The following is a 72,089-nucleotide window of genomic DNA, read 5'->3' on the forward strand; positions in this document are numbered from 1 at the left end:
TGAAGAGTTGCAAGATACTGAAATTAATACGAGAAGCTTCTAATGATCTGTAAACCAATATTTCTTTTTAGATTTATTGTGCTTAGGAATTAGTGATTATTATCAGTCCTCCTAGTTGCTTTGTGAATGACTTGCGGTCCTCCTCATACTTAAATCAGCTTACTGAAGTTGTGAAGTTTACTTGTATATTGTTTGCAAAAAGAGTTCTTTCTACCTATTATTAGTGCTATGTATTCATGTCAACATGCTCCCCTGATAAGTACTGCCAAATTCTTCTGCAGCCACCGAACCTCCACTTACTTGAGGTATGGTGGCACCTGGACCTCCATGCCTTGCGGAGAATGGAGAGGCAAAGCCCAATTAGTGGCCGCTTATGTAGGGCAGAACTTGTTGAAAGTTTCAGACAAGGTTTCACATGTGTCCTGTGGATTCATGTATCCCCAAACATCACAGAATATTCTCCAGTGATTCATTTATTTTTTATTTTTTTCAAGCTCTAGTGGTTCATTTATCACTTAGTTCTTTCTTTCTTTTCGCAACTAGCTCATTTGCATATGTCCTGCTAAATCATAATAAATGCATCTCAATGAGGCTCTAACCTAGTCGGACATAAAGTGATCGTTTGGCTTGATTTCTAAAATTTACAAAACCTTTACTTGTTGCAGGTATTACAATGATCTGCATGTATTTGATCTTGATCAGTATAAGGTGCAGTACATGATAAACATTTCTGCATTTTTTCTGGTTTATTTGTTCAACAAGTTCTAAATTCTAATTGCTAATCGCTTCGATATTCGCGCTGCAGTGGCAAGAGATAAAACCTACACCTGGATGCATGTGGCCCAGTGCTCGAAGTGGCTTCCAGTTTTTTGTTTATCAAGATGAGGTGAATGATCAGTAACAGCTTGAGTAATCCTTGCTCCACCACAAGTTGCTCTACCTATCTTCTTTATTTGAGGTGTTTGGGATGAATGTATAATATGCTGCCACTCTGACTACTAACTAGTGGGGATTATTATCTGTCCTATTCTGCTGTCTGTTGAACTCCTGCCTGCTGCCACTTCCCCAGTCCCCTGGTGCAAAACTTAGATATTGGCTCTGAACAAGTATTACTGACTGTTATTCAAGATTGTAGGTTCCACTGTAAAACTTCCCACTTGGTATGGGTAAACGTGATTCTTTATAAGTCCTCAAATTTCTTGCTGTTTATAGTAGTTTCTTTTCTTGGTAACTAGTTTATATTATGTTCTTCTTTGTTAGTGGTTAATGTACTTCTATGCAGCCCAAAGATATTTTTGGTCTACTTGCCATAACTCATCCGAATTCAATCAGATAAGATCTTCAGGAGTGAGTAAATATGTTGAAAATGTTATGCCTTGGCCCTTCTTAATGTTGTTTGAAGAAGGAAGGATAAGAGGAAGGTTGGCAAAATTATTTGCTTTTGCTTGTGGCACAAAAGCTACAAAATGAATGAGAAGTTTGTTTATGTGATCAAGATATATGTATACGTCTCAAGTTTGTTAAGAGATATTTTTTCTCTTCTATTCCTTTTTGGTTCCTTCTATTAGACAAGGTAAGTGCTTCAGGTGGAAAATTAAGTCGCATTTTCCATTCTTTCAGCTTGCCGTCCTCTCTGTTCAGCAAGTTAGTTCCTTTCTTTCTTTTTCTATACCCTTGAGGTGGAGCTATTTACACTCTTGGCCCGATGTAGGCCATTAAATAAATCTGGTAAATCTCATGTATCTTTGAAGTTCTACTTAAGAATAACCGTTGGCTTCTCTATTTTCTTGAATTCATTAATTGGTTACAAGTCCATCCGGTTTTGCAATGATACTCTTTTAGTTGCATGACTTATATTTTGCATTGTATGATCTATTTCCTTTTGGCATTCTATGGAAACTTTTCAGTGCTTCAGTTTGTGTCTCATATTATATGCTTCTGTGGGGAAAATCACATTAATTGGTTCCTAAGTCCATCTTTTACAAATTCCAGATTTATCTATATGGCGGTTATTCAAAAGAAGTTTCATCTGATAAAAGTGGCTCAGAGAAGGGAATCGTTCACTCAGACATGTGGTCCCTTGATCCTAAGACTTGGGAATGGAACAAGGTTTATATCTTACTGTTCTCTCCTCCTCCTCCTCTCCCTGGTATTCACATACTTTATTGGTGGAAAGATAGAAGTAATGTACTTTCACCTCTCTCCCACTTTCTCTTCCCCTTCAAATTAGTTAGTGCAGCTCTCTATGTAGCAGATGGGTTTGAACCATTTGACTGGATAATTATGTTTGACAACAATAATCATAATTATGCTAAAGATGTCCTCAACCCTCTAGTATATTAAACTAAATATTAGAAACACACCTCAGTTCTAAATACTGTCAGACCATGGAATTAAATCACATATAAGATTTTAATGTTATCGCCTTTTCAACAATCAAAAAACTTTTGTGGCCTTTCTCGAAAAAGATTATAACACTATCGAGCTTGGATAGGCATGTGCTGTTCTGAATGTACTTCCTAGCCAAATGACTGCAATGATTGCAGATGTCCAGACTTCAAAGTTTGTTGCCGTTGCGACGAGAAATGAAATCTGTTTATTTTCTGAGAAAGATACCAAATATTCCTTTAATTATCTTCGGAGCTCTCCTGCAGAATAACATTCTCCCCCCCCCCCCCCCCCTCCTTCCTTTCAAAAGAAAAACAAAATAGAAAAAAGGAAAAAAGAAAAAGATGAGCATTGTTGCTGCACGGGAACACTGAAATGGCTGTTGCATTTATATCTCCATCTAAATATGGATGGGAGTGGGATAATACCTTGCTTCTTTTACAAACTAGAGCACAAGTGTAGAAGCATAATCTGAAAGATAATCTCTGAAATTCTGAGTTTAGTTTATGTTTGTTACTGTTTTCTTAGTTATATACTGACAAGTTGAAAGAGTTTTCGTATTGTATTTTGCGAATATTTTCCCATCTTAAGAACTTGTCTTTTTCTTAAATTTGTCTTGTTGCATGTAAGGTCAAAAAAGGCGGCATGCCTCCTGGTCCTCGTGCTGGTTTCTCTATGTGCATCCATAAAAAGCGGGCTATACTATTTGGAGGTGTCGTGGATATGGAAATGGAAGGTTGTTTTCCTTTGTATAAGCATATCTTGTAGCCTTTTGTTTTCACATTCATTTACTCTTTTAACTTTTAAAAGGACAACTTTTGGAAATAAAGGAAAAAATGCAATATAGATGTCAAAGAAATGCAAACAAACATCTGACTCGATGTTCTATCCAGGTGATGTTATGATGAGCTTGTTTCTGAATGAACTCTATGGCTTCCAATTAGACACTCATCGATGGTAAATGCCTATTCCACTCTCCTCTGTTTTTTTCTTGAGATGAATGCTCTGTTTACTTTGGTTTTAGCCACCTCAAGTGACAGTTAGAAATATCTTCTTAACAGAAGTTCCTTCAAGTCAGCGTGTTGCACATAGCTTTGTCTTTCACATTCTTTCTGTATCATCTTTCCTCCTTGGCCAGTAAAGTGCGATGTTATTTTCTTTTGGAGGTTAATATTTATTCTGCTTACAGGTATCCATTGGAGCTGCGGAAGGAGAAATCTACAAAACATAAGGTACTAGCAGTATTAGCTTTTTGAATCGTCTTTCTCTACCTGCTTAAACTACTGTTCAGGGTCACCATACTCCTCATGCACACCCTCTTGAAGCTTTGTTATACATGTGGTTTGCAACTTTTTAGTTCATTTACAATTTGTTATAAAGTTACTGTTCGCCTGCCAGAAATTTCATTTCCTTTTGTTCTTTTGGGTCTAATAATTTCGTCATCACCAACGAAATTAGGGAGGACAGCCGGAGGTGCTGATAAAAACTACAATGCAAGTAACTCTTACACAGAACCTATCTTAAAAACTTGTGCCCTTACATCACAAAGAGGGTTGTAAAGCTCCTCTATCTTGAAGAGCAATGTAAAAAACAAAGTAGTGCCTTGTACTGTGAAGATGTTCTAAATGAAGAATACTGAGCCAAAATGAAGCCCGGAGTCCAAAGGTATATGCATGACAGATGACACTTAATCAGCCCTGTTCCTGTATGGGGCGTAGGTTTGGTCTTGGCTGTTGTATGCGAATATTTTAGTAACTAGATACTTAATCACAATTTCGTTGACGCCCTTGTCAAGATAAAATCTGTGGATAATGAAGGGGCATGCCTTAGCATCTTAGTGCCTGTACCGAAGCTGTGGAAGCATCCAGCTTCTGCTGCACGCACCAAGCACTGACCAATTTTTGGATTTTGTTTGTTCCCTTGTCTTAGGTTGACACTGTCTAGCTTTCTTTTATTTATGCATCTCAACTTTTGTATCTATGCATCTTTTTGATGCTTTTGGTAATATAACGCCTTACTTCATCGAAAAAAGGGTTTAACCGACTGATCCGATAAACCAAAGCATCCTGGCCAACCAACTAACCATTGAGAATGGAACAAATAGGGGAGATTAAATTCTTCTCTCTTGTCTTTCAACCCTTGCTCTTGCCTCGGCTTCGCCTTCCACCTTATTAAGCTTTGGACTTCTACCTTCACTAACCCATGGGACGGGACTGACCTTGAATGAGTCTTTAACAACACTAAATCACATCATATTGCATGAGTAATTTCAGAATAAATCATATTGCATAAATCCTCATCTTATTTTGGGTCCAACCTAGATTCGAACTAAGGAAAAAAGCGGCCATATTATAATTCGGTAAGTTTGGGTTTTGGGGCGGACCAAGTTACTCTAGTTCTATGAGGTTCTCTGCTGCTATTGTTCAGCCGGCAAATCTGTTGAGTAACATCTCCCCATGTCGAACATGCTCCACCTGCTAAGAGCTGACCTTTGGTTTGCACTAGAGGTGTAACTGAGCTGGGCTATCACGCAAGCCACTCATGCCTGGCTCTACACTTTCAAGTCTAAGTGAAGCAACTAGCAAATTGGCCTGAGCCTGAGCCTGTTGATGTCTGACTTGTTAGGCTTGCTAGCCTAACTGAGCCTGTCCAAATTTCTTTCCCTATTCAAACTTAAGTACAGCCTCTCTGTACTTTTTGTCCTTTTGTCCTTATGTTTTTTTTTGAGCCGAGGGTCTTTCGGAAACAGCCTCTCTACTCCTTCGGGGTAGGGGTAAGGCCTGCGTACACACTACCCTCCCCAAACCCCATTAGTGAGATTTTACTGGGTTGTTGTTGTTGTTGTTGTTGTTGTTGTTGTTATTCAAACTTAAGTACAATGTAACCCTTGGCACAAAATACGAAGAGCCACCTCCACTTTCACCCTTTTCTTCTCCCCCATTAGCCAAAGTTACATACTCATGCCTCTTTCCTTGAGGTGAGTCTCTGACTGCCTCTGCCCTCCAGGTATTCATTCTTTTTCATCTTGGACTGTCATTAAAATATCTTCCTTTTACAAATCGATGCAGCAGCATCTGTTTCAATTTGTCAAAGCCACTTCTCAGCACATGCTAAGTTTTGCATTTGCAAGTGCTGGGTCAAAGTATCTTTTATTTGAAGACAAAGAAGAAAATTTTACAAGGTCAATTTATTTTTATTTTTTAGAGTGAATTTAAATGGGGAAACATGGCCAGTGAGGATTCATGTAGCCGAACCCAACTTGTTTGGCATTGAGGCATAGCTGTTGTGGTAGAGTGACTAAGCATCTAATGGTGATTTTTCAAGTTCTAACTAAAAGAACAGTTATTTTATGTTAGGGAACACAAGAAGCAATTTGTGATTTTTATAATAATTTTGTATTATAGCTGTTCTGTCTCATTGGGGTTTCGGTGTGCTTATGTTTTTGGTTTTCATTTTGTCTTCCGTTACTCTGCTTCTCAAAATCTACACCCTAGAAAATAGACTCCATTTTAGTTCATTGACATTGTTTGGCTTCTGTTTCTTTCATTCTTATAAATACCGATGCTCTGATTCGAGTTTGCTTGACATTATGGAGCATACTGTTGTGCTTGTCGTTTCGAGCATACCGAGCAAACCTGAGTCCTATAGGATGAGGTTCCAGCTGAGCCCAGGCTCCTGAATTTGAAGCCAGTTGAGCTCAAGCTGGTCTTCAGTTGCCCGCTAAATGTATTGAACGGAGCCGAGTTAACCTAGTAGCGCCGCTCAGCTTATTTACATTCCTAGTGAGAATAAATGAGTTTCACTAAGCCGCCAGGTGGCTAATATTTTCTGGAGAGGGGCTTTAGTTGGTTGCATGTGAGTAAGACATGTTTAGTTTTAATCTTACTGTAGCTAATTCACATACAATTTTTTTTTTACCTTTAGAGGCGTTCTCATCTCTTGTCCCTCTGAAATAAATGTGCTTCTCTCTTTTTGTGTATTCTGAAGCATGTACGTTATTGTATCTCCTAAAAATTGAATTTGATTGATAAAGACAGTGTTTTGTTGGATCTGCTTGCAGAAAAAGGAAATTTTAGATGAGCAAGCTGACAGCATGGATCTTGATAGTAAGACAAGTGCAATGGAAGTTGATGCGAATGATGAAGATGAGAACCTGGATTATGACGAAGATGCCAGCACAGAAGGCAATATCAATAAAATGTCTTCGAACATGAAAAGGAATGTGATTATTGATGATGGCAATGTAGCTGCTAGATCTGAGGATAAGCTGGTCATTTCTAGCTCTAAATCTTCAGCCGTGCAACATTCAGCTTCATCAGATGTCAGTTGTGCTGAATAACATAATATCTCAATCATGTATATGCATTTGCAAGTTGCCGTATGATGAACGTTCATCTTTCAGGTGGTAAAGCCCTGTGGACGTATCAATTCATGCATGGCTGTGGCAAAAGATACCTTATATATCTACGGGGGCATGATGGAAATTAGAGATCAAGAACTTACTCTTGATGACTTGTATATTCTTAATCTCAGTAAACTTGATGAATGGAAATGCCTTATTCCGGTTAGTTAATATTTTTCAGTTGTTGTTTACTGTCTCTTTCTGTTTAGCTTATCTATGAGTCTATCTTGCTTCCCTCTCCCCTCTCCCCTCTCCCTAGTTGATCCATAATTATTTGGTTTCTTAGGATGTAAAATCTTCACAGTTGATTAATTTTTCTATTATCATCCTCAAAAGGACAGATTATCTCTTATATGTTGTTTTGAAAAGTTCAAGCGGCTGATCATCTTCACATATCATGATGCATCATCCTTATATATTTAGACTTGCTTTGCCTTTTGAAAATGATTCCTCTTTGGCTATCCAATATGACGCACTTCAGTAAGACATTAGCTTACTCAAGATAAGAGCATGGTTCATCAACCAGGTTCTGCTGGAGCTCGTAAACATTATGTTGCACCTTACCCCATTAAATAATAGACAACTACTTGTGTGTAAACAAAGTGGAACAACTACTTTTGTGAAGATAATATTCCACTGAACTATTTCATTGATTCCTATAGCCCTCGTGCAGCAAATTATATTGCCGATCCTTTGATGGTATTTTTTTCTAAATTATTTTAATTGGAAGTAAAATAGTCACTTTAACATGTAAAAGACAGTGAAAGTGCTACCGTATTGCGGACTTGTGTTTGCTTTTCTGTGTAACTTGGACTTATCTTTAGATTTTCTGCCTAGGCATCTGAGTCTGAGTGGGTTGAAGCGTCAGATAATGAAGACGATGAGGATGAAGATGACAGTGAAAACGAAGAATGTGAGAGTGGTCATGATAGCGATGAGGACAGTGATGAAGAAGATGATGCTGAGGTCTCTTTCTTTTACTGAATGCATTAAGCAGACTAGATTTTCATCAAATGTCCTATGCCATTCTGCAAATTGTTTGGAAGACGAACTGTGTTGTAATGCTCATCTATTTAAAGGCTAGGAATGGTGCATCAACATCACTTGAAACTGGAGATGCCGTTGCCATAATCAGAGGTGAAGGAAAAACACTGAGAAGGAAGGAGAAACGAGCCAGAATTGAGCAAATCAGAGCCAGTCTTGGCCTCTCTGATGCTCAAAGAACACCAATGGTACCCTATTCTTCTAAATCTATTTCTGGTTGAGCATTAAATTGATAATTTGAATGACTAGTTATTGATTTATACACTACATTTAGCTCGGACATTTTTCTCTACTCTTCAAATTTACTCGCCCTTTTTATTTGTGAAGCCAGGGGAGTCTCTGAGGGAGTTCTACAAAAGAACAAATATGTATTGGCAAATGGCAGCATATGAACACACACAACATACAGGAAAGGTCAGTTTTGCGTGTCGATTATTTGGGAAAAATACACAATGGATAAAGTATAGAACTTGTTGTAGACCATTATTCTCCTTGTTCTTTTGTTATGGGTTTATCCATTTTTCTACGCATACCATTTTATAGCTCCACCATAATGAGGGTTAAACTTGACACTCCATAAGGGTTAAGATATGGGAATTGCAAGGCATCATTCTTTTGGTTGCAATAGTTGTGAAAAATTGGGCACGAATTGGCGCATATAGTAGGAGAATGGTCGGAAAAATGCAGACAGGAAAAATGAATTTTGTTCCTTCACCTCCTATTGTTCTTCCTTAGGGCATGGAAATCTTGACTTGAAATGGAATAGCAGGAAAAGGACCATTTCAAGTTATGCTTTGGTTTTCTAACTAGTTATGGTGTTTCCATTCTGGTTGATGCCAAGTAACAGTGCGGATGATGTGCCCATGTCTGAATTTGAATAGTCTTTGGTGGAGATGCAGCATACTTTTCACATTTTGTCCTGTTTCTACGATGCATTTCTTTCGTCACAAGCAGCAGTCTCACATCCAAAACAATGTGTTGTCTCCTTGATTGCGATTCTCATCCCTAGTTGCCTTCTCAGAATATCTCTTCTCCTGCTTTTAAGGAGTTTGCACAATTAGTCTTGAGGAAATACAGCTATGCGATTATCGTCCGCCTAATGGAGGAGAAATTTGCTGACCTGCGACCTGGTTTCCCAGATTATTTTTCTTCTAAAGTCAGTCTTGTTCAACTTGAGTTGTCAGCCCCTTCGTTTTGAATATATTTCTTTCTCCCGTCTCTGCCTTTTGCATTGCGTTCTTGTCATAAATCCTGATCAACACTCATTTTGAACAAGTTGTCAATTTGGCAAAGTTGGACGATGGTTGCACAAGCTTTAAGAACTAGGAACAGTAACTGATGTTGATCCCTTTTCCTTGTAATAGAACTACGCTAAAGGAGTTGAGTGGAAAAAGGAGTTGTCCAAATTCATACACAGGAAATATTACTTTATATGAGGTGTGTACCTTCGTGTTAAATTGCATGGAGCTTCATTTGAAATATATTGAATTGGGAGGAAATTCAAAAGAGTCGAGTTAATTATGTACCATTTCTGAAATTGAGAAGCAAGGATCAGATTGGCATTGCTTTATTGCTGTATATGATTGAGCGGAATGGCCTAGTAGAACAACCCTTTGCTGGAGACCATGATGATAATAATGTGGAGCGAGATAGAGAGAGGTTGATCACTGAACAAGAATATAGTGTGCCGGGGAGGTCCACTGTGAGGGGATTATACATGAGTTGGACTGCTGGAATGAAAAGGCAATGTAGTATCAGTTGGCTTTGAGAATATCGAACACTTTCCTGATAACTTATAGTATTATCATTATATTTATATCTACTGTATTTCCAATTCATATTTTGACCCTGTATATAGCAAGATATCTGTGTCTGAGCTCTAGCGTTGTTCTCTTGTCACTGTAGGAGCTGCGTAAAGATGGTTTTGATCTTGCTGAATCTCGGTACAAGGAGCTCAAACCAATCCTCGATGAGGTAAGCTTGAAAATAATACATTAATTCTGTTGTATGCTGACATATCATAAGCAATCAATGTTTAACATGACTTCCGATGGGGACAAACTGCAGTTGGCCATTCTGGAGGTGGAGCAGAAGGCGGAAGAGGAAGAAGGACCAGAAAAGAGTAGTGCAAAGACGAGAGGAAACAAGAAAAATAAAAATGTTGCATCTAGGTAGTCGGTAGTCGGGATCTTAAATTTTTTCGTCTCCCAATCTGGTAAAGGGCCTAAAAGAAAATCATTGAAATGCCAGTGTAGATTATTTCATTGAAATGCGGTTGCAGGAAAATGGTGTATTCTTTTTTTCCCTAAAGATGAGCCAATATGTATAATTTAAGCAACGGATTTCCATCCTCAACAATTTAACTTATTTAGACCAAACGTCGTTGTTTTTATGTTTCCTCCTTTGCAGTTTTGCCAGTTGCATGAACTGGAGTTGCGGGATATACATTGAACAAAGATTAAAAATGGAGTTGTATCTTTTAACAAGCCTGAATACTATGTAAAGATGCATTTGTCCCATTCATGATAGTAGTTTATCTTCTACAATGGAAAAAAAAAGAATGATAAAGAACTTATGTTCACGTAATGCCTGAAATTTGCTATAAAAGTATTTTGATTGATTTTATTTTTTTTTAGTGGTAAAGGTAATAAATGATTATTGAACCTGACTTCATAAAAGACTTAAAAAATAGTATTGGAAATTAGTGATGTCGTCTTTGTGTGTCGCTCATTCGCTTTTGTCCACAATTTACATTGTGACGTCAACATGACAAATTGACAATTGGTTCCTAAAATCAGAGGTGCAGGTGAGATTATAGTTTGAAAGTCATTCCTTCTCAGTCCTGAATTTTATCTCCACAGTATTAATTAAAAGAATTTTATAACTAAAAGGAATATGAGAAAATGGATATGAATGTTAAGATGAATATGTACTCATAAAAAAAGTTAAACAGGATTAGAAATAATCACATCTGATTAAGAAAAGGACGAGGTAAACCTACATCTTATGGATGGAAGTTAGAAAATTTACAATCAATTGAACTTGAATGTGAACTAAACTACCAATAAAACAAAATGTAATCAAAATATTCATATAGGCGTTTTTGGGGTTTTTTCCGAATCCATATAGGTGATATTAATTAGTTGGAATTAAGAATTAATTGTTGAAACTTTTTCAGCTAATTCAATGTTTGTCAGAAGTGAATTCAACTCATTTTTGTGGTGTCAATTTTGAAGATAAAAAAATAGTTGAAGAGTAATAAAATATATATCTTCTATTATAATACAAAAAATAAAAATAAAATAATATGCTAATAAAGATTTCTATGAACAATGCAATAATAATAAATATTGGATAATATAATAAAGAAAAATACAAAACAAAAAAGTTATTCGATGCCTATATAATTCCCTTTAATTTAATAGAGATTTTATTCATTAAAATCCAGATAATATTATTGAGAACAATAAAATAAAAAAATATTTCAAGAGTAATAAAATATATATCTTCTATTATATTATAAACATAAAGTAGCAAATAAATGTTTTAAACAGAATAATATTTTAATCAAAATTTCTATTAACAATGCGATGATACTAAATATTGGATAATATAATAAATAAAAATATAGAGCAAAAAAGTTATTCGATGCATATATAAGTCCCTTTAATTTAATAGAGATTTTATTCATTAAAATTCTAACAATATTATTAAGAACAATAGAATAAAATATTATTTTAAGAGTAATAAAATATATATTTTCTATTATTTTACAAAAGTTAAGTAACACTGTAGCAAACAAAAATATCAAACAAAGTAATTTGCTAATAAAAATTTCTATTAACGATGTAATAATACTAATTATTGGATAATATAATAAAGACAAATACATCAAAAAAGTTATTCGATATAATTTCCTTTAATTTAATAGAGATTTTATTTATTGAAATTCAGATACTATTGTTGAGAACAACAGAATAAAATTTAAAATAAAAAAAATATTTCAACAGTAATAAAATATATATCTTCTCTTATATTACAAAAATAAAGCGAGCAAACAAAAATATTAAACACAATAATATGCTAATAAAAATTTCTATTTACAATGTAATAATACTAAATATTGGATAATATAATAAAGAAAAATATAGACAGAAAAATTATTCAATGACTATATAAGTCTTTTTAATTTAATAGAGATTTTATCATTGAGTATATCGTATTGACAAATAAGATGACAATTAAAATTTATTCAAGCACGATAATTTAATATGTTCAAACAAGTCCGATCATAATTTAATTTAATTAATATTGACCGCACATTACGCGAGTAGGACTACTAGTTTGAAGATAAAAAGAGGGAGTGAATTTGGATACGTTATTGAAATGATTAGCTACCTCATATGATCTTGTTTGAAATTGATACATTTTTCACATTAACAATCTAAAATGCCGCATATAACCACGGTATGAGTCTATGCTCACCTAATATCCACTCTGAAACCATAGCAGTCTCTCAAAAGATGGACCCATCTTCACCTTTGTATTTATTTATTTAGCTATTGAATTGTTTCATAATTTAATTACTTAAACCATTTAAGCATCGACCACGCCATAATTACATGTTTGTATATTACTAATGTTTTTTCTACTTTATGCAAGAAATTATTTCTTTTTGTCTCACCTATATTTCAATCGTCATGCGAATTAACCAAAAATTTGGACCCAGCAACGTGTTTTAATATTATTATATTATAATATTTTTGTAAAATGATTTTAAACTCAATATTCCTGTCCAAGAAGTAGTGTCTATATTACTAATAATGTTCAAACTTTAGCAAGCTAAGATTTTGTTTTTAAGCTTCATGTCCCCATAAAGATATGTCCAATCCAGGACAAAGCACGCTTTGCCATCTATGATCTATCCTTGTATTTTAAGCTATTGTTTTTTTTATTAAAAGTGCAAAAAGCCTGCTAATTATGACTACTGAATTAGAATCTCCCTAGTTACGAGAGAATTTAGAAAAAAGTTTTTGAACACAGTGAGGAATCGCAAATTCTTCAATTATTAAGAACTGTGGGGGATTATACTCTTTAAATGTAATTGGGGCAATATACTGTAAGATACTGAGAATAAAAAAAATCACAGTAAGTAGTTTTATACTGTAAGATAGAAACTCTCCACACGACTCTACCCTTAATCCGAGTTTTTGGATTTGAACAATGAGAATAAAAAAAATTATAGGAAGTAATCTTCTCTTTTTAATAGACCTTACGCGGCGTGAATTCGAATTGATCGAAGCCTCAATGCGAATGCGAGTACTAAACACCGGGCGAGAAATTTTTTTTAAAAAAAAGATAAAGTACTTTTATGTTTTTCTCAAAAACTAATGCAATGTTTCCCAAAACATTTTCTCAAAAACTAAATCAAATCACACAACAGCTTTAGTTTTCCAAAACCTAAGCCGGAAGTAAATCTGAAGAGCAGTTTCGTAAACATCATCATATCACTCGTTTATATATAGATATTTACGTAATAATTCATGTTTGACCTTTAAATATTAAAAAATACATGATATGATGGGATAAAATCTGATTAAAATACAATGTTAATTAATAATAATAATAGCTTTTATTTTGTTTTGCCTGAGAAAAATAGTAAAATGACACTAGCTTACTCTCCAGTACAATCTTTAACGTACATTAATCATTATAGTCTTGCCGACTTGGTGAATTTGGACTTTTGAGGACATCAAAATGTGGAATTGTACCTAACCTTGGGAAAAAACAATTAGAATGTACACAAACTGCAGGACATGAACTTTAAATTCTATACTTTTTACTAAAATAATGTGTGTTTTATTCTCACAGTATGTGCGATATCTGTACTAAAGTCTTGATTAATCTAAATATGCGCCCCATAAGTCCTGTTATAGGGAAAACATTCTCTAACATATTTTTTTTCGCTTCGAAAGCTTGAATCCGAAATCTTTTATTAAGGGTAGATGAATCCTATTTATTCCACCACAATCGGGGGCGAATCCGGCCTTTTCACACATGGTTCATTTAAACTCATAACTTTCGACATGAAGTATAAATTTTATATGTAAAAATCACTAAAACTACAACAGATAGTAGATATAAATGCATCACTTTTAAAACTATTATGAGTTCAATACTAAAAATATAAAAATTTAACCTATAAAATTTAACTCTAAATCTAGACTTGTTTATATGGGGTACACATTTTCTTGTGAAATCAAATCCAATATAAAAAATAGATGGCCGTTGATAAGTTTCATATGGTGAAAGTCCAAACCTATTTCCTTTTGGGATAAGCTCTTTTTTGACCTTTATTATAGGTCTAAGAACGTCAAACAAAGTCCAAATTAGTTCTCATAACGTGTCTGCCACTGTCTAAATTGCCTTTACATGTTACTAGTGGGTTTTAAAAAGTGCCAATAGTCATTATATCCTTGTCTAAGCTCCTCCAAGTATGAAAACAACCGTTTGAATTTCTGTCTAGAGGCTTGGGATGGAATTTTAGATTTAATTTCACTCATTGTTTTTCATCGAATTACATACACATTTACAAATATAATAAATTAACATAATTATACTTATAGTAAAATCACATTCATTCAATTATTTTGAATTTACTGACTTTAAATTTGATTTACCCATACAATGACCACATGAAAAGAAACACAAAATACGAAATTTTTTAAGATGCGGAGGAAGAAAGTTTTATAGCGCAATATCGATCTAGTTTGAGTTAACCCCCCCCCCCCCCCCCCCCAAAAAAAAAGCAACCAAAAATAAAAGAAAAAGATGCATTGAACTCGTAAAAATTTTGTGCATGTCTTGTCATAGCAACTTTTAGATGTCAAGACAAATTTGGACGAAGAATGAAAGTAAAGGTCGCACTTGATATTAACCTGCTTTTTGGCTGTAATTAATGGGTTCGTTCAAATCTAATAATTTTATTCTAAATTCTGTATTAACATTATGAATTTCACAAGATACGTATAAATCTTATTGAAAATATAGTTATTAGCATTTAAAGTTGTTATAAAATTCAAAAATCATAAAATTCAGATCCCGTATTTGCTTTTGAATTAATTTTTTTTATTTTTTCTTTTAATATCTGGTTTTCCAAACATTGACATTAAGAAAATAATTATTCACCCTTATTTATTCTACCTTTATAATCAAGAAGTGAAAGTTCAAGCTAATGTGTTGGATACCATGAGCACTGAGTATTGCCTTTACAAATTAATTAGTGTAGTAAAGTTCTAGCTAAATATATAGTCAACAGTGCGCAAACTTTAGCTCTACTCTATTTTGGTCTTTTCTTTTGAGTACTTAATTTCTAGCTAGTGCTGTTTAAAGGCAACTTTTTTTTCTTTATATTTTTTACTACTAACTCCCTTCAAATGATTAAATGACTGCCTAACTTCACTTATAAGAAAGTCTTTAATCAATAACAACAACAACAACGACGACCCAGTAAAATCTCACTAATGGGGTCTGGGGAGGGTAGTGTGTACGCAGACCTTACCCCTACCCCGAAGGAGTAGAGAGACTGTTTCCGAAAGACCCTCGCCTAAAAAAAAAATAAAAAGACAAAATGACAAAAAGACAAAAAGAAGACAATATTAGTATCACAACAACAATCATAGGATTAATAGGAATACCGTGAAATCCAGAAGAAAGATGCAAAGCAAAGGGAGACAATATTAGTAAATATTAGTATCACTACAACAATCATAAGAAAAATAGGAATACCATGAAATCTAAAAGAAAGATGTAAAGCAAAAGCGATAGCTAGTAAATAGGACATGCACTGAAAAGCGAAATAGTAAGCCACAACATTGCCACTAGCTATCTTAGACAAAAATCCTACATGGCTAGTCCCACAATGGTACGAAGTAAGGCACAACTCAACTACCTCCTAACCTACAACCCTAATGCTCGACCTCCACATCTTCCTATCAAGTAACATGTCCTCGAAAATCTAGAGCCTCGCCATATCCTGCCTGATCACCTCTCCCCAATACTTTTTAGGTTGCCCTCTACCTCTTTTCGTGCCTTCCACAATCAGCTGCTCACACCTCAGTACCGGAGTATCTGGGCTTCTCCTCTGAACATATCCGAACCATCTAAGCCTCGCTTCTCGCATATTTTCTATCCCATTTTTTTTTGAGTGACAGAAGGCCACTTTTCAGAATATCCGTGTAACCATTCTAAAAATTTTAAAAGTGGAAAAGAAATTAAAAGAAGTTTCTTTTCTTAATTGGTGTTAATCTCGGGGGGGTGTGTGTGTGTGTGTGTGTGGGGGGGGGGGGGGGGTTATACCTACTCTAAAGAGTCTTTGTTACTCCCTAAAATCTGGAATAATTTTAATTTGCAGGTAGAGAAAGGATATTATTATGAATTTTAGATTTGTTCAAAGATTGAATAGAGATTTTTCTTAATATTTTGAAGGGAATAAAATCTTTGAAACAAGATTACAGAGTGGAGTTTGATGTAATGTAGTGAATTGAAAATCTCGTTGGGACATACTATGAAGTAGCACATAATTTGTGGGTTTGGCCTATAAAACAAAAAGGCATTTTGTTTGGTGGAGAAAATGAACCTGTGAATTCATGAGTTGGTCATTATATATATTTGACTATTTTATCTGTCCTTTTTGCCGTCAATCAGTCCATTAGTTCATGATGTGATACCAAACTAACTTGCCTAACCTTTTCAATATTCTTCGTTTCATTATACTACTAGCCTATCATATTCATTTTTCAAAACATTTTTTGTTCAATTAATAATATTAATCGTTTTGATAAACTGTATTTATTTCATATATATATATATATATATATATATAAAGAATCTTATTATAAATTTTTTATTATCAAATATGAGGAGTGTTAATTAGGTGAGACATCTAAAGGAGAGATAAAGGATAGTTTAATAAATGTTTATATAATTAAGGCTACTAAATATCTTTGTTAACGAGTGTACAAATAAATAATTAATATGACTGAGGTAGTATGCTTTTGGAAAATGAGGACAGATATTAGAATAAAACTTGCATTTTTTTTATGGTGGGGTGGGGGAAAAAGGGGGGGGGGGGGGGGGCGGAGGAGATGTGCTTGGATTAAGTAAAGGAATGCTTAAAAACATATGTAGGAAAATCATTATACCTTTCTCGTTAATCGTTATGCAAATTGTGATAATTCACCTACTAGTCAAAGATCTTTCTTGGCTTTGAATTCAGTGCGTATACTCAGATTAGATTTATAATTACTAGTAGCATTTTATCCATAAAATCATGTAAACTATAAAGACAACAGTCAACAAGACTACAAGTTGATCCCGTGCAAATTAAGCTCTAATAAAGACTACAATTTGACATTTCTTTGTTCTTAATTTAACAAACACCAGAACTCAACAAAATTAGCGCATGCCTTCATTTCCAAGGGAGATAATTGATAGCGTAAAAAAACTTTTATATAGGTAAATAATTGCACATGTAACTGTCTATAACAAATTACATTAGCGAGTTGGAAAAATGAGGTAATTGACATGTTAAAACAGTCAAACTTGTTTTTAAAATATTTTTCTTCGGCCCATGATCTATCAGAAACAACCCCTCTATCTCACATAAGGTAGGAGTAACGTTTGCTTACATCCCAACCTCTCCGGACCACACTTGTAGAATCACACTAGGTATGTTATTCACATGTTAAAATACATTGGCCATATAAATTTTTCATACATGTTAAAATACATTGGCGATTTAAATTTTTCTTACACTTGTCGCTGCATATAAGAACTATGGAGGGGCGGTGTACCATAATAATCAGAGGCGAACCCAGGATTTGAATATTGTGGGTGCACTTTTTGATTCAACCAAAATTTAGTTTGTATATAGGGTGTCATATACTAATATATTATTATTTTCTAAAGACATATACATGTATACATAAAATTTTGCTGAACTTTACGGGTGTCGGTGACCCCGGTCCGCCCACGATAATAATCATACTAACCCACTAAAAACAACCTTAAAAGACATGAATTTTATTACTTTTTGTTCTATAATATAATGACCACATAACAATTAACAAAATCTGTACCCGTCAGCCCGCATGACTCAAATTATCTCATATATTAAAATACCCATACTGTTTCATTCCTTAAATTACTACAATCTCACACTAAATTACAATTCTCTTCCTCTCATCTCCTCCCTTATAAACATTCAACTGGTGAACAATTTCAAAGAGTAGAATTGGCAAAGAAACAAAAAACAAAACCAAAGTGAGAAAAAGATATGGGGAGAGAGCTCTGTTCAACTGGTTCTTTCACTAGACTTAGAAAATCTTTGAACAAAATGGTGATGAAAGTAAACGAAGCAATTTCAAAGAGTAGAATTGGCAAATACTTCAAGTTGGAAGCTAGAAAAAGTTCTTTTACTAAAGAGTTTCGTGCTGGTACGGCCACGTTTCTTACAATGGCTTACATCATCACCGTCAACGCCAGCGTTTTAACGGATTCCGGCGGCACTTGCTCCGTTTCCGACTGCACTTTTCCGGCGAACCAAACACGTGCAACCCCAGACTGCATGTTGAAACCAAATGAAGGTTATGAAAAGTGTATTTCCAAAATGAGAAGTGATCTTATTGTTGCTACTGCTTTAGCTTCTATGATTGGGTCATTTGCTATGGGTTTATTAGCTAATCTTCCTTTGGGCTTGGCCCCAGGTATGGGCCCAAATGCTTATTTAGCTTATAATTTAGTGGGATTTCATGGGTCAGGAAAAATGTCATATCAAACTGTTATGGCAATTTTCTTAGTTGAAGGTTGTGCTTTTCTTGCTATAGCTGTATTTGGGCTTCGTGGGAGAATAGCCCGGTTTATTCCTCAGCCCGTTAGGCTAGCTTGTGCGGCTGGTATTGGGCTTTTTATTGCATTTGTGGGCCTACAAGCCCATCAAGGAGTGGGCCTCGTCGGCCCAGATCCATCTACTCTATTGACCCTCACTGCTTGCTCTAGTACAAATCCGGTGACCGGAGAATGCACCGGCGGGAAAATGCAAAGCCCAACTTTCTGGTTAAGTTCAGTTGGGTTTATAATAATGTGTTATGGACTAATGAAGGAAATTAAAGGTAGTATGATATATGGTATTTTATTTGTGACATTAGTTTCTTGGTTTAGGAATACTGCTGTTACAATTTTTCCTAACACACCAACAGGTAACTCAAGTTATGAGTACTTTAAAAAAGTTGTAGATTTTCATAAAATTGAGTCCACAGCTGGAGCCATTAATTTTAGCCATTTTAATAATGGTGAAGTATGGGTGGCGTTATTAACATTGTTATACATAGATGTACTAGCTACAACAGGTACATTATATACAATGGCTGAAATTGGTGGATTTGTTAATGAAGAAGGAGAATTTGAAGGTGAATATATAGCATATATGGTAGATGCAGGATCAACAATAGTTGCATCAACTCTAGGAGTTTCACCTATAGCCACATTTGTAGAATCATCAGCTGGGATTAAAGAAGGTGGAAGGACGGGACTAACGGCTATTATCGTTGGATTTTATTTCCTTTTGTCTTTGTTTTTTACACCTTTGATTGCTAGTGTACCACCTTGGGCTATAGGTCCATCTTTGGTAATGGTTGGTGTGTTGATGATGAAAGTTGTTAAGGATATTGATTGGAATAATATTAAGGATGCAGTGCCTGCATTTGTGACTATGGTTTTAATGCCTTTGACATACTCAATTTCCAATGGTATTATTGGTGGAATTGGAGTGTACATTGCGTTAAGTTTGTATGATAGTATGGTTTGTTGGGTCAAGTGGTTGATGAGAATGAGGAAGATGGTGGTGAAGGAGCAAAATCAAGTGTCAGCTGCCACTGCAGATCAGAATATTGAAATTGTTTGATATTTTGATAGTTCGTCAATGTAATTTAGTAGTTCATTTGGATTGGAAGTAGATTTTGTTTTATTTCATGTAGTGATAGCAGATGCACAGGCCACCGTGAAAGATCACCTTTTCAATTTAAAAAAATTTTCCAGTTGGAAAATAGGCAAGATGTGATAGATTGATCTTTCAAGGGCGCCTGTGCATCTTAGGCTTTGTGGTATTCAGCTATTCTGTGTCAAGTATCAAGATTTTGATAATTTTCTGTGTTCATCTCTCTCCCTCCTGCAGTGTAACTTTCTGATCATTGGACACAGTTTGTTGCTTTTTTCTTATTGTTGGCGAAGAGTCTAAATACTGTTTTTCTGTTGTTTAGTTATAGGATAGGTCACTCTGCCTATGTGTTTCATAGAAAAGAAACTACATAAAATCGGGAAAAAAAAAATAAGAAATAGACAAATTTACAAATGTTAATTGAAAAATAGCCACGGTTTCAAGAGTAATCGAAATTTAGCAATTTTTTTTAGATAAAGATAAAATATGAACAAAATTACCCTTAAAAATTTAGAAAATTCCAACATAATATGCTGGAGTTCAAATTTTCTACGCATGAAATTTCAACATAATGCGCTGGAATTTCATAATATGCTAATGCTGGAAGTTTATACGCAGGAGTTACATAATCCAACATTTTATACTGGAATTTCCTGTACGCTGACGCTCCATAATCTAGTGTATTATGCTGTAACTTTCCATGTTTCGGCAAAACAGTGACTATTTTCAATGACTTGGCAGAAACTAGATATTTTAAAAAAAATGGCTAGCCTATGCTATTTTAACCATAAAACCTAAAGAGGGAGCACGCTTCCTTGAAATAACATAGATTATGAATTTTCTCTTCGAAGAATTACAATGCTCAGTGAACGGTTAGGAGTTCCTGAGTCCGAGTTGGCCAATCTCATTATAGAGATGCTGCTCAACATATGTCTTGTAATTAGACAGAGATCTCGCAAATGAAAACTTTCTTAGCTTTGGCGAGGAAACAATCAGTGAGGATCCCTTGACATATTTCCTCCTACGCGTCTCAATGGCCGCGATATGGATGGCCTCAGATATGAAAATTTTCAAACATACATGCTAATAGACTCGAAAGAGTAGAGTTTCAAAATAATCAAAACGTCCAAATGATAATTTGTGATGAGTACTAACATCATAGTTGCAAATACAGTGCAACTTCAAAATGATGAGTAGTAATCAAGTTATGACCCAGCCAGGCAACAACTGAATGCTGTTCAAAAACCATAAATAAGAATCTGGGCATAGCTCCTGTTTCATTCCTCTTGTAACTGCTCTAGATAATTGGCTCCAAGTAGTTCTTTTGGCATCTTACTTTTACAATTTACGTACAGCAAATATACATTCAAGCTGATTTTCAAGTTCAAAAAGACAATCATCTCCACGATTCAGGCCATAAGCTGCAGCAAAAAATTTCCATCCATTTGTCAAAACATCAACACCTGATCTGCGATGATAGAGGATTGGCCAGATTTTTTTATCCGGTCCTCGTAGAAAAATAATCCACCTTTCCAGCTTTGCCTTTTTCATTAAATATTTTCGCCAGGATTCTGGTAATTCCTGCACAGGCATAAACGGGGCCTAAATTCAAGGAGATAAAACGGATATACATATTGGGAAACAAAGAGAACTTCAGCCAAGTACAAGAACTAATTTGCAGCGTAGAGCGCACTAGATTCTCCAAAGACTAGGCAATATGCCTGAAATTACACTAGAAAAGAACGAACACAGTGGTCAGGTTACTACAAAACTGGAACTCACAAACAGCAATGCAATGTAACTGCTGCTTCACATGGTTTTCAGGTGATGAAAGGGCTGGAACTATCAAAGATCAATGTAATGTAGGTGTTGTTTCATATAAACTTTGATGCTCCTATATGACATCTTCCTCTTTTTTAACACTATAAATCAAAGAAGCACAATCTATTTTTTCCAAAGAGAAATCTAACAAAATGTTTGCACTGACTGCACATTTGTAAGAGTTGAAATCAGCCATTTGCTGACAAAAAAGGATTATAAAGAGAACTGTCCATTATTTACCAATTGATTCAGTTATTTCAAGAAAATCATACCTCAACATGATTCAAGGACATTTATAATCACAAAATATACTCATTAACTTTAGATTTAAAGAAATTCTGCCATCATTGGCATCTCCTGCTTCATAGACGCTAAGCTTGAAACATAGCTATACTTGATCAAAGTAATAATAATAAGTTACTATATGTCCAGTGTGATTTTAAGATGCTTACTTTAAACATTGAAAAAGAGAAAAGTTTAATCTAAATCCAGCATATGGGCTTGCAGTCATCATTTTATTATTTATGTATTTTTCTTTTTCAATATTTGAGTTACAAAGTAATCATCACTTCTCTTCGATCTTCATGAATTTGTAAAAACATTTTATGGTGTTTAAGCCAAAGTTGTCCTGACAAAGACATATATTCCCTCTATAACATCTTATCAAATGCAAAACTTTGATGAAAAGAATGTCAAAATGCATGCATCTTCAGCGGTAAATTCAAGAGACTGTACAAATTTAAGCAGTATATATGCCAATATTGAGAAATATTCACAGAGAATGCATCAGACAATAGGATTACTGCAATTCAGCAAGATGGAGAAACAAATGATACTTAAACAAGCTGTTACCAGAAAATCTCGACCATCGACCTCCAGCAAACATGAATAGCTGACTGCCGTAAGAGATGGCATGTCTCCTGAATCAGCAGGCTCACTTTTGATGACTTTTTCATTACCATTTGCTGGCTCCTTTCCTGAATCTTGTACATCACAACAGAAAGCAGGAAGAAGATGCTCAAAGGCAGTCAAAGCACAGCACAAACATGCAAATGGCAATTTGCAGTTATGAAAAAGGAAATCAAAGTTCAAATAAGTTGTAAAAATATATAAGAATGAAATAAAAATCATACCACTTATTGCTCTAGCAGGATAATATGCTTTTGCTGCTGTCTCCTCAAATTCTTTCTTGACTAGTCTTGTTTCCCTAGCTTCATGTGGCAAAAACATTTACCATGTAAAAATCCAATAAAGTCGATATAAGGATGTATACTAGCCGATCAAGCACCAGCCAGGGTTGACTAGAGGTAATCAGGCACGGTGAAGCTAGGGAAAAGGAAATCAAAGTTCAAATAAGTTGTAAAACTATATAAGAATGAAATAAAAAGCATACCACTTATTGCTCTAGCAGGATAATATGCTTTTGCTGCTGTCTCCTCAAATTCTTTCTTGACTAGTCTTGTTTCCCTTGCTTCATGTGGCAAAAACATTTACCATGTAAAAATCCAATAAAGTCACAATATAAGGATATATACTAGCCGATCAAACACCAGCCAGGGTTGACTAGAGGTAATCAGGCACGGTGCTGAGCTTCATACAGCTCAAAATTTCTGGCTCAACTTCAGCTCCATCAGGAAACGAAAAAAGCTCAAGGTTGAGAAGTTTGACCACGCCTAAATTAAAACCAGCAATTTTGTGCCAAAACTTCTAATTCCTATTCCCAATTTAACCAATCCAGCTAGGAAAGGCGAGAATGATTGTTTAGGGGGAGCGAGTCATATCTATCTCCCTAATGAATGACCGAAATTTTGATTGAATCCCTTTTTATACACAGGGCCAATTGCTTCATCATTGTACTGGTCTTAAAGTTAACCCTATCGCATTGGAGCCACTATTGAGTTGATTCGAAGCTCATGCAAAGCCTCGGTGATTACATTCAGGGGTGCTACTGAGAATAAAGCTTCTCAAGAAGTGGATAACAACAAGAGAAAACGAAAATTTTAGGAACCTTAGTACCAACTCAATTGTTCCTTAGCCTAAAGACTCCCACTTTTGACCTATATCATTTTCTCCTACAATCCAGGCTAAGAAAGAGTGGCACAAAAGATGCACTTCGGATATGTGATTGAATTCTATAAAGGGTAAGGGTTTTGTTCTACTTTGGAAGCAGCAAGATGGTCAGGATGGGCTTAAGGAAGGTGGATGTGAGCTGGCAAGGGAGAGTAGCGTAGCCTCAGGCAGTGGCATAGCCACCTTATGCCAAGGGTGGTCAAGCGCACACCCTTCACCGAAAAATTATACTGCGTATATAAGTTAAAGACTACTTTATATGGTTATATATAATATTAGACATAGTTGAGTAAGGTAGTCCAGTAGTTCAGGGCGTCCAAAGTGACGTGTTGTTCACGGGTTCAAAGTTTTGCGCATTTTGTTTGCCAAAACTGAACGGAGATCACCATTTCTGGTCTATTTGATTCTATTTCAATCTAAAAAAAATTCTAATAAAATAACTCATAAAACTTAAAATTTGTGTAGAAATAAACAAGTAATCTTAAAAGTAATTTTTTAACTAAAAGTTATTTCTTAAATAAATTTTATAATTTAAAAGTCAAGCTCTACATAAATTTCTTCAACAAAAGCTCTCTACAAACTACAAATTCCCTCGACTCTCTTTACTTTGATTTTATGCTTACTTTTATTAGTAAAATTTCTAGTGTTGTCTTTTTGTTATTTTTATTTCGGAAAAGGGCGAAAAATGCCCTTAAACTATTAGAAATAGATCAATAATGCCCCCCGTTTACCTTTTGGCACAAAAAAGTCCTTACCGTTTGGAACAAAAATGCCCTTGCCACCTAATTGCTAGTGACTGCCATTGCCGCCGCTGAAAGCTTTGAAGGTCCACTAAATAAATTGCTACAGATTTTTTGTTTCTTATTCAAATATCATATTCATTATCTAAACCTAAAGCAAAATCAGCAAAAAATCCACCATGCCTCCACCTCTGTTCATCTTAATCCCTCAGTCCAAAATTTACCACATTCACCTTCACCAATCACCATAAAAAGGAAAACAACCGGCTACCTCCCATTTCTCTCGAGGGACCAAGACTACTCCCAAATATTTCGCTTCTCCATCATTTATTAGACCAACTCTCACCATCTCCATCATCTATAATTATTTTAAGGGAGCAGAGATACCACTGCTACCCGACAGCATTTTTCTTTCACACCCCTATCGGAAGTTCTCACCAGAAAAGGATTAAAGTGGAGCGACTTTTGTTGAGGTTTTCAGTTTGGTATCTTTCATGTGCAATCATTTTTTTTTTTGTTGATTAAGGCTCAGAGTTGTAGATGACCGATGTGCAGGTGAATCGATGGCAGAGGGCTGGCGTTGCAGTGGAGTTCCATCGGTGGCTTCTTTTGGATGGTTGTTGGAAGATAGGTCACTGCTATGTCTAAAAGATGGTGGTGTTAGAGTTGTTCAAGGAGGAAATAGGTGATTGGAAGGTTCTGGTTTTTGAGGCTGTCTGACGTGGTGCTCCATTAGGTGGGAAGGGCATTTTTGCTCCAATTGATTAACGGTAAGGGCTTTTTTGTGCCAAAAAGTAAACGGAGGGCATTATTGATCTATTTCTAATAGTTCAAGGGCATTTTTGGCCCTTTTCCGTTTTTATTTTGGTGTATAAAACTATAATTCTATTAATTGTTTTTTATTGTTTAGCTAAATGTTGCGTAGTTTGATTATAAAATTTTGGTATACTATTCGTCGACAAAAAAATTACTATTGACTTGTTTAAAGTTTGAACACCCTTGTTGGAATTTCTGGCTATGCCACTGGCCTCGGGAGGAGGGGGGGGGGGGCTTGTAAGGGGCGTATATGATAGGAAAGGCTCTTATCTTGTGGGATGGGAGGAGTAAGGACCATTTAAAGACCATGGAGGACATCATTAGCACAATCAATAAAAAGGAATCAAAATAAGTTAGGTCATATATTGAAACTCTTAAGTGTGAGTCCAAAAATTCCGAATAGAATAATTAATTATACCCTTTCCAAAAGACACCAGAAATCCAGTATGGCAACAACTATGCCTCAGCTCCAACAAGTTGGTGTCGGCTATATAAATCCTCACTAACCATGTTACCAATTTAGATTCATCTCAAGCCAAACAAGAAATCAACACCAAAACAAATTTCAATCACAATTTCAAGTTGGAGAAGAGAGAAAACTTTAAGATGGTAGTTAACAACATTCAAAAGAACTCTACCATTTTGAATTACACGAAATAAGAAGTTTTTTAATTCTTGAGATGCAAATCTTAGGAAATAATCATTAAGAATATTTACACAATATTCTTAATGATTCTTTTGACTTTCAACAAGACCACCAAACTCAAAGTGGGTTTGCTTACCGCTTAGTTTGAAAACAAGATATATAAAAAATCATCCGGAATAGCGAACAAATCATCAGAAAGAAAAGGGTGGTGTAAGTCTTTGCCTTGAAAATCATCAGTGATTGGACACCCTAAACCAAAGGTGCTTCTTACACCAAAAAGAGGTACTGGGATGAAATCATCGACTTAGATTTAATTGACAATTGAAGAGTAACCAAAAAATATTTTGGACTAATAACAAGAAAAATGCTATAAGAATAGCCAGTATAGAGGCGGAGCCAGATGGAATGGACCAAAAAGAAACTTGGCGTTATCAGAGCAATTACCAAGAAGAAACATAGTGCCTCTTGAAAGATTAACAAAAAAGCCTGATGCTACTAAAACAGTCATTGGAAAGAGGAGTTTTGCAGCAGGAACAGTCACCAAAAGAAGGTAAGAATAGTACAACTGAAAGAAAAGAAAATTCTGGCTGAATCGATAATGTGAAGCGCTGATAGGTGAAAACTACTTAAGTCTCTACCAAGATCGTGGAGGCTCTGTTACCAAGTAAAGAGAAAAAATTTCGATGAGATTGGATGTCAACATATAAGAGAAGCAAGTTTTCTGGGGAATTCCAAATTGCTGTGACAATACCATTAAGGATATTTCACCCAATATTCTTAAATATTCTCCCCATGTTCAAGAAAAACGAATTTACAAGTTCAAATATAATTAGAATTACAAAATACCTAGCAGTTGCTTCGAACGAAGGAATTAATTATGAAATAGATACTGCTTAGCGTGAACGTAGTGTGGAAGCCAAATCTTTGATGATGTCAAATATGGAGGGTAGAAACAACATTTTCACGGAAAAGGTTTACGAGGAAAAACATGAGAAAGTTAGATGGATAGGACAACGAGATGAATACCAGTGAAGGGTTTATAGTGATGAGTACTGGGAGAAGAGAGGATTAGTTTTTGAAGCTGACGAGTAAAGAACAAAATTTAGGGTCTTCCAACACATACACTAAGGACAGTAATGTAATTTGGTATACAATTAATCACCACAAAGAACAAAAGGCTCCGCTGTGCTCACGAGCCTATAAGTTGATCTTTATGGAATCTAAGCTCGACTTGAGACTGCATTTCAGACCAGCTCAAGACTGAGGACAAGCTCAACATAGTGTGAGCAAAACCGAGCTATAGCTGAGCCTTTGCTGCCTCAACTCAGATAGACATATCCCTAACATGTATATTGATGCAACACAACAAAAACAAAAAGATTCCTAACAATTTGAGGCGATCAGAAGCCTACCGAACTGAGATGCTTCATTGGATTTCTCTCTAGTAATTTGATTAATGCCTGTGCAGCGACCATCTTTGTTGTCAGATTGCAACATCATATGACAGTCTAATATATTCATCAGGTGGGTGAGGAAAACAAATCGGAGTCAATTAAATTATATGAAGGATAATAAGACATTGATAAAATGAAATGGGCAAAGGCAACTAACTAGTGTCAGTACTCATCCAATGATTTTGGTATTTGGTGACATTTGATACGTCATCATTTTTGTTGACATTTGCAGCAGGTTTCAAGAATGAAGAAGAGATAATACCACTTGGACAATCATTTTGATCTTTTTGACTCAAAAGTGGAATATCTTCCGCTGGTACCATATCAGATCCCGTGATTTCAGCCTCAAACTTTGGCAACAATTCTTCTGAATTTAAGTAGTCAGCAACAACTACTAAATTTGGTTCTGTTTGTGATCTTAAATTGGTTTCAACATGATTAGAATTTCCATCGTCAGCTTTTAAAAGACTGCTAGTTCCTTCTGCAAGAGGTTTGCTTGCTGGCATTTCAAAACTTGACAGATGTAAGCACAACCTGTCGTCTCCTTGATGATATTGAGCATCTCTATCAACCATACAAAACGATTCGTCCACGTATACAGCTGGATATACTAATTGTCCCTTCCCAGTGTCAGCATCAATGTTCGTTGCAAACTTTGTAATATGTGCCTTGCATGTGACCTTTTCGGACTCTGATACAGCAGATATTTTACTCCTTTTGTTGACTGGATTTATATCAGTTGTCTGAAGCAGCTTAACCTGGGAAGTTTTTTCTGGATAAGTCCTTGTTTTTCTTTTCCCTTTGCAGAAGTCACTGTAGAACTTGATCTTTTGACAACCACTTTTATCATATATTTGAACAATGAAGTACTGACCCTCAACATAGTAGAAAACCAAGAAATCGCCCAGATTCAGACCATGTTCAGATGAAAATTTAGGCCATCCCTGTCGGATAGCAAGTGAACCTTTATGGTCACATACTGTTACCCTCCATCTCTGTCCACTCGAGTCCTCCAGATAAGTTTCCTGATCAGTCAGGTGTGAAACTGATCGAGCAAACATGGGGGGAAAGTACTGAAAAGAATTTGCAAAAGTTAAAACTAAGAAATAACACAAAATCGACACATAACTCAAATGCTAGGATAAAGAAACAGGTTTATGACCATATCCTTAGAAGTCTTTTGAGTACTGTATGGTACATTTGCTTATAAAACAAATGCCAAGGCGTCTTGATAGCAATGCACACCTTTTATTTGATCAACATAAAGTAGAAGACATTAAAGAAGAAGTTATAGTAACCGATGCATTTTTGCCAGATATTTTCTAAAGAAAATAAAACCATGCAAATTGGTTTGTTAACCGCATTATTACCAGAGACCAAATTGCAGTAAACTACAAATAAAGCTTCACAAATATGCAAATACCTAGATACCACAGTTAAATATATTCCTGTAAGAAGCTTCAAGGCTTAATCAATGATTTATGATCTACCCACTAAAAACTTGAGAGGTACTTAAGGAAGATTTGAATCATCATTCCAGAAATGATGTTAACTTTAAACAATTTACACATTTTTCAAGTAACTAAAAGAATATACAGATCACATGATGCGTGAATGGATAGGTTTGACAAAGCTCCGCAAAGTGCATACTGTGGGAGAGGAAGAAAGTCCACGAGAACACCTATTGCAGGTCCCAATTACTAAAGTTGCTCATAAGCAGTTGTCTCTCTAAAATTTATGGAGCATTTCATTTTTGTGTTAAGGTCTTTGAAAACGGGAAAGTTGCCTTCTTAATCCTTCCAGCAGAGTGACTTTAAAGCAATATAACATATAATCTTTTTTTTTCGTTTAGGGAAGTTAAGGAGGCACTGAATACTCATTTTAGAAGCAATAGCTTGTGAAAATTGAAGAATTCTTTCCAGGATTTTCTTGTTTTTTAAGAGCAGGTAATCCTTTGAAAATATGATGTTTCAGAACTCAAAGGTGTTTGGCATGAGTTCTAAAACTTAAACAGGCCTTTTGGGCTCTACTGCAAAAATTGACAAATGCAGATCATGATCATTATCAAGTGCATAGATACGTACTGAAAGATAACTAATATTAGGAAATTCAAGTGGTTAAAGAAAATTCTTAGACATTCTATATGATGATGGTGGAAAGGAAGATCAGATAGATACTATGCACTCAGTTTATTTGAATGAATCGGTAGATATAGCACCGAACTCTACCATAACTAAAGAAGAAATCAAGCCTATTATATATCTAATTCAATAGCAGATTAGTTGGATTAGCTCACTTCTCTATAGGTTACATATGCATTCTGCAAGGTCTTCCAAAATGGCAAAAATGCAAAACATCTGAATTATATTAAAAATAGCAGCAAATATTTACTAGACATAATTGAAATCTACTTCTCCTTATTCCGCATCACTAGGTTAGGAACAACCATGAAGGGATGAGTTTATGGAAAAGAATTCTGGCCAAGTAGTGCTATTTATGTAGTGTCCTTTAATAAATTTGTAGTTATATCTAAGGATTTTGGAATCATGAGAATGCTAAATGGGATAGACGTCTTCTTTTCTGAAATGGAGGATAGACGTCTTCTAAACAACAACAACAACAAACCCAGTGTATTCCCATAAATGGGGTCCGGGGAGGGGGGAGGGGGGGTTAAGTGTGTACGCAGACCTTATAGAGGTAGAGAGACTGTTTCCAATAGACCCTCAGCTCAAGGAACAGTGGAGATAAAGCAACAAGTAGCAAACAATAGTAACAACAATGTATTATGGTAACAACGCGAATGACACAACATATAATAGTAACGAACCATGAAGAGCATAGAAGTCTTCTGCTATCTTAGAAAGAAACAAAATCTATACAAAACTATGGAGGACCTAGGACCATAAACGCAAAGATAAAGTTGTTTCGATATTTTCAAGAAGTAGGTCAAAAACATGTTTCTCAAATCCAAAAAGTTAGTAGCCACCACTTTCAGTACTAATTTTAATCAGTTTTCTCACGAAGTTCCATAGCAGAAGTATCATAAAATTTCCTTTTCAAGAGATATTTCATCTTTTCATTAATTTGCATTCATTGCACAACTTAGGGTGTGGTCTATAAGAAAAATAAGGTATATCTCAGTGAAGATTATGGGAAGAGGATCAAACTAAGCTACCAGAGTAAACTGTATCATAAAATGATCATTAATAGTAGGTAACAACCTCCTCATGGTAAGTCATTTACCTGGAGCACATATAGCGATCATGAGGGCACATAATAGCTGTTGTGGTGTTATTCCAGAAGCTGTAACTTATATTCGATATAGTCCTGCATTTATTTATTCATATGTTCATTTTGATAAGCAATATATTCCTGCAGACTTTTGCCATTTACAAATGACTCCAGGAACTCCCAATCTTGTTAACATATAGATAATCCTTCTCAGTACAAATATGATGTAGCTCTATTCCCTCAAAGTTGTTTATCCTTAGCTGAGGAGAAAATTGAAACTCTAATGCAAGTTATGGTTCATTTCTGCCTGCATATCCTTCCGATCATTTTGGGTGTAAGAACTTGTTTCTCTTTTCTTCTGAGTTCCATTGATTCGATCATTCTGAATACAGTGTGCAAGAGTTCTGCCAGTTATGCTGGATCTTGGGTATGTCAATGTTGAGGACTTACAGGTCACATAATTATTACTTCAGCTATTCCTCCTTTAGTTGGTAATAGTTGGTACAGATCCTACACCTCCTGCATTGGCGTGTTCTCTCAAAATTAAGCTTGCGATGGTAGAGATCCTTTAGTTGGTATAAATTTTGCGTTCTCTCAAATTTTTTAATGTGGTAGACTTACACAGCTCATATATTATCAGTTCAACCGTCCCTCCTTTATTAGGTACAGATTCTACGCCTCGTGCATTGGCATCTTCTCATTATTTCTACAATTTTCATGGTTCCTAACTGAGTTCTTCTTCCATTTGATTGTCAAATATCAGATCACTTATTCACTATCGTCTTAAAGTTGTTATAGAGCGAATACCAATCTCATATTTCAGTGGAGCATTCACTTGAAATTTTATCAGTTAAGTTGTACTTCATTAATCTGTTAATTTCAGAATGGAAAGGTTCAAATCTTATCCCAAATGAAATTTAGTCAGAAGCTCTGAACATAAGCAAGACCTTGTTTTCATTAAAATAAGTTAACCACTTTTCCGGTGTTTATTGGTCCTAATAATCCTGTAGTTTGCTAACTATGTCAAAGTTTATCATTTCTGGAACTGTTTATCGCCTCGTTCAGTTTCGATCCAAAGGGATATTCTTTAGCTTTGACTTTCTGAGTTAAAAGGAATCTGCTAAAATCCCTCTTTAGAATCAAGTAAGAATCTGATTTTACGATCTCAAAGGGCATGTAAGGATGAGGTTCAATACCATAACTGTTTTCTGTGCAGCGTATTGCTTTAAATACGCTGATATGCTATTTTAATTTTTTAGGAGTGTTTGGAAGGCCTTCCATATGAGGAAAAGAAAAGATCTAGAGGCGTTTCACGTTAGTCAAAACACCCAGAAAGAAGCTCCAGTAAAAAATATATTTTCAGCCACGTTTGCAGAAGTAGAATTAATGTATAGATTCAGGATGATTATGAGGAGTTAAATTTAGTATATGACAAGAAGGATTGAAGATACAAGGGGATGAATAAACTGAAACACTACATGGACATGTCCAGAATATCAGAATCTTGAGAAGATTTAACTGAAAGGACCCCGTAAGTCTTCAATTAAGGAAATGACTTTCATTTTCGTTTACCTTTATTTTCTTCTCGTAAGATTGAAATTAAGAAAATGACCTCCATTGACCAAGAAGGAGGTTGATTAGTGATCATGGATAAATAACCAAGAAGGAGGTTGAAAATGACCTACATCGACCAAGAAGGAGGTTGATTAGCGACCACGAGTTGATAAACAACCAAGAAGGAGGTTAATTATCGACAATAGGGGTGATAATCCACCAAGAATTAATTGATAATCGACTGGCAAGAAAGTTGGATTAGTGATCATGGGTTGATGAAGGACCAAGAAGGAGGTTGATTATCGACAATAGGGTGATAATCGACCAAGAAGGTAGTTGATAAGAACGACTACTGGTTGATTTAATTGAAACTAATCCAAACATGGAAAGACAAAAGAACAAAACAAAAATCGACATTTTTTCTTCCTTTTTTTTTTGTTCTTTAATCTAAATAAAGGGTCATCCACCAATTAAAAATAACTTGAGTTCATTTACCTCATTTAAAACTTAGAAAAGGTCTTTTAATTAATAACTTGATGCCTGCTAGTTAGCTAGGTGTTGTAGCCTTGTTTCTTCCATTGAAAGATTGACGATTGACGGATTGAGTTCCTAAGACATCTTGGGATACAGCGGAAAATAGTATAGAGTACAATCATGAACCTAAAGGGTACGCTAAAGTTCATATTTGGGAAATGCTTTTTCAGTCCTTTAATCTTTCACAAATTTTAACTACATTGATGAGAAAAAACTAATAGTAAAAATAAAGATTAGTCTTCAAAATATTAAGCAAAAGGATGTCATAAAAAAATAGACATATAACTTCAAGAATGACTGGAAATTGCAAATATGGTTATCAAAACCAACAGTACATTTAGAACGAGTACTTTAAACTAAGTTAAGAAAGTAAGCAAACAAAGAAAAAATCACATTCTACCAGAATTTTGCGGAAACTTTTGTCGATCATCACTTTAAAGAAAGAAGAAACCCTCTTTCCATGAAACAAGAGGCTGTTTTGCTTGCACTCATCAGATGCTTCCTTCTCGCATCCCATCTCCTCCCAGTACAGAGTATGTCTCCCCAGAAACTTTTAACTCCTATATAGTATATGAAACTCACGAAAATATCAGCTAAAACTTTAAGTTTAGAAGAAAAAAATGGGAGAAAGGGTGGACCAAGGCATAGTAAGATGTCAAAAGTATGTTCATGCCAACTAAAGCCAGAAGAATGATGTAACAGTATCTAGGCAATTTATTAAAATTCAAATAGATGGTCCATTTCCCTTTTGCAAATTCTTTCGACTACTTTGTATTCTCAAGAACAGATCAACTAACTTTGTTGTCCAAATCTTGATATGTATAAAGCTGCAAAAGCTCAAAAGAAAAACAAAAAAGAATGAAAAGTCAAGTTTTTTTTTTTTTATGATGGTGGTGTACGGGCCAGCTTCTGCGCACCTCAGCTATTACACCTGGTATTTGCCATCTCTCACCAGGACAAATACTAAGTAACTATGTCTACCTTGTACAGATACGAAGAAATCACCTAGTAATTTTTAATACTATAATTAATGAAGTAACATTTTGTCTTCCAGAGATGGTAATGTAGGCATGACCCTTCAATTTCTAGGGTTGCGCTTCAGCGAAATCGGATACATGCACGTTATGAGGTCAAGTCCTATATGCTAACAATCAAAGCAGAAACAATAAATGTAGCCGATCGATGTGTTAATGCAGCCATGACCCTTCCATGTTTAAGTTAGCTCATCACTCAAATCAGCTATTATCATATTTCTACATAACCCAATCATGGCTACTATCTGGTTGAGAGCAGCTAAAAATCAAAGAAGAAAAATGAAGAAACTTCTAGACTGAGAAAAAGTAGAAAACGGAAACAACGAAGAAACGTACCGTCTGAAAACAGAGGAAACAGCAGGGTGAGAGTAAGCTGAATCGATTCTCTACCGTTTCTCACTTTTGTTCAAGTTGAAGAGCTTCCTTTTCGCACTGTCCAAAAAATAGCCTTCTGTTGCTTTTATCCATCTTACTGTAGAAACTTTGAGTGCGGAATTAACTATATAGCGGAGAATCTGTGCTAGGATTGTGTCACGCTCAATACACGTGCTCATTATTTTTTTTTAAATAGATTATTTTAAGATTAAAAATAAAGCTAAAATCACGTTTGTTGATGAACTTCTAAAGTTCTATGAAACACTAGAAATTAACTTTTTTTTTTTTTTAAATCCCTCCCAAATTAGTAGAATCTATAGTGTTTTCATACTTTCCACTCGAACTCGGGACCTAATAGTCGTAGGCAAAAGTACTTTTACCAACTTAGCAAGCCTCACTTATCACTAGAAATTAACTTAATTATTCATATGTAGAACAATTTGGACTACTTCAAGAAGTCGTTTGGTTGTTCCAGCATAAGTTAGAAAGAGGGATTGAAAAAAGTAATCTCAGCATTCACCATTACTAATATGGCATTTGGTTGGATGTATAATAATAATTTTTTTATTTATTATTTTACGGTTTTGGTTGATGATATTAAATAATAATCACAATCAAGTTATGCAATAATTTATGAATTATTTTATGGAATATAAAATGTGGTAGGTGTATTAGCAATTACGGTGGTTTTTAAAAGTACTAAAAACCCATATTAGACATTTCGGCTCGGTATTCTTGGTATTTGGTTTCTTAAAATATTTACCGATATCATACCTAATTAAATTCGGTATGATTCGACTTTTGTCCTTTCGATTTCGATTTATTCAGTCTGGTAACTTCAGTTTGTTCGACTCGAATATTAAGGAGTGCATAAAGCCATAAACTGTAATATTCTTAAGTAAGGTACTCACATATACAAAAATAAAAATATTATAACATAGTGGGGGGGAAAATGGAAATCAAAAATACTAAACCAAGATGGGAGAAAGGTTAAAACGTAAGTGGGTAATCAAAGAAAAGAGGGAAAGACAAGTATAGTGGGGGAAAAAAAGTGGTAAAGGTTAAAGAGAACTATAAAAATAACGGAAAGTAAAATTTAGAACTTTAATATTTATGTTATAATTAATAATATGTGTATTATTTAGTATATATTTCGATACTATATCGGTATTTCGGTATTTTATTTTTAAATATCGAATATCATACCTAATGCCATTATTTTTTTTAAATTTAAACCAAATACTATACCAAATACCAAAATTTTCGTTCCCGATATGATAATTCGTATTTACTAAATTACGCACCGTCCTATCTCCTGCATACAAAAATGGGTTCGTGAGATTGAAACAGAAAGATAAAGAGTTGTCGTCGGTCTTGAAAGTATTAAGAAAAATGAGTGATTTCATTCTTGATAATGCTAATATGGAGGAGTATGAAATTTTGAGGCTTATGGTTGAATTGTTTGAGATTTTATCATAGGTAGGCTATAGATATGTATGATTTCACGGGAAAATTGAGTGGATATGATGATAAAATGTGAGATAAAGAAAAGATGGAAAGGGTTTGAGTTTCTTTTGCTGGGAGGAAAAACTAGAATTCGCGTTCGACTTAAATATGACTTATAATTCGCATTTGGCAAATGCTTCGCATTAATAAACATTTTACACCCCCAAATTTACTTTAAAAATAAAACTCCTTCTCCAACTTATATTAATAAGCAATTTCCCCTTATATCTTAATTGACATTTTTAATGTCCATTTTACCCTCTAGAATATTAACTTTTATTCCTTTCTTCTTCTTTAGTAATATAATAATTTTTAAATTTATATTATGGACTTACATATGAAACAAAAGATATTATTTTAGAAAAATAAGTAAATAATAATTATTAAGAATATGAGTTAATGACGTTTGATAATGAAATAAATGAACATAATAAGAAATTTTAGAATAAGAAAATTGGTCATATCAGAAAAAAATAAAATAATGAACACTCAAAAATCTATTTACACAGTTGATAGAAAAATAAAGTGAAAAGTTAAAGATATACTTAAGTTTGGTAATACAAAAAAAATTATTAAAAGTTGATGCAGAGTATATAACAAATTCCTAGGATTATTTATTTGTAAAAATTATCAATTCATTTGGTATTCTTTCTTGCTTTTGAAGTAATTTCAATATTAACTGAGCGTGTTTCACGTATCAAAATATATTTAAAAAAATTTAAACTTATGCATTTACTTTTGATTACAACAATATCATACCCAATATTATCTCACACCGTGGAGTTTGGAAGGGTAGTGTGTACGCAGACCTTACCCCTACCTTGTGAAGGTAGAGAAGCTATTTTCAATAGGCCATCGGCTCAGGAAAGCATAATCACCACATTAGTGAAAAGATAGGCAAAAAAGGATAACACCAAAAAATCATGTAAAAGCAGCATAAATACAATACGATAATAAGATGATCAAAATGAAAGAAAAACAACGGGTAGTCATAGAAACCTGCTACCAACAGAATGCGAGAGTGCGTACTAATACTACCGGTATGAACAATATAGATCACCTACCCTACTACCCTAATCCTCGACCTCCACACCTTCCTATCAAGGGTCATATCTTCGGTCAGCTAAAGCTATGTCATGTCTTGCCTAATCACCTCTCCCCACTTCTTCTTCGGTCTACCTCTACCTCTCTGTAGGCCCTCCAATGTCAATATCTCACACCTTCTCACCCAGGCGTCTGTGCTCCTCCTCTTCACATGTCGAAACCACCTAAGTCTCGTTTCCCGCATCTTGTCCTCAATAGGGGTCACACCATTTGTCGCGAATAACCTCATTCTTAATCCTATCTATCATAGTGTGCCCGCACATCCATCTCAACATCCTTATCTATGATACTTTCATCTTCTGGAAATGGACGATCTTGACTGGCCAACACTCAGCCCCATACAACATAGTCGGTTTGACCACCATTTTGTAGAACTTACCTTTAAGTTTTGGTGGCACCTTCTTGTCATGCAAAACACTGGAAGTGAGTCTCCATTTCATCAATCCCGCCCCAATACAATGTGTGAAATCTTCATCAATCTCCCTATCCCCCTGTATAATAGATCCAAGGTACTTAAAACATTCTCTCCAAGGGATGACTTGCTAGTACAACCTCACCTCTCCTTTCCCTCCATAAGTCTCACCACTGAACTTACACTCTAAGTATTCTGTCTTGGTCCTGCTTAGCTTGAAACCTTTAGACTCCAAGGACTGCCTCCACACCTCTAACCTCGTGTTCACATAACCTCGCATCTCGTCAATCAATACAATATTATCTGCAAATAACATGCACCACGACACCTCCCCTTGGATGTGACGCGTCAGAACATCATTGCCAGGGCGAACAAAAAAGGGTCGAGTGCCGACCCCTGGTGCAACCCCATCATGACCGAAAAATGGTTTGAGTCCCCTCCCACCGTCCTCACTCGGGTCTTTGTTTCATCATACATGTCCTTAGTCACCCTAATGTAGGCAATAAGTACACCTCAAATATCTCCACAAAATCTCCCTCGGGACTTTATCGTACGCCTTTCTAAGTTAATAAATACCATATCCATGTCCCTCTTCCTCTCCCTATACTGCTCCATCAATCTCCTAACAATGTGAATGGCCTCTGTAGTCGAGCGCTCCGGTATAAATCTGAACTGGTTCTCGAAAATAGACACACTCCTCCTCACCCTTAGCTCTACCACCGTCTCCCAGATTTTCATAGTATGGCTAAGGAGCTTGATACTCTGATAGTTATTGCAATTTTGGATATCACCCTTGTTCTTGTATAAAGGAACCATCGTGCTCCACTTCCATTCCTAGGTCATCTTATTCGTTCTAAAAATAATATTAAATAACCTAGCGAGACAATCCAAGCCCTCCTTGCTTGTACTCTTCCAAAACTCCATCGGAATTTCATCTGGCCCTATCGCTTTGCTCCTGCTCATCTTACGCATAACTTCCTCAACCTCCTTAACTCTATTCTGCCTCAATACCCAAAGTCGCAAAGACTCCCAGAGAGTTCCAAATACCCAGTACAATGTTCTTGTCCCCCTCCTCATTCAAGAGACTACGAAAGTAGGTATGACATCTCTGACGGATAAACCCCTCACCCAATAAAACTCTACCTTCTTCGTTCTTGATGCACTTCACTTAGTCCAAGTCACGAGCCTTCCTTTATCGCACCTTGGCTAGCCTGAACAATCTCTTATCCCCACCTCGGCCCTCTAGTTCTTCATACAAACGACCAAAAGATACAGTCATGGCCGCCGTAACTGCTAACTTCGCCTCCTTCTTAGCTAACTCATATTGCTCCCTATTCGCATTTCTCTCCTCCTCGCATACACTTTTCACTAGCTTTAGATATGACACTTACTTTTGATTATGATTTAAAACTATATACCATTGTACTCCGTATCGAACTTTGTCTAATTAACGCTAAATATGAGATAATTTTTAAAAAAGTAACAGTATGAAATATGAATAGCCCCAACGTATAATGAATAGTAAATTTAAAAATATTGGTATAATAATATGATAATTTTATACCTTTTTTCCAATATCAATCCCGATGGAGTTTTGGAAGAGTGCATGCAAGACAGGCTTGAAGTGGCTCACTAGGTTATTTAATGTCATTTATAGAATGAAGAAGATGCCCAAAGAGTGGAGGTGGAGCACGATGGTTCCTGTATACAAGGACAAGAGTGATATCCAAAATTGCAATAACTATCGGGGTATCAAGCTGCTTAGCCATACTATGAAAGTCTGAGAGAGAGTGGGAGGGCTAAGGGTAAGGAGGAGTGTGTCTATTTCTGAGAATCAGTTTGGGTTTATGCTGGGGCGTTCGACTACGAAAGCCATCCACCTTGTTTGGAGATTGATGGAGCAATACAGGGAGAGAAAAAAAGGAATTGCATATGGTATTCATCAACTTAGAAAAGGCATACGATAAAGTTCCGAGAGAGGTTTTGTGGAGATGTTTGGAGGCTAGAGATGTACCTGTTGCCTACGTTAGGTTGATTAAGGACATGTATGATGGAGTAAAAACCCGAGTGAGGATGGTGGGTGGGGACACTGACCATTTTCCGGTTATGATGGGGTTGCATCAGGGGTCGGCACTCAGCCCTTTTTTGTTTGCTTTGGTGATGGACGTACTGATACGCCACATCCAAGGGGAGGTGTCGTGGTGCATGATATTGTATAGATTGACAAGACACAAGACGGTGTGAACGCACAATTAGAGGTATGGAGGCAGACCCTGGAATCTAAAGATTTCAATTTGAGCAGGACTAAGATAGAATACTTGGAGTGTAAGTTCAATGGCGAGACTCAAGGAGGGGAAGGGGAACTGAGGCTGGACTCGCAGGTCATCCCTAGGAGAGGGAGTTTTAAGTACCTTGGGTCTATTATTCAGGGGGGTGGGAAGATTGTTGAAGGTGTCACACATCGTATTGGGGCTGGATGGATGAAATGAAGATTCGCTTCCGGTGTTTTGTGTGACAAGAAGGTGCCACCGAAACTTAAGGGTAAGTTTTACAAAGTAGTGGTCAAACCAACGATGTTATATGGGGCGGAGTGTTGGCCAGTCAAGATCGCTCATGTCCAAAAGATAAAGGTGACAGAGATGAGGATGTTGAGATGGATGTGCGGACACACCAGGTTAGATAGGATTAGAAATGAGGTTATTCGCGACAAGATGGGTGTGGCCCCCTGTTGAGGACAAGATGCGGAAAAGTACGACTTAGGTGGTCTGGTCATGTGAGGAGGAGGAGCACAGACGCCCCGGTGAGGAGGTGTGAGAGATTGACATTGGAGGGCCTACAGAGAGGTAGAGATAAGGCCAATGAAGAGGTGTGGAGAGGTGATTAGGCAAGACATAACGCAGATTCAGCTGACCGAGGACATAACCCTTGATAGGAAAGTATGGAGGTCGAGGATTAGGGTAGTAGAGTAGGTAATCTAGAGTGTTCAGAACAGTAGTATTGAGACACAGTCTCGCTTTATGTTGGTAGTGGGTTTTTATGACTAACCGTTATTTTCTTTCATTGTTGATCACCTTACTATCTTGTTGTTTTTATTCTGCTTTTATATAACTTTTTGGTACTGGCCCTTCTTGTCTATATTTTCATCAATATGGTGCTTATGCTTTCCTAAGCCGAGGGTTTATTGGAAAGTGCCTCTCTATCTTCACAAGGTAGGGGTAAGGTCTGCGTACACACTACCCTCCCCAGAACTCACGGTGTGGAATAATATTGGGTATGTTATTGTTGTATTAAAAACATTCAATATTGATCGTTGTTGATACAATGGTCAAATTAAAGCATTTAATTTCATGATTAACTCATATATTATTTCTATTTTTTATAGATGTCACTAAGTAATAATTTTTATTGTTAATAATTCCAAAAAGAATGTTTTAAAAGATCGTAATTAAAGAAATAACTATGTTAATTTCAAATATCGATGGATCTGGGGCAAATAAACTATGAATAGGTCTAGTTCATAAAAAGAAAAGGAAAAACCATGTGTATCATGTTTTAAAATTTAAAACAGAATAATATAGCAACAATGAAACTGTCTAACAGCAATAAACCATTTAATCACATAAAACAACAGGGGCTATATGAATAATCACATCTTTCTAGTTTTGAATTGGATTGGGCAAAAAATATATAGGATTTATCTAAATCCTTTTACATAGTCAACATATGACATAAAAATTAAATGTAATATTAAGGGTGTATGAATAATTTAGAATTACCAAAAGCTGAACTGAGATCTAATGGAGATTATTACTTAAACTTTAACTTCCCAATGCGCGCGGCTTATGGAAAGCCAAATGATTTTATGAATATTTGTAGTGATATAATTAATTTTGCATGTGATTTAATTTATTTATTCATTCAGCAATTGTATCCAAAAGCCTATCCATTATATGCACTGACCAACGGTTGGCAAAATTGAACTCAAAGTCCAGTTTATCGTTTAAACACAAAAGATAATAATATTTATTTAGATCTTGATCTTTTTGATTAAATTATACTGCTTGTTAAATACAGGGATTTAATGTATTAATTTATCCTTAAAGTAAGTAATTTTATGCGTAACAATATGTTCATTATTAATCATTCTATAGCAAATCATATAGGGATAATACATAAAATACTCCCTGAACTTGTTCAGATAAATGAGTTTCTTACTCAACCTTAACGGGTGTTCCAATACCACCCTATATTTGTTAGAACTGATTTTTTGTGCACCCTTGTAAGCCATCTCCCAGTAATTCTATGTTGTGTAGTATACACACGCCATATGGTGATGCCACGTATTTAAATGAAGACTTAAGAGAGTATTATTAGTTTGACTATAATTAATTATTTTAACCATTTTTTACATTTAAAAATGACATCGTTTGTAGTCAAATATTTATCCAACCTATTTTCCTTATCAGTTCATTTCACCCACCCCGTAAAAAATTTTCAAGTCGACGAAAAAACCCTAATCTCAAATCCGTCTGAAATTCATTCTTTCTGACTAAAATTGAAGGGATAAGATGAATGTTTCTTTGATTAAACCTAGTTAGAACCTCAAATTGTCGTTTTATTTTACTGATATTTTGGGTTTTGACGAGTTGTTGGATTTGTTCGAGTTGCAAGGAAAGGGGTTCGGTCACTGTTACCAGTCGTTGATTCTACAATCTTTCTTCGATTTGAATTTTGGACAGAACATATGCTTTTTAAAGGTTAGTGTTGTTCGTCGCCTTTATGCTGTTTTGAGCTCTAGGGTTTTCTTCGTCACTACTACAGTAATAGTGCTGAGTATGTTGTTGCATATAGTTTGATTTGGTAAATACTGGTCTGATATAGTTATATATCTACTTTGTGTTGGGTTTAAAATATCTTTTGAATTAGTCACAGTAAGATTCTTTCTTGGATGAAAAGTCTACATGGATAAGCTAAACTCCTTTACGGAGGTCAAGAGCTGTACACAAAGACAACTCCATCAGATGAGAGGAAAAAAGGTCATCCAGACAAGGTCAAGAGCTGCACAGTTAAGTCAAGGAAGTTTCACTATACAATCCTCACAACCTAGGAAATCTTAGGAATATTTTCTCTACTTTGGCAGTCTATTAGCAGCTGTGAGTGCAATGTTTTGTATTAGCAGCTATGACTGCAATATTTTGTATTAGCAGTTGTGACTGCAATATTTTGTATTGATAAATGTGACTGCAATATTTTGAGTTAGCAGTTGTGAGTGGTGCAATTATGCAATCTTTAGTATTTGCAGGTGTGACTGCAATATTTAGTATTGTATGACTAATGAATGGTGTTATTAAGGAGCAGTGACTGCATTTTAACCGTGATTATTGACTGCACTTATGCTATCTTTCTATTAGGAGTTGTCACTATATATTCAGTTTCTTTCAATACATTTTATTATAAGATCAATTCAAGAGGATGAACAATTCTTTTAACAATTAATTAATTTAAACAGAAAATTTAAGCATATGAGATTTTCATCTTTTAATATTTTTTTATCTAACAATTCACAATATATATATATATATATATATATATATATATACACACACACACACACACACACACACACACACAAAATTTGGGTTGGACTTCCTCGAAGTCCTTTCTCAAAAGGAGTCATGCCCCATGCACTTCTCCCCCAAGTATCTTCCAAGCGTGCCTCTGCACTTTACCTCCTTTCGGTGTTCACTTGGAAAGTGCCTCCGCACTCGCACCCTCTGGTGTCTCACTTTGTGATTGACTCACACTAGTCAATCACACCATGACCCTCACGACCTTCATGTCCGTCTGAAGCTTTTCCTTCACAGGTAAACACATCAACGTGCTGTCGTGGCGCGACTCTCGCATCTTCGTCGCTCACTTAGCCTTACAACGCCCTCTGGCATAGCTCCTGTAGCCTTTCGCTCCCGTAGCTTTTCCTTGCCCTCAGTACCTTGAAGATGTGTTGGCTTCCGGACTCACAACTTCGCCCTTATGCCTCTTGCATAGGCAGGATCCTCCCACACTCAATGTGGAGGATACATCTTAGCACTGTCGTCTCACTTGGCATTCAGCCAGCTCTTGGGATGACTCTTGGTGAGTACTAAGTTCTCAAAGTCATAGCATCACCGCATTCCCTAACAAAGCTCTTTGTTTTCTAACTGTCACTTCCTCAACAAGTACCCGATACTCCCGGTAGTACTTCAATACTCGCCCTATAGACAGGTACTCTCTTGGTCCTGCTAGCACGGCTTCCCGGTTCGGTGTGCCTCGTACTTGGACTCTCAACGGTCCCCGATCATTCGGCGTACCCCTTTCCAGAATGATGACATCTTCCAACTTGGAAATTCGCCCAATTCCAAAGCTTCGCTATACCCTCGAATTCGTCTCCTCACCTTGGCAATGCCCTCAGGTAGTCCAAAAGTCTATCCCATCAGGAAGACACTCAACTGATGCGTCGCACGCATCCTTGGCAAGATCTCTGCTATGATCATGCCCAAAGTTTATAGTCCATGGCTCCCACTGTTTTGCAATATGGTTGCACGACCTGGCAAACATGGCCTTCTCTTGACCATCCGAATCATCGGTATATTACCACATTCAGTAGCACCCTAGACTTTTGAAAGAAAGTGGAATCACCCATTTCTTTCGGCTCTGATACCAGTTGTCACAGGGTCAATTTGGGCAAATTTTTCGCGCCCGATTGACACTGCGTGGCAGCAACCTGACACTCAAGTTACTCAGCCTTTCCCAACACTTAGCCAACTTTTCATCAAGTTTGGCCTTACACAAGATTCGGCAGCAACATAAAGAGAACACAATCAAGTACGGAAAAATCCCAACCTTTGTATTAATCACAAAATATACAAAGGACCTCTCTTTGCTATGAACACAATCCATTCACAGCCCACTTCGTCCGGCCAAGATCATAAATAGATCTTGTAATACTAAGACCTGCCAACGCCCCGGCCTTAGCCCACTTTCGGAAATACTTAGAAACCCTCACGTTTCTCTCTTGTTTTCCACTTTGCTATGAACACAAGTCGTTCATAGCTACTAAGACCTGCCTACGCCCAGCCTTACCTAAATTTTGAAAACACTTAGAAACACTCATGTTTCTCTCTTGTTTTCCCACTTTGCAAAGATCACAAGCCGATCTTTGCTCACTAAGACCTGCACAAAGCCTAGCCTTAGCCCTCGTTTTGGAAACACTTAGAAACACTCACGTTTTCCTCTTGTTTCCCACTTTGCAAAAATTACAAGCCAATCTTTGCTCACTAAGACCTGCACAAAGCCTAGCCTTAGCCCCTGTTTTAGAAATACTTAGAAACCCTCACGTTTCCCTCTTGTTTCCTATGTTGCACAGATCACAAGTCGATCTTGCAAACTAAGACTTGCTCAATGCCTAGCCTTAGCCCTTTTTTGGAAATACTTAGGAACACTCACGTTTCCCTCTTGTTTCCTACTTTGCACAGATCACTAGTCGATCTTGCAAACTAAGACCTGCTCAACGCCTAGCCTGAGCCCACATTTTGAAACATTTAGAAAGACTCACCTTCCTAACTTGTTTCCCTTTCTTTGCTATGAACACAAGTAGTTCATAGCCCACTTAGTCAAGATCACAGGTCGATCTTGACACACTGAGACCTGCCCATGCCCAGTCTTAGTTTCACTTCGTCTTGGAGACCCTATTCTTCACTGAAGACCCTTTCCTTCTGCTCGGAGACCTCCTTTTTCTCTGGAAGGATCACATATTGAACTCCTTTGTAAGTTTTATCCACAACCTGCTGTTGTAACGACTCGACTTGTCGTTTTAAGAATTTACGCCCCGTTCAGTGACTTAAGGTCTCGAGAAGTTTCACAATATGTATTATGACCCGCGTGTGTGGTCGAGTTTGGTTTTCGGAAGATTCGTAATTTAATTTAAAGAAAAATTCTTATTTTGAAGCTTAAATGGAAAGAATTGACCGAAGAGTTTACTTTTGAGCAAACGACTCTGGAATAGAATTTTGATGATGTCAATAGCTCTGTACGGTAATTTTGGACTTAGGAGCGTGTCCAGAAAATTATTTGGAAGTCCGTAGGGCAATTCGACGCATTTTGGCAAAAGTTAGAAAATAGAAGATTTTGAAAAATCCTATCGAATGATAAATTTTTGATAACGAGGTCGGATTTTGATTCCGAAAGTGGGAATAGCTCCATTACGTCAATTATGACTTGTGTGCAAAATTTGAAGTCATTCCGGATTGATTTGATACATTTCGGCGCAAAATATAGAAGTTGGAAGATTTAAAAACTTATAATTTGCTTCAACGCGCGATTCGTAATTTTGGTGTTGTGTGATGTAATTTGAAACCCCGAGTAGGTCCGTGTTGTGTTACGACACTTATTGGTAAATTCGGACGAGGTCCCGAGTAGCTCAGATGAGTTTCGGACGAGGTTCAGATCGAATTTGGACTTGTTGAAAATGCTGGGATTTCTGCTGTTTCTGGGCAGACCTGTCGGGATCGCACCTGCGGAAATTTGGTGATTTTCCCCTCACAAGATTAACAGAGACTTACCTCAATTTTGCTCTAATTTAATTCACTAGAAGGCCTTTTCCATGATTATCTAACTATGTCGGGCTCGAATCTAGCCAAAATAATTCGATACTATCATTAAAATTTATAGGAATCAATTCTATAAGAAAATACTGCATTTTTTAATGAAAATCCGAAATTAATTCAAAAATTGTCCGTGGGGCCCACGTCTCGGAATCCGGCAAAAGTTACAAAATATGAATGCCCACTCAACCACGAATCTACCCATACCAAAATCATTAAATTTCAATAACAATTCGGCCCTCAAATCTTCAAATTTATCCAAGAGGGTTTTCAAACTTTTCCAACTCAATTCACCAATTAAATGATAAAAATAGTGATGAACTCGGGTAATTTAACCAATATTGAATTAAGAACACTTACCCCGTTATTTTCTCTGAAAATCTCCCAAAAATCGTCCAAATCCGAACTCCAAATCGTTAAAAATGGAAAATTTCTCTCTGTCCAGTTATTTCTTTTACGCGATCGCGAACTTCCTCATGCGATCGCGAAGCACAATTTTTACACTGCCAAAATTAACTCTACGCGATCGCGGAAAGTCCCACGTGATCGTGAAGCACTGACTCCGCAAACCTACGCGATCACGAACCTTCTCACGCGATCGCGAAGCATTAAGTGCGTGGCCCAACTCCTCTCAAGTTTCCCCTATGCGATAGCAAATAATGCCACGTGATTGCGATGCACAGACTGGCCCAACCTACGCGATCGCGGACGTGCCCATGCGATCGCATAAAACAATTTTCCAGCTGCCCAAATTAAGCTTACGCGATCGCAACCTCATTCACGCGATCGCGTAGAACAAAGTCACCTCTGCCCAAATTACCCTACGCGATCGCAGACGAACCTACGCGATCGCGTATAAGGAAAATCAGAAGAAAATACCAGCAGCTATCAACTATCTCTAAAAGGCCAAAAATGATCTGTTAGCCATCCGAAACTCACCCGAACCCCTTGGGACCTCAACCAAACATACCAACAAGTCCCAAAACATCATACGAATTTAGTCAAACCCTCAAATCACATCAAACAACGCTAAAACCATGAATCATCCTCCAATTCAAGCTTAATGAAACTTAAAATTTCCAACTTCTACATTCGGTATCGAAACCTATCAAATCAATTCCGATTGACCTCAACTTTTGCACACAAGTCATAAATGACATACAGAGCTATAAATATTTTCGGAACTGGATTCCGACCCCGATATAAAAAGTCAACTCCCCGGTCAAACTTCCAAACTTAAATTCCTATTTTAGCCATTTCAAGCCTAATTTAACTACGGACTTCCAAATAAAATTTCAAACACGCTCCTAAGTCCAAAACCATCATACGGAGTTATCGGAACCGTCAAATCTCGATTCTGGGGTCATTTTCTCAAAATGTTGACCGAAGTCAAACTTAGTATTTTAAGGCCAACTTAAGGAACCAGTATTTTGATTTCAACCCGAACACTTCCAAATCCCGAACCAACCTTCCCCGCAAGTCATAATTTATTAAAAGCACATACAAGGAGTTTTATTCAGGGGAACAAGGTACTAAAAGTCAAAATAACTTGTTGGGTCATTACAATTTCTCCATCCCTCCAACGCCAAAAATCACATGCTCTAGCACCCTATCATAAATAACAATAAAATTGATATTTTAGAATTCTATTTCTTGATATCTTAACTTATTTAATCTTGAAAATTAAATCAACTTATCCCATAGCATGGACAAGCCCAATACCTTCTACTAGGATTCCTAGGGGTCCAAGAAGTCAACAATGACAACAAATATCTATGATTACATCACACTTTTTCAGTAGATACATGATTGTCCTCTTCCGTATAAAGCCTACTCAACCTTTTCGAAGCCATTATATACAAAAACTGCAGTTCAAAACACAAGAAAAATAGGAAAATGTTAAGTAGAAACAGACGAAATTTAACTCAAATAACCAAAAATTAACTACATTTGCTTTCAAAAATCGAATCTTGAACATCAGTTATGGCTGATTTGGTAGTAAAATTAAATTAGGGTTACTGAGGTTGGTATGGTGGAAGAAGAAATAAGGTGGGTCGGTATTAAATGAGAGGAAAGAGGAATATATTACCGTAGGGGGTTGTAATTAGTGGTGACAATTTTTGTTTTGTTTTCACGATTAAATCATAGCAATAAACGCGCCCCTTTGTAGTTAGACACAATGCGCCTGAGAGATGGCTTACAAGGGTGTAGAAAAAATCAGTCCTACAAAGTATAGGATGGTATTGGGACATCCGTAAAGGTTGTGTATGAAACTCATTTATCGAGACAAGTTCGGAATGCATTTTATATATTATATCAATCATATATTGTTAATCACGGCCGCATAATAATTCTTTCATTATTATTCACAACATAAAAGATCCTCACATTATAATCCCCGCACAATTAGCATAAGAATCACATAACCCCTAATAGTCCAAATAAACCTACCTTTCTAGTAAGTGACTTGGACTATAATTTATTATTTAGCTCAAATTTACCCAATTTATCTGACTCATTGATTGACTTAACCCTTTTAATGTGCCAAGATTTAACACTAACCTGACAGCCATATATGCAAACAATGACGTGAACTAAAAACACTAGCAAGTACTAATCGTTAAGGTAATAAAATAGTACTCAAATAAAGTATCATTTTTTGGTAATTAAAGATTTTTTATTACTATGTATCAAATATGTACAAAGTTCAAAACTGGAAAACTGAAGAAACTCCGAGCTATTGCCTGCAAGTTGGACATGAAGCCCCAACTGCAAGGATCATCTTGTCTTCCTCACTATATATATATATATATATCTCTTACGCCCATGGATATCTATTAAGCTCTCTCAATCTACATTTTATCTTAGTTTTCTTGTTGCCTCTCTGAAAGATGTCCTGAACTAATGATCTAAGTATTCTCTCTACATGCTGAGACTTAGTCTTGAATATTCTTGAGTCCCTCTCTATCCATATATAGTAGATGCATCCTGCTAATATCATTCTATATACTTATGCCTTCGGTGTTTTTCCCTTCATTTCGTTTATTGCCCATTCCACTTCTTCATCTCATGTTATTACTGATCTATGAATCCCGTGCCATTTCAATAATATTTCCCAAACCTCTCTAGTCACCTTGCATTCAAAAAATATATGTTACATGATTTCATTTTCTTCCTTACAGAACTCAGATGTTTGATCAATCATCGATCCTCAACCTGCTACCTTGTCTTTGGTATGTAGCCTTGATTGTAGTGCTAGTTGTAGTATAAAACCCCACCTAGGTACATCATAGTTGTTACAAGTTAGTTTTCTCCATGGCATTTTAGGATCTTCTCTCAACTGATGGTACATCACTTTTATGGAGTATGAATTCATTTTCAGTAGGTCAGTGATGCACAAGCCAGCCTTTGACAGATATGTTTTAGCTTTTAGTATCTTGTTTAGAACCCAGGAATCTTGGTTGACTTGAACTTCCCAAATATTTCTTCCTTTCCCATAGCATATATGGACCCACCTTACCCACATATTATCTTTCTTTGTGCATAGGTTTCGCATTAGTTTAATCACAACAGCCTTGTTCCAGGTCTCTAGATGCAGTACATTAAATCCTCATGTTGTTCTTGGCCAACATACTTTCTTCCATGCTAGTAGTGCTCTTCTTGATATCTCAGTTGTGCCTGTCCATAGAAAACTTCTACATGTTGCTTCTATCACCTTAACAATTTTCTCTGGTAGCACAAATATTTGTGACCAGAAGACTTGAATTGAGAAGAGTACATTCTTTATCAACTGAAATCGTTCAACATATGACAGGAATTTTGTAGTCCATTAAGTAATCCTACCTATCATCTTCTCTAGTAGTGGTTGGCATAGTACTATTGAAATTTGTTTATAGCTCAACGGGACTCTAAGATATTTGATTGACAATTCCCCTTTGGCAAATTCAGATACTGCTAGTATCTCCTCTTGCATTTCTCTACTGACACCTCCAATGTAAATGAAACTTTTATCTTTATTTGCTATCATACCAGAACACCTTGAGAATTCATTGAAACAATCCATGAGCAGTCGTATTGATCTCATATCTCCTCTGCTGAAAATGAGCAAATCATCAACAAAGCTCAATTGTATAATCTGCATCTTTGCACATTTTGGGTGAAAATTATAATCTGAATTTCTCTGTAGATTTTTGAGTTTCCTAGTTAGGTACTCCATATCAATCACAAACAAGAAGGGGGACATTGGGTTCCCCTGTCTTAGACCCTTCTTGGCTGGAAATGGTGTACAAGGTTTTCCATTTATAATGATCGAGTAAGATACAGTTTTAACACATGTCATTATCCACTTTATGAAAATTCCTGGGAAGTTTAGAGCACTGAGTACTTGTTCCAGGAAAGGCTATTATAATGAGTCGTATGCCTTCTGCATGTCTACTTTCACCATACACCTGGAGAAACTCCTTTCCTGCTATATCCCTTAACTAGCTCGTGGCTAATTATAAAGTTATCAGAGATCACTGACAAAGGCTGCTTGATTTTGATCAACTAGGTAGTTCATATCTCCTTGTAGCGTCTTGGTTAAGATCTTTGATATCAGTTTATACACTATAATGCAACAAGAAATGGGTCTGAATTGTTTGACAGTAGATGGGTTCTTAACCTTTGGTATTAGAGTGACTATAGTGCAATTAATAGGTAGATACATTTTTCTGATATCAAAGAATTGTATCACTGCCTGTGTTATCTCCTTTCCTATTGTATTCCAAGATTTCTTGAAAAATACAGCATAGAATTCCTCACATCCTGGAGCCTTGTTGTCATCTATGTCATTGAGTGCATTCTTTACATCGAATTTTGATACTGGTTCAATCAGTTTTAACTATATTTCTCTGGTCAAGCAGTGGCCATCTTTCATGACTTGTGGATTGATTGCAGGTAGTGCAGTAGCAGCTTCTCCTAGGAGCTGTTTGTAGTACCCATGAATTTGCTCTTGTATATCATTTTCCCCTTCTATCAGATTACCTCGATCATCCACCAGGGTTCTGATCTTATTTGGTGCCATTCTGCTTTTCATGGTTGCAAAAAAGTAGGATGTATTGTCGTCCCCTAGTTGCAGCCACTGATTCCTGGATTTAATTGTTGTCTGTAGCTCTTTATCTTGTCCCCTATTCCTGAGTATTGCGTTGTGTTGATCTTTTTGATCTCCTGCTTGACCTTCTTCAGTTTGCCCCATATATTCTCCATGCGATCTTCCTTGTTGATACTATTCCATCATTTCTCCATACTTTGTTGAAACTCTGCATGCTCCGCAATGAAGTTAAAAAAACTGAATGGTTTATAACTTTTGATTTGTTGCTTTGTTAATTGGATTGTCAATGGAGCATGGTCTGAGAAATATGAAGCCATGATTACTATATCTAGTAGTGGGTAAGCAAGCATCAATTCTGCATTCCCCACCCCTCTATCTATCCTGCTACTTACTGTATTGTTCAACCAAGTGAATTGTGCCCCAATACTTCTTTGTTCAGCCATATTGCAGTCTTGGATAAACTCTTTAAAGTGAACAATCTCATTTTCATGTGCTGGAGCCCCATTGATTCTATCTTCTTCTGTCAACACAGCATTAAAATATCCCATTGCAACCCATGATCCATATTGCACAGTATATAGTTGTCTTAATTCATGCCATAAAAGTTTCCTATCACCTACTGTATGTAGACCATATATATATGTAAAGCTAAATTTCATGTTTGTGTCCTATACGCATACATGTCCATGTATTAGCTATGTATGTGTATAGTCTACTATAAACTTAACTTTGTTTGTATCACATAGAATTCAAATCGTTCTGTTTGTGCCTGTGCTATAATTATGGCACCAACCCCACTAGGGGTCTATTTTATTTATAGTTCTCTTAGCATTCTCCTCTACTAATCTTTGCTCCACTATTGCAATAATGCCTACATTATTTACTTTTAAAAACTCCTTTAACTCCTTCTGCTTATACAACTTATTCAATCCTCTAACGTTCCATGTGATTAATTTCATCGTATAATGGAAGGTTATTGATGTATCTCCCCTCTGCTCACACTACACTGTCCCACTTCTATTGCTAAGTTTGGTTGTGCAATCAGCTACTGGTCACTTGCTTCAAGTGGATCAAATCCATTTTTGATTTACATATTTTCATTCAGACTCATTATTGCTTGACTCTTGCCTGCTGATTTCCCCCTCACTTCTATCCATCCTTCATTCATATTTTAGGCACCTGCCTTCATACTCGTATGCTTTCTTGTTTCTTCATTTGGTTTCTTTGTTGCTTCCATTATTCCTTTCTTTTTCTCATCTTGTGTTACCCTTTTTGCTTGCCATTCCTGCCTGAATTTGGGGACATTCCTCCTAACTTGATTGGGCTTCTTATTTGCTTATTCATACTTCTCCTTCTCCTGGCATGTGTGCCTCAGTTGTCGACAAGTATTGCAGTATACTGGTCTCCAATCATAGGTCACTTCCTATTTATAACTCCTTCCAGTTGGATCCCTTACTACTATCTTATCCAGGAGTTCTTTTGTGATATCTACCTCTATGAGCTCTCTTGCGTAGGAAATCCTATCAATTCTGGTAGTGCAATCGTCTGCATAGATAGGAACACCAAGACTGCTAGCAATTCTGCTTAAGGACTTGACACCCAAACAATTCATTGGTAGGTTAGGGAATCTTACCCACAATGGCAGTGTCCTCAACATTTCTTTCTTGAAATTGAAATTCGTTGTCCATTCCCTCACAATTATTGGCTTGTTGTTAATGGTATTTGGGGCCGATGACATAACTCTATTCCGGTCCTCCATACTGTGGAAATGGATGAGAAAGTAGCTATCATTGTGATAATATACCCTTGATTTCTCTGCTATCTTCCATTGACTTGCTATGAATCTTTCCACTGCCACATTTGTGGGGGAGTCACCCACAACATAGAATATGGATGCCCTCATCCATTTTTCTGTCTCTGCATCAACCTCCTCTTTTTCCAGTTTCACAATTTTGATTCTGTCTTGAATTGTAGGTGCGATGTAGCTCAAATTCATTCCTCTGGATGCATATTTGTTGCTTTCAAATAAATTAACCCACGATTGTTTATCCCTTTCCTCATGACCCAGTTCTAATCGTTGTTGCACACCTTGGGTCCCCACTTCTAGGGTTTCCCCTTTTTTCTCATCATTTGGTTTCATTGCTCTTGTTTCAAGTCCTGCCCCCCTTTGCGTTACCTCCATCCCCAATTCTGGAGTTTTGGCTATGGAATTTCGACTCGGCAGTTCTGGCCATGGAGTTACCTGTTGAATCACTTGGTCCCTTAGTGTGTCACTGGGCAAATTGAGTAGCAGATCTTCCCGAGGAGGTGGTGTAGGCTTCTAGGCAGCCACCAATTTTGCTGGGCCTGTATTGATTTGAGAACTCATTTCTTCCCCACACCCTCCTTGTGCCCTACCTCGTTTTGCTCAACAAATCGTCGATTCACTTTGGTCATCTTCACATTCGATAGTTCGATCATGTTCACAACCTTCCTCGTCCGTCCCCTAGCCATTCCGGCAAGGGCGTACACTAGTATTCACCACCATCATGCGCCTCGAGAGAGCAGAGAGAGAGAAAACTTTATAAATAATAGTAATCTATACTATATTAAAAGCACGAAGACCCTTAGCGAAATGTCGTTCGTCTTTTTTACCCTTCTAAAACAGAGTTTACGCTGGACAAAATAGTCATTTAGTTATTTTTCCTATATCTAAAAATATTCATTAATTTATTTTCTTAGTATATATGAATAGTCATTTGATTTTTTCCTAATCATAAATTCTTTCCTTTTTTGAATTGTATAGCAAGCACTTCCATAAAAAGAGCTTATTCATGCTCGGATTGACTTTTTAATCATGATATTAATTACTTTTTGAGTTGTATTTAACTCTCTATTTCATGTTTAAGATTTGAAGGATTTCAAATTTGAGTTAATTTACAGACTTTTTAGAGGTTGTTTGGACCTTTGCAATTCATAAAAAAAAAAACAATTAGTTAGAAATTCAATCTATGTCTAATTAGTTCACTATTATTTTTCTTACATTTTATAATTAACAATACTAATTTATTGCCAACTTAAATTGCTTGTTTTTAAATTATTATCAATATTTAATTTTTTCCTAATATTAAGGAGTTTTAAATCAACTAAGATTATATATATATATATATATATATATATATTCTTATTTTATTTGTATGAAATCTAAACTATAATGCTTTTCTTATTTCATTGGTAAACTTAAGTCCTATTTCACGTACAATTCTTGTTTCATGAGGTGCAAAGCATTTAAAAAAGGGGAGAAGAGAATACAGATGAATAGGAAACTCATATTTCAGGTAGGTAAAAAGTCATAATATTTAATACTTTAAGTTCTATTTGGATTTTGCCACTTCAATTGCAATAAGACAATAAACACATAAAATTGAATATTAATTTAAGTAGTTGAACTTACCGAAGTTGCCTTACATATATAAAACCAATTGAAATGATAGAATAACCATTAAATAATACTTAACACTTATATGATTAAATAAGAAAACATATATAAACATTGTAGTTATGTATATAATAAAGGAATCCTAAAATAAAGCACACTCATATACAAATTAAAAATAGGGAAAGATCGCATATGTATAGGAAAATACACAATCATTATTTTTAAAAACTTACCTATTTTAACTTTTCTTTTATGATAACTCAAACAAAATTTTCAGTTTAAAATTTATGTAACTTCTTTTAAAAAAAATTTATACTCATTAACACGAGATACACGCGCAACGTGCCATAAAGACTAGTTAATAATAAAGTATCATTCCCTTGAGAATACATGAAATTATCAGATAAAGTGATTGTAGTATTAATGTTTGGTAACAATTGCACCCACCAAAACGGAAAGTGATTATTGCAAATATAATCCATTTTTGAATCTGAAGTCAAATCTGAAAAGAGCTTAAACCTAGCTTTAACTAATTTAATTATTAAAGTATCTAAGTTCAACCATCGACAAAAGTTAATTGAATTATTATTACTAACTGAAGAATTAAAATTGGAATACGAATAAAACTATTTGCTATTGAAAATAACTAAAGTAGAATTCATGGAATAAAAAGTCTAGGGTAATAATTTCCCCAATTATCAAAATGTTTTATCTTTCACCTCCTCTTTAATCTCCAAAGGTTAGAGGTAGTTTCCTCTGTTTTCCATATTTTCTTATCCCGTCTTGACTTTAGATATTGTGGCTAGATTTAAATACAATATCTGGCTTTGTAAATCATGGATTTTTCCCCATAACTTTTTCTTTCTTTTGGGGGGTTAAGAAATAAATCCAAAATTTGGGCTAAGATTTCTTTATTTTCCCATTGGAATTGGGTTCTAAATATGGAACAAAAAATTAAGTCCTGGAAGTTAGCGTGTTCTTGGTATGGTCGCATCAATTTTGGTGTAGTCACCAAGATTTTTCAAGTATATATAATGTTGAAATAATAAAATAATTGAGCACTAAGATTTTGCTATGCCCCGTCAAGTTAATGCGGTCACTAACTTGCTCGGTAAAATCTTAATAACGTAGTAATAACTAATAACATTGCTTAGAAGGGTCCAAATGAGGAATTATATGGACTGTTAGGAAATTAAATTTCAAGAATTGGAATTTTTTTTAAATATCATATCATGAATAAAACTCCCCATAGATTGACAATTGCTTCTTTTAAAATGAGTCATAATTCAGTTGATGGATATACTCTGCTCTTAACTTTAATTTTCAACTTCTTTTTGACTAATACCGCATTTCTAGCTTTCGTTGGGTTTCAAAGAGATTATTCTTTCACAATACATTATCTATTTTAAGGATCATTTTTTTTTCGCTTTTATTATTTAAACAAAATATATTAATTTACATGAGATATATACATATACATTTTCAAACTAGTACATACTCCATCTGTTTCAATTTAAATGATACACTTTCCTTATTAGTTTGTTCCAAAAAGAACGACATATTTCTATATTTGAAAACAGTTTAACTTTAAACTTTTTATTTTATCCACTTTACCCTTAATGAGAAGTTTTTATAGCCACAAAAAAGTCATGGTCCCATAAAATTTTTGCCCCTTAAGCTTTTAGGATAATATATTTTAAAAGTCTTTTTTTTTCTTTAAACTTTATGGCAAGTCAAACTAAATCATGCAAATTGAAACGGATGGAGTATTAAATTTTAAGTACTTAGATGAACACGTTACACGTACATAGTCCACTTCTCAAGTAGGCAGGGCTAATGTGATTGTGTGAAGGGGATGGATAGATTATACAGGGAAGAGGCCTTGTATTTATTATTTTTTAACGGACATGGAAAAAACTAAAGCGATAATTAAAATGGGACGGAGGGAGTAGTATATGATGGTTTTGAATTTTGATGAAATTTGCCAAGATTCAAGAGCATGCATATGACTAAAAATTCCACGAATAGTTAATAAGGTAGTTTGGGTTTGGTTGATCTGCTAACAAGTCAAATACAATTAAAATAGACAAGTAGTCTACATTCTCTAATATTGAATTCAAACTTTGACCTTCTCGAGGAGACATGAGGCAAGGTCTAACTAGAGTTCTACGTCTCCTTCATTGCCTGTGGTTGAATTTTTAGTGATTCCTATTCCATTAGGCGTTGGTGGTTCACTTGTTTTTTCCATCCATTAATTCTACTACTACTTAGGTGAATTTGATTAATTATACCAAAATCTTATCTCCATTATTTTACCATTAGACCCTAACTTAATAAGTTTTAAAAAATAGAAAATATGTATTCACTTCGTTCCAAAATAAGGAGTATCATTTTAGCCAAATCAATTTGGACCAAAATAGGTATCATTTTAGAAAATCATTTTTTTTTAAAAAAAAAATCAAAATCTATCTTACTCCAATTAATGATCTAAAAGGTCTAATGTGAGATAAAAGGTAATTTGAAGAGAATACAAATGATAGTTGAGTCAAATAACCATGATGATTAATGCTACTAAACGAGCTTCTTAATCAGTGAGTCAAAACTTTAAAGGACACTAAATGGAAGAGAAAAAATAATGTAATAAGTGGAATGACGTATTCACTTGTTGTAACGACCCGACCGATTGTTTTGCTTTCTAGAATTCCGTTCCCCCTAAATAAGACTCCCCCCGTATGTGCTTTTACTATTTTATAACTTGCGAGGATGATTATTTCGAGTTTGAAAAGATTTGGGTTGAAATCGGAACACTTAGTAGGCGTTTGGACATAAGAATTGTAAAATTCGAAAAAATGGTGAAAACTTTTTCAAGTGAAAATGGTATTTGAAATTTAAAGTTATGTTTGGACATAAATTTCAGTTTGGGTTGTTTTTGAAGTTTTGTGAGTGATTTGAGTGAAAATTTTGAAAAACAGCTTTTTTGAATTTTTAAAATTTTCAAAAATTTTCAAAATGCATCTTCAAGTGAAAATTGAAAATTTTATGAACAAACGCTGATTTCGAAAAAAAGTAAATTTTTTTTGAAAAAAACTTCCATCAAATTTTATGTCCAAACGAGCTCTTAGTTCCTTATTATTGGCTTAAAAGGGTTAAGTTTGACTTGGGTCAGCATTTATAGTAAACGATCTCGGAACCTGGATTTGACGGTCCCGATAGGTTCGTATTGATGATTTTGGACTTGGGCGTATGTTCGGATCGGGTTTTGGATGACCTGGAGCATTTCAGCGCCTAAAGTTGAAAGTTGGTGTATTGAAGGTTTTAAAGTTCTTTAAATTTGATTTGAAGTAGGTTTTGGTGTTATCGAGGTCCGTTTAGGATTTCGAGTATGAGAATAGTTTCGTATGGTGATTTAAGACTTGCACGCAAAATTTAGTGTCATTCCGAGTAGTTTAAGTATGGTTCGGTGCGTTTGGAGTGAGTTGGAAGAACTTAAAGTTCATAAGTTCATTTGATTTGATTTGGAGTGTAATCCTTAGTTTTGATGTTATTTCACGTGTTATGAGGGTTTGAGCGAGTCCGTTTTATGATTTTGAACTTGTTGGTATGTTTGGACGAGGTTTCGGGGGCCTCGGATGCCATTCGGGCGATGCGCGAAACTCGTTTGGACTTAGAAGAAGTTGCTGAAGCAGCAGGGCTTCTGGTGCGTTCGCACCTACAAAGGATTGGCCGCAAGTGCAGCACCGCAGAAGCGGTTAGTTAGCCGCAGGTGCCAAATTGGATTGCGTGGGCTGAGTCTGTAGGTGCGGACATGGAGGCGCAGATGCGCGACCGCAGAATTGGTCAGTGGTCCGCAGAAGCAGCCTTGAGCTGGAGGGGCAGGGGCGAAGGCTCGACCGCATCTGTGAGCCCGCAAATGCGAAGAGGGCGCCGCAATAGCGAAAGGAGGCCAACTGGGGAGGGCCGCATCTGCGATGCATTGTCCGCAGATGCGGAGCCGCAGAAGCGGCCAATTCTCCGCAAAAACGGAACCACTGGGAGGCAGTGAGGTTCATTTAAGACGGGACTTAGGCCATTTTGGTTCATTTATTTTACTTTTTTGGCGATTTTTGGAGTTTCTTAGGGAGGGGTTTCCACCTAACTTTTGAAGGTAAGTAATTCCTACACAATGTAAGTTAAATACATAAATTAAGGGTAAATTTTAACATGTAAAATTGTAAAAATTATGGGTTTAGTTGAAAAACCTAGATTTTGATAAAAATGAGATTTAACAACGAAAATAATTATGGAATTGGGTGAAAATTATATATTTAAATTCATGAGATTATGAGTAACAATTATCTTCGAAAATTTTTGGAATCCGGGCACGTGGGCCCGGTGGTAAATTTTAGAAATCTTCTAATTTGGGTTGGGTAGTTACTCTAATAGCTAAATTATTAATTTTTGTGCATGTATTGATTATTTTATATAATATTTGGCTTGCTTCGGATTGTTTTGCACCAAGCTGGGTCCTTAGAGTGAATTTGTAGTCGAAAAATAAGTTTTGAAATGAGGTAAGTTTCTTGCCTAACCTTGTAAGAGGGAATTTACCCTATAGGTAATTTAAATTGCTATTTGATTCTAAATTTGTGGGGGCTACGTACGCACGGGGTGATGAGAGTTCGTGTGTAGCTACTAATTTGTTACGACCCCAAATTCCCTCCGTAGGAGGTCGTGATGGCATCTAGTTTCTTAGACTAGGTAAGCCTATCAATACGGAATAATAATAGATATCTGAATTAAATAAACTGCAATTCAAATAATTACAACTCCCAAAACCCGGTAGGAATAAGTCACAAGCTTCTAAGAATTTATCCTCAATGTCTCTATATATCAAAGACTAAAGAAAAATAAGGAAGCAACATAATAATGATAGAAAGGGACTTCGGAGTCTGCGGACGCTGGCAGATATACCTCGAAATCTCCGTACACAGGTAACTCACTAATGTCTCAGCTAGTAAGATGTACCTGTATCTGCACAAAAAGATATACAGAAGCGTAGTATGAGTACACCACAGCGGTACCCAGTAAGTGCCAAGCCTAACCTCGGTAGAGTAGTGACGAGGTCAGGTCAGGCCTGACTGAAAAATAATAATGGCATGGTAAAAAATGTTTAACAATAAAATAAAATAAAATAAAAATGAATCAAGTAGTGTGTCACCGTTTAATTACACCATAATGGCAAATAATAACTCGTGGAAACAAAACAGAATTCTTTTCAACTTTAAAAAAATCACAATAATAATCAAAGACTACTGCGGCCATAAGTCAATATCAATAAGGGAACTCCCGAGGTACCACTTCGTAGTCCTAAATCATAAATAAATTTACAATATCTCATTTTCTTATATCACCGCGGGAGCCTTCACAATTTATTTTGAAGAAAATATTTTTTCCGAAATAGCATCCCACGTTTTAGCCACCCTTATCACACTGCATGACTTCTAGTAGTTTCCCCTACTAGCCACGCGTATCAAGCTACCCTTATCTCACCGCATGCGTTTCAATACCCAGACCTTATACCACCACATGCGTATCAATACCACAATATATCACAATTTGCACCTCAAGTGCCCAAATATTTTAATTTGCCAAAATAAATCAACAACAATATTTTTCCATAATAAATAGCTCACGGCTCATGCTAAAATAATTCAACAATAATATTTTTCCACAATAAAGAGCTTACAGCTCCATCACAATTAGTACGAAAATCTCACAAAATATTCAGCAAATATAATATTTCACAAATTTACCAACTTGTTTTAAATATCAAAATTTTAAGTGTAAAATACTTTATTTTTTAAATAATATTTAAATTAAAGAAATTCCACCTTCAAATAATACACCGAATAAAAGAAACCAAGTTTCAGCTAACAGGTAAAAACAATTAGCAGGAGAAGGTCAATCAAATTTAAAGTATATAAATTAGATCAATGATGGAGAATATAACAAAATAAAATAATTTAATTAATGCGCAACAGTGATCTTCATAATTTAAAAACATAATCTTTCACATTTAGCCCGTGTACACACTCGTCACATCGTGTACACAACTTTCAACACATTATAATTATCACATCAATACCAATCCTAGGGGAAATTTCCCCCCCACAAGGTTAGACAAGTCACTTACCTTGACTTGCTCGAATTTAATCAAGTAGTATGCCTTTTTCTCGATTTTCCGACCCCGACCGACTCAAATCTAGTCATAATTAATCCGATACAGTCAACAAAAATTATAGAATCAATTCAATAAGAAAATACTATATTTTTAAATAAAATTCGAAATTAACTCAAAAATCGTCCGTGGGGCCCACGTCTCGGAATCCGACGAACGTTACGAACCAATAGCCTAGCCTCACCCAGTTCGAACCAACCTACTGGAGACCGGTACTGCCTACCATACAAGGCCTCATACGGAGCCATCTGAATGCTCGACTGGTAACTGTTGTTGTAAGCAAACTCCACAAGTGGTAAGAACTGATCCCAAGCACCCCCAAAGTCTATCACACACACACGAAGCATATCCTCCAGTATCTGAATAGTGCGTTCGGACTGCCCGTCCGTCTGAGTATGAAATGCTCCACTCAACTCTACCCGAGTACCCAACTCTCGTTGTACATCCCTCCAAAACTGTGATGTAAACTGCGTACCCCGGTCAGAGATGATAGATATCGGTACGCCATGATGTCTGACAATCTCGCGAATATAGATTCGAGCCAACTGCTCGGAAGAGTAGATAGTCATCACAGGAATGAAATGAGCTGATTTGGTCAGCCTATCCACAATCACCCAAACTGCATCAAACTTCTGCTGAGTCCATAGAAGTCCAACAACGAAATCCATAGTGATTCGCTCCCATTTCCACTCCGGAATCTCTAACTTCTGAAGCAACCCACCTGGCCACTGATGCTCATACTTCACCTGCTGACAATTTAGGCACCGAGCTACATATTCCACTATGTCTTTTTTCATCCTCCTCCACCAGTAATGTTGCCTCAAGTCCTGATACATCTTCGTGGCACCTGGATGAATGGAGTACCGTGAACTGTGAGCCTCCTGGAGAATCAACTCACGCAAGCCCTCTACATTGGGTACACATAGCCTGCCCTGCATCCGTAATACACCGTCATCTCCAATAGTGACTTTTTTGGAATCACCGTGCTGAACTGTATCCTTAAGGACAAGCAGATGGGGGTCATCATACTAACGCTTCCTGATGCGATCATAAAGAGAAGACTGAGAAACCACACAAGCCAAAACTCGGCTCGGCTCGGAAATATCCAATCTAACAAACTGGTTGGCCAAGGCCTGAACATCCAAGGCTAAAGGCCTCTCTGCTACCAGTAAATATGTTAAGCTGCCCAAACTCTCCGCCTTACAACTCAAGGCATCAGCCACTACATTGGCCTTCCCAAGATGATAGAGAATGGTGATATCATAATCCTTAAGCAACTCCAACCATCTCCGCTGCCGCAAATTAAGGTCCTTCTGTTTAAACAGATGTTGTAGACTTCGGTGATCGGTGTAGACCTCACAATGGACACCGTACAAATAATGCCGCCAAATCTTCAAGGCATGAATAATAGCTGCTAACCTAAGGTCGTGGACCGGATAATTCTTCTCATGTACCTTTAACTGTCTGGATGCGTAGGCAATCACCCTACCGTCTTGCATCAACACTGCGCCGAGACCAATACACGACGCATCACAATACACAGTATAAGACCCTGAACCTGTAGGTAATACCAATACTGGGGCTGTAGTCAAAGTTGTCTTGAGCTTTTGGAAGCTCACTTCACATTCCTCGGTCCACCTGAATGGAGTACCCTTCTGGGTAAATCTGGTCATAGGTGCAGCAATGGAAGAGAAACCCTCTACAAATCGGCGATAATACCCTGCCAAACCCAGGAAACTCCGGATTTCCATAGCTGAGGACGGTCTGGACCAACTCTGCACTGCTTCAATCTTCTTCAGATCTACCTTGATCCCCTCGCACGAAACTATATGACCCAAAAATCCCACTGAATCAAGCCAGAATTCACACTTTGAAAATTTTGCATATAACTTCTTTTCTCTCAAGGTCTGAAGCACAGTTCTCAGGTGCTATTCATGATCTTCCTAACTCTGGGAATACACCAGAATGTCGTCAATAAATACAATGAGGAAAGAATCAATATAGGGCTGAAATACACTATTCATTAAGTGCATAAATGCTGCTGGGGAGTTGGTCAGCCCAAAAGAAGACACAAGGAACTCGTAATGACCGTACCGAGTCCTGAAAGTAGTCTTCGGGATATGTGGCTCCTGAATCTTCAACTGATGATAGCCTGAACATAAGTCGATCTTAGAGAAAACTCTGGCACCCTGAAGCTGATCAAATAGGTCATCAATATGCGGTAATGGATACCTGTTCTTCACTGTAACCTTGTTCAACTAGCGGTAATCAATACACATCTGCATAGAACCATCCTTCTTCTTCATAAATAAGACAAGAGCACCCCAAGGTGATACACTGGGCCGAATGAAGCCCTTATCAAGCAACTCCTATAACTGTTCTTTTTAATTCTTTCAACTCTGTTGGGGTCATACAATATGGTGAAATAGAAATGGGCTGAGTTCCCGATAACAAATCAATGCCAAAGTCAATATCCTTGTCGGGTGGCATACCCGAAAGATCTGCTGGAAATACTTCAGGAAAATCTCTTACTACAGGAACTGACTCTACGGTAGGAGTATCAATACTAACATCTCTCACATAGGCTAGATACACATCACTCCCCTTCTAAACCATTCGTTGAGTTTTAAGAAATGAAACAACCCTGCTAGGAACATGATCCAAGGTACCTCTCCACTCTAGCCGTGGTAGACCTAGCATAGCCATTGTCACCGTCTTGGCGTAACAATCAAGAATAGCGTGATAGGGCGAAAACTAGTTCATGCCCAAAATAATATCGAAATCTACCATACTGAGCAATAATAAATCAGCTCTGGTCTCAAAACCACTAATAATAATTAAACACGATTGATACACGCGTTCCATAATAATAGATTCACCCACGGGTGTAGATATATAAATAGAAGAACTCAAGAAATCACGGGATATGCCTAAATACAGGGCAAAATAAGATGGCACATAAGAATAAGTGGAGCCTGGATCAAATAAGACTGATGCATCTCTATGACAGATCAGAATAATACTTGTGATAACAGAATCGGATGCAACGGCCTCTGTCCTAGAAGGAAGGGCATAATATCTGGCCTGGCCTCTCCCTATAGGGAGACCTCTACCTATCTGACCTCTACCTCTGGCTGGCTGTGCAGGTGGAGTGGCAACTGGTGCAGTAATCATGGCCTGAGAAGCCTGAGGGCCATGTGGAATGGGTGGGGCCTGAGAAATCTGTGGAAGTGCACCCCTCCTAAATCTGGGGCAATCTCTCATAATATGACGAGTGTCACCGCACTCAAAATAAGCCCTCAGAGGATGTGGTTGCTGGGACTAGCTCGGGCCTGATCGACTAGACTGCCCGCTGAAAGCACCCCATACAGGAGGTACAATAGACACTGGCGGTGCATAATATGGAACCTGAGGTCTGGGAGTAGCAGAATACCACTGGAAGTTGGAAGTGATGAATGAATAGGATGACTCACATAACCCCTATCATGACGAGCTGCAACTGGGGCACGAGAATTATTATATTTGCCAGAATCTCGGGGTCTCTTAGCTTCCCTTTCCCCTCTCCCGAATCCGCATACCTTCCAATCTCCTAGAAATTGATACCACATATTGGTATATGATGTCCATCTCTAGCTCTCGGGCCATACTGGATCTGATAGTAGGGCAGAGACCCTCAGTAAATCTGCGAACCCATTCTCGAACAGTAGCAACTAAGGCTGGTGCATGCCTAGTCAAATCACTGAATCAGACCGCATACTCTGACACGGTCATAGAACCCTAGCGCAACTGCTCAAACTCTGCGCACTATACATCTCTAAGACTCTGAGGAACATACTCCCTTAAGAACATATCTGAAAATTGAGTCCAAGTGAGTGAAACTGCCTCAGAGGGACTATCCAATTCATATGCCCGCCACCACTGGTAGGCTGCTCCTCTAAACTAGAATGTCGTGAAAGGAACCTCATTGGAATCCACAATACCCATAGTACGAAGGATACGGTGACATTCCTCCAGAAAACCCTGAGCATCCTCTGAAGCTAAACTGCTGAAAGTGGGAGGGTGGTACTTCTTGTACCTCTCGAGCCTGAGCTGCTCCCCCTCTGAAACTGCTGTCCTAATCTCAGGCCGAACTGGGACAACTGGCTGCAATGGTATAACCTCTAGGGAATGATCAACTTGGGCCCGTGGTTCTGGAGTATGGGCGGCGGGAGTCTGTGCTCCTCCCCCGGCCTGAGATATGGCAGGAGCAAGTGGAATTAACCCTTTCTGAGCTAGAGTGCCAAACATGCTCAAAAACTGGGCAAGAGCCTCCTGAAGTGCAGGAGTAGTAACAGGCATCTCAGGTGCCTGCTCTCCAACTGGTGCTACTAGTGACTCTGCTGCAGCAGCTCGTGCAGGTGCTCTGGCTGCACCGCGTGGTCTTTCTCGGCCTCTGGCTCGGCCTCTGCCCCGACCCCAGCCTCTAGCGGCTCCAACATGGGGTGCAAGTGTCTGATTGTCGGATCCAGTTGTACGTGTCCTCACTATCTGTGAGAGAATAAAAAGACAATGGTTTAGAACTTTGAAGTCAACAGTGCGCACGATAAGGAATCAAAGAAGTGAATATTTTCCTAACAGTTCCATAGCCTCCCGAAGATAAGTATAGACGTCTCCGTACCGATCCGCAAAATTCTACTAAACTGCTTGTGACTCATAACACTTATGAACCTAGAGCTCTGATACCAACTTGTCACGACCCCAAATTCCCTCCGTAGGAGGTCGTGATGGCACCTAGTCTCTAAGACTAGGTAACCCTATCAATACAGAATAATAATAGATATCTGAATTAAATAAAGTGCAATTCAAATAATTACAACTTCCAAAACCCGGTAAGCAAGATTCTAAGAATTTATCCTCAATGTCTCTATATATTAAGGATTAAAGAAAAATGAGGAAGCCACATAATAATGATAGAAGGGGACTCTGGAGTCTGCAGACGCTGACAGATATACCTTGAACTCTCTGTACACAGGTAACTCACTGATGTCTGGGCTGGTAAGATGTACCTGGATCTGTACAAAAAGATGTGCAGAAGCGTAGTATGAGTACACCACAGCGGTACCTAGTAAGTGCCAAGCCTAACATCGGTAATGTAGTGACGAGGTCAGGTCAGTCCCTACTGAAAAATAAAAATGACATGGTAAAAAATGTTTAACAATATAATAAAATAAAATGAAATGGAAATGAATCAAGTAGTGTGTCACCATTTAATTACACCAAATAATGGCAAATAATAACTCGTGGAAACAAAACAGAATTCTTTTCAACTTTAAGAAAATCACAACAATAATCAAAGGCAACTGCGGCCATAAATCAATATCAACAAAGGCACTCTCGAGGTACCACTTCGCAGTCTTAAATCATAAATAAATTCACAATATCTCATTTTCTTATATCACCGCGGGAGCCTTCACAATTTATTTTAAAGAAAATAGATTTCCCGAAATAGCATCCCGCGTTTTAGCCACCCTTATCACACCGCATGACTTCTAGTAGTTTTCCCCACTAGCCACGTGTATCAAGCCACCCTTATCTCACCGCATGCGTTTCAATACCCAGACCTTATACCACCGCATGCGTATCAATATCACAATATATCACAATTTGCACCTCAAGTGCCCAAATATTTTAATTTGCCAAAATAAATCAATAACAATATTTTTTCATAATAAAGAGCTCACGGCTCATTGCAAAAATAATTCAACAATAATATTTTCCACAATAAAGAGCTCACGGCTCCATCACAATTAGTAAGAAAATCTCATATAATATCAACAAATATAATATTTAACAAATTTACCACCTTGTTTTAAATATCAATTTTTTAAGTGTAAAATACTTCATTTTTTAAATAATATTTAAATTAAAGAAATTTCACCTTGAAATAATACACCGAATAAAAGAAACCAAGTTTCAACTAACAAGTAAAAACACTTAGCAGGAGAAGGTCAAGCAAATATAAAGTATATCAATCAATTAAATGCGCAACAGTGATCTTCATAATTTAAAAATATAATCTTTCACATTTACCCCGTGTACACGACTTTCAACACATTACAATTATCACATCAGTACCAATCATAGGGGAAATTTCCCCACACAAGGTTAGACAAGTCACTTACCTCGATTTGCTCCAATTTAATCAAGTAGTATGCCTTTTTCTCTATTTTCCAACCCCGATCGACTCGAATTTAGTCATAATTAATTCGATACAGTCAACAAAAATTATAGAATCAATTCCATAAGAAAATACTACATTTTTCAATAAAATCCGAAATTAACTCAAACATCGCCCTTGGGGCCCACATCTCGGAATCCGACGAAAGTTATGAAATATGAACGCCCGTTCAACAACGAGTCTAACCATACCAAAATGACTAAATACCAATAACAATTCGACCCTCAAATCCTCAAATCTATCCAAGAGGGTTTTCAAATTTTTCCAACTAAAATCACCAATTAAATGTTTAAAATAGTGATGGATTCGGGTAATCTAACCAAGATTGAGTTAAGAACACTTACCCCGATGTTTTCTCTGAAAATCTCCCAAAAATTGCCTCAATCCGAGATCCAAATCGTTAAAAAAATGAAAAATGGGACGAAGTCCCATTTTCTGAACTTAAACATTCTGTCCAGTGGTTTCTTCTTCACGAACGCGACCCTTGCCTCGCATTCGCGAAGAACAAAAAAATGTGCTACCCAACTTTCCTCTTCACGAACGCAACCTACGCTTCGCGAACGCGAAACTTTGCAAATTCAAACCTTCTCGAACGCGTCCCTTACCTTGCGAACGTAGAGCAAAAGACTGGGGTCCCCAGTTGCCTCACTCCCTTTCGCGAACGTGATGTCTCTCACGCGTTCGCGATGCACACACTGCCCTACCCTTCGCGTTCACGTCCTCTCCTCCGCGAACGCGTAGAACATAAATCTCACCAGCTCAGAACACTCTTCGCGAATGCGAGGCTCCTCTCGCGAACGCGTAAGAGGAAACCAGAAAGATTGCAGCAGCAGATATCAGCTATCTCACCAAGGCCAAAAATGATCTGTTAACCATCCGGAACATGCCCGAGCCCCTCGGGACCTCAACAAAATATACCAACAAGTCTTAATACATTATACGAACTTAGTAGAGTCTTCAAATCATATCCAACAACACTAAAAACACGAATCACACATAGATTCGCGCTTAATGAATTTTGAAACTTTCAATTTCTACAAACGACGCCAGAACCTATCAAATCAAGTCCGATTGACCTCAAATTTTGCACGCAATTCATAAATGACATAACAGAGCTATAACAATTTTCAGAACTGGATTCCAACTCCGATATCAAAAAGTCAACTCCCCGATTAAACTTCCAAACTTAAATTCCTATTTTAGCCATTTCAAGCCTAATTTACCTACAGACTTTCAAATAAAATTCCAAACACGCTCCTAAGTGCAAAATTACCATACGGAGATGTTGGACTCATCAAAATTTTATTCCGGGGTCGTTTACATATAGGTCGACATCCAGCCTACCTTTTTAACTTAAGTTTTAAACTTTGGAACTAAGTGTTCCAATTTATTCTAAAATCTCATCGGACCCGAACCAATTGCCCCGACAAGTCATATATTAGTTATAAAGTACAGAATGAGCATTAAATAGGAGAACGGGGCTACAACTTTTAAAACGAGTGGACGGGTCGTTACACCCCCCCTTAAACAAACGTTCGTCCTCGAACGAGTTTCAAATTATACCTGGAGTGGTGAAAAGATGAGGATAACAGCTGCGCATATCATGCTCGGTCTCTCAAGTCGCCTCCTCGACCGGATAACCCCTCCACTGAACCTTCACGGAAGCAATATTGTTTGACCTCAGCTTTCGAACCTGCCTATCTAATATTATAATATATCACAATTTGCATCTCAAGTGCCCAAATATTTTAATTTGCCAAAATAAATTAACAACAATATTTTTCCATAATAAAGAGCTCACGGCTCATGCCAAAATAATTCAACAATAATAGTTTTCCAGAATAAAGAGCTCACGGCTCCATCACAATTAGTACAAAAATCTCACAAAATATTCAGCAAATATAATATTTCACAAATTTACCACCTTGTTGTAAATATCAAATTTTTAAGTGTAAAATACTTTTTTTTTATAATATTTAAATTAAAGAAATTCCACCTTCAAATAATATACCGAATAAAAGAAACCAAGTTTCAGCTAACAGGAAAAAAATTAGCAGAAGAAGGTCAAGCAAATTTAAAGTATATAAATCAGATCAATGATGAAGAATATAACAAAATAAAATAATTTAATTAATGCGCAACAATGATCTTTATAATTTAAAATCATTATCTTTCATATTTAGCCCGTGCACACACTCTTCACCTCGTGTACATGACTTTCAACACATTATAATTATCACATCAATACCAATCCTAGGGAAAATTTCCCCCACACAAGGTTAGACAAGTCACTTACCTCGACTTGCTCCAATTTAATTAAGTAGTATGTATTTTTCTCGATTTTCTGACCCCGATCGACTCGAATCTAGTCATAATTAATTCGATACAGTCAACAAAAATTATAGATTCAATTCCATAAGAAAATACTATATTTTTCAATAAAATTCAAAATTAACTCAAAAATCGCCTGTGGGGCCCACGTCGCGGAATCTGACGAACGTTACGAAATATGAACGCTCGTTCAACGACGAGTATAACCATACCAAAATGACTAAATTCCGATAACAATTCGACCCTCAAATCCTCAAATCTATCCAAGAGGGTTTTCGAATTTTTCCAACTTAAATCACCAATTAAATGTTAAAAACTGTGATGGATTCGGGTAATCTAACCAAGATTGAGTTAAGAACACTTACCACGATATTTTCTCAGAAAATCTCCCAAAAATTACCTCAATTCGAGCTCCAAATCGTTAAAAAAAGCTGAACTTAAACATTCTGTCTAGTGGTTTCTTCTTCGCGAAAGCGACCCTTGCCTCGCGTTCGCGAATCACAAAAAAAAAAATGTGCTGCCCAACTTTCCTCTTTGCGAATGCGACCTACGCTTCGCGAATGTGAAGCTTTGCAAATTCAGACCTTAGCGAACGCGTCCCTTACCTCACGAACACATAGAGCAAAAGACTGGGGTCCCCAGCTGCCTCACTCTCCTTCGCGAACGCGACGCCTATCATGCGTTCGCGATGCACACACTGCCCTACCCTTCGCGTTCGCGTCCTCTCTTCCGCGAACGCGTAGAACAAAAATCTCACCAGCTCAGAACACTCTTTGCGAACGCAAGGCTCCTCTCGCGAACGCGTAAGAGGAAACCAGAAAGATTGCAACTGCATATATCAACTATCTCACCAAGGCCATAAATAATCTGTTAACCATCCGGAACACGCTCGAGACCCTCGGGACCTCAACCAAATATACCAACAAGTCCTAATATATCATACGAACTTAGTCTAGTCTTCAAATCACATCCAACAATACTAAAAACACGAATCACACATAGATTCAAGCCTAATGAACTTTGAAACTTTCAATTTCTATAAACGACGCTGGAACCTATCAAATCAAGTCCGATTGACCTCAAACTTTGAACGCAATTCATAAATGACATAACAGAGCTATAAAAATTTTTAAAACTGGATTCCGACCCCGATATCAAAAAGTCAACTCCCCGATCAAACTTCCAAACGTATTCCTATTTTAGCCATTTCAAAACCTAATTTAACTAAGGACTTCCAAATAAAATTTCAAACACTCTCCTAAATCCAAAATTACCATGCAGAGATGTTGGAATCATGAAAATTCTATTTCGGGGTCGTTTACATGAAGGTCGACATCCAGCCTACCTTTTTAACTTAAGTTTTTAACTTTGAAACTAAGTGTTCCAATTTATTCTAAAATCTCATCGAACCCGAACCAATTGCCCAGGCAAGTCATATATTAGTTATAAAGTACAGAATGAGCATTAAATAGGAGAACATGGATACATATTTTAAAATGACTGGACGGGTCGTTACATAATTATGCTTAAGTCCGGGTAGTTTAGGACCTAAATCATGAAATACTTGTGATGTTTGCACCCCACTTGTTAATTAAAGTGCTTAAATTATATTGAAACTTGTTAAAGAATTTGTAAAGACCAAATTTCACTCACTTGAGTTTGGCGAGGTTACTTGACCGTTAATAGAAATTGTGCTTACTTGTGTATTAGCCTTATAATAGCTTTTAAACCGGATGTTCATAATGTATCCTCTTTTCTTGTGGAGCGGGCCGAATACCTCAGCAATATAATAGATGCATTTATGGTTCATGCCGCTCGACCCTTGACAGTGTACACATTATTCTGGATCGGACCGTACGACCTCGACATAAATCGTGCGTGTTGGTGCTTGAAGCTCAAACACACTTGATATTATTTTCCATGAATTGCGAGATTTTAATTAATTTATTTGTTCGGAATTTATTTAGAATTAGTATGTGCTAATGGAAGACTCTTGGAATTTACTATTAGTTAAAGAATTATTTAATCAATGTTGTCATTGTGTTAATATTATTGTTCACATTCTCTGTGTCTATTTAGCATTTCTGTATTTTATTGTTAGCCCATAGTAAGTGTCGATGTCGACCCCTCGTTACTACTTCTTCAATGTTAGACTGGATACTTACTGGGTACATGTTGTTTATGCACCCACGCTATACTTCTACACTAATCATGCAGGATCTGAGGTAGGTGCATTTGGCAGTCATACCAGTTCGCACCTCCGATACCCCGAGGCCTAGTGGTGAGCTGCTTTCCGAGTCCATTCTGCAGCACCCGAAATCTCTCTTTTGCATTTATTTTCTGTTAACTCTATTTTAGATAGTAGTTTAGAGTTCTGTATATTCTACTAGTTGCCCATATACTTGTGACACCAGGTCTTGAAATACATACTAGTAGACTTTATGGTTTTTGGGCGTTTATTTCACCGCATTTGTTTATACATTGGTTTTCGCCTTATTTTATTAAATCTTCTACTCTTTATTTCCTTAACACTATAAAATTCAACTACTTTGAAATTATTAAAAGGAACACTTACATGGTTAGATCACCGTTGGCTTGCCTAGCGGCGACGTTGGGCGCCATCACGACATATAAGAGAAATTTGGTCGTGACAAACTAAAATCAGCAGAGATATCTACAATTTGTTTCTTTTGAATTATATCAAACTATAACGAAAATCCTTAGTACATGCAATTTCTTATGTTAAATATAAAAATTTTCAGGTAATAATCTTGAATTTCGCAGCAGGTACAGTGTTGGTTCACAATGTCAAAAAGAGATGGGCGCGCTCCCTTGGCGTTATAATAGCTCAGTACAAAAAAAAAGAAGCTCAGTACAATTCAACCATTTGCTTAAGCTTACCCCAGAAGTTTGTGTTTAATTTAGTGACGTGTTTTGACCATGTCATTGAAAAAATAAGTATTTTCTTGTTTATCATTGATATACTTTATTTTTTTAAACTAATCCGACGAGTCTTTGGCTAATTGCCAGAAAGACTTTTTAAGCATTGCTTTCA

At 36.6% G+C, this 72,089-nt stretch overlaps 3 protein-coding genes across 12 annotated transcripts in view; 2 read left to right on the plus strand and 1 right to left on the minus strand.

Annotated features, from left to right (window-relative positions):
• The window catches only part of LOC104109399 (uncharacterized), a 12,142-nt gene extending 1,930 nt beyond the window's left edge, over positions 1-10,212 (plus strand). Inside the window, exons 8-20 of the mRNA XM_009618684.4 lie at positions 666-708; positions 806-886; positions 1,993-2,109; positions 3,019-3,124; positions 3,282-3,345; positions 3,578-3,620; positions 6,449-6,709; positions 6,791-6,952; positions 7,628-7,756; positions 7,870-8,022; positions 8,162-8,248; positions 9,740-9,808; positions 9,902-10,212. Coding sequence (XP_009616979.1) covers positions 666-708; positions 806-886; positions 1,993-2,109; positions 3,019-3,124; positions 3,282-3,345; positions 3,578-3,620; positions 6,449-6,709; positions 6,791-6,952; positions 7,628-7,756; positions 7,870-8,022; positions 8,162-8,248; positions 9,740-9,808; positions 9,902-10,009 — 1,423 coding nt within the window. The 3' untranslated portion in view covers positions 10,010-10,212. The remainder of the gene's footprint in view (positions 1-665; positions 709-805; positions 887-1,992; positions 2,110-3,018; positions 3,125-3,281; positions 3,346-3,577; positions 3,621-6,448; positions 6,710-6,790; positions 6,953-7,627; positions 7,757-7,869; positions 8,023-8,161; positions 8,249-9,739; positions 9,809-9,901) is intronic.
• A 7,757-nt stretch (positions 10,213-17,969) lies between these two features.
• LOC104109400 (adenine/guanine permease AZG2) lies at positions 17,970-20,035 on the plus strand. Its single transcript, XM_009618685.4, has one exon. It carries the CDS (start codon positions 18,171-18,173, stop codon positions 19,794-19,796), a length of 1,626 nt encoding a protein of 541 aa, XP_009616980.1. The 5' UTR covers positions 17,970-18,170; the 3' UTR covers positions 19,797-20,035.
• An 881-nt stretch (positions 20,036-20,916) lies between these two features.
• LOC104109401 (B3 domain-containing protein Os01g0905400-like) lies at positions 20,917-34,205 on the minus strand. Of its 10 annotated transcripts, none has more exons than XM_070197418.1 (8): positions 34,066-34,205; positions 33,096-33,255; positions 27,639-28,449; positions 27,335-27,382; positions 23,044-23,121; positions 22,784-22,861; positions 22,503-22,633; positions 20,917-21,410 (listed from the first exon to the last, which is right to left on the minus strand). In XM_070197418.1, exons 2-8 carry the CDS (start codon positions 33,210-33,212, stop codon positions 21,168-21,170), a joined length of 1,506 nt encoding a protein of 501 aa, XP_070053519.1. In that variant the 5' UTR covers positions 33,213-33,255; positions 34,066-34,205; the 3' UTR covers positions 20,917-21,167. The 10 variants fall into 10 exon arrangements, with proteins under 10 accessions (XP_070053519.1, XP_070053516.1, XP_070053515.1 ...); XM_070197415.1 differs by having other exon boundaries at positions 27,534-28,449; XM_070197414.1 differs by having other exon boundaries at positions 22,503-22,627; positions 27,335-27,430; positions 27,534-28,449.
• Between the last annotated feature and the right edge of the window lie 37,884 nt (positions 34,206-72,089).

This window comes from Nicotiana tomentosiformis, chromosome 3 (assembly GCF_000390325.3).
Source record: "Nicotiana tomentosiformis chromosome 3, ASM39032v3, whole genome shotgun sequence".
Taxonomy (NCBI): domain Eukaryota; kingdom Viridiplantae; phylum Streptophyta; class Magnoliopsida; order Solanales; family Solanaceae; genus Nicotiana; species Nicotiana tomentosiformis.

What these genes read in the sequence shown, in the direction of transcription:
- LOC104109400 (XM_009618685.4), top strand. Translation starts at nt 18,171, where the DNA reads ATGGGGAGAGAGCTCTGTTCAACTGGTTCTTTCACTAGACTTAGAAAA.
- LOC104109401 (XM_070197412.1), bottom strand. Translation starts at nt 33,212, where the DNA reads ATGGGATGCGAGAAGGAAGCATCTGATGAGTGCAAGCAAAACAGCCTC. An exon ending in TTGGATGAGTACTGACACTA is followed by an intron (nt 27,431 to 27,533) that starts GTTAGTTGCCTT and finishes TGAATATATTAG; the next exon opens with ACTGTCATATGATGTTGCAA. An exon ending in CAATGAAGCATCTCAGTTCG is followed by an intron (nt 23,122 to 27,334) that starts GTAGGCTTCTGA and finishes TGCCACATGAAG; the next exon opens with CAAGGGAAACAAGACTAGTC.